The following is a 72,089-nucleotide window of genomic DNA, read 5'->3' on the forward strand; positions in this document are numbered from 1 at the left end:
CCAAGTTCCTTCAACATGGATTGTACCCATATAATCTCAGCTGTAGCATTAGCCAATGCTTTGTACTCTGCTTCTGTACTGGATCTGGAAACAGTAGCTTGTTTTCTTGCACACCATGAAATCAAGTTAGAACCAAAGAATACTGCAAAACCACCAGTTGAGCGTCTATCATCTAGACATCCTGCCCAATCAGAATCTGAGAAGGCACTAATAAGTGTTGATGGTGACTTGCTAAAATTGAGACCAAGATTGAGAGTATTCTTGACATATCTAACTATACGTTTTGCAGCAGTCCAATGAACTGTAGTGGGTGCATGAAGAAACTGGCAAACTTTGTTAACAGCAAAAGATATATCTGGTCTAGTGAGTGTCAAGTATTGCAGTGCTCCTAATAGACTTCTGTACCTTGTGCTGTCATCTTGGTTTAAGGGTTGTCCTTCTGTAAGAGACAATTTTTCTGAGCTTGACAATGGAGTAGGTGAAGGTTTACAACCTTGCAGGCCAGCTTTCTTAACCAGATCTGTTGCATACTTTTCCTGAGAGAGATGAAGTCCATCATCATGTTTCTTTACCTCAATTCCTAAAAAGTAATGCAAGTTTCCAAGATCCTTGAGTGCAATTTCTGACCCAAGATCCTTCAAAAGTCCTGTTATTGCCTCATCTGAAGAGCTTGTGACAATAATGTCATCAACATATATGAGAACAAATATATGCGTGTTGTACTTGTTGTAAATGAACAATGAGGTGTCAGACTTAGAAGGAATAAAGCCAAGAGTTTGCATTTTGTGACTGAGATGAGAGTACCACGCTCTTGGAGCCTGCTTCAGTCCATATAATGACCTGTCAAGTTTGCACACATGAGAAGGTGCATTCTTGTTCACAAACCCAGGTGGTTGCTTCATGTACACTTCCTCTTCCAGAACACCATGGAGAAACGCGTTCTCTACATCTAGCTGTCTGAGACTCCAGCCCCTGGAAACAGCAATAGACAAAACCAGGCGAATGGTGGCAGCTTTTACAACCGGACTAAAGGTATCCTCATAGTCTATACCATAACGTTGTTTAAAGCCTTTTGCAACGAGTCTTGCCTTATAGCGATCAATAGTTCCATCAGATTTTCTTTTAATTCTGAATACCCACTTGCAGTAAATGAGGTTTTTACCTTGTTGTGGAGGAACCAAATGCCAAGTCTTATTTTTCTGTAATGCCATGTATTCTTCATCCATGGCCTTTTTCCATTTTTCATCACCAAGTGCCTCTTCAAGCGTGTGTGGCTCACCAGGTTCACCTGTGGAACAGACCAGCCCATATTTTGTTACGTGCTTATAATTAACAGGTTGGATTACCCCTTTTTGTAGTCGTGTGCGGTGTTGGGACGATGTTGCTGAAGCTTGTGCCACAGAAGATCCCGTGACATGCACCGGATCTGCTGTTCCAGTTGATCCCGAGGTGATTTTTGCCGCAGCGCCAGCCGGATCCACCTGAGCTTGATTTTCTGTGGCAGCCGAACGAGTTCTGCATGGTGCAACGTCCATAGAAGATCTGACCCTGCACACCTCATCATTGTCGCATGATGGCGCATCAGCACAGGGTTCCGCGCCTGTCCCCGCGCCTGTCGAGCGGGCCGCTTCGCGCCGCTTGTAGCAAAGCGGCTGGACCGGGAACCGCGTCCCAGCGGGGCCACCCGAGGGTCGCCAGGTGTCGATGTCGGGGCCGCTCCCACCCGAGAGCCCGACCGCATCTGATGAGGGAGCCGGCGCGGATTCGGAGGCGGATCGCCCTGGCCCGCCTGGCGCGCCTGCAGGCGGTGATCCCGAAGACGATGCGCCTGACGCATTTGACGGCATGGATCCCAGGGAGGATTTGTTCCCTGCGCCTGGACACATGCGATATGGCTGTGTTGGGGCGATTTCTTCATTATTTTGGCCTTGGTTTTTTTTCTGCATGTTCTCTTGCATCATCACAAGGCTCATACATGGGATTAGTCAATAGTTGATCATCACAGTTATTACCCCTTGATCAAGGCCGGTGAGATGAGGAGATAAGAGAAGGATTTCTTTGCGAAGAAGGGCTCCGGCGTTTGGGTGTAGATCAGAAAAAGGGAACTTTGTTTCATCGAAGACCACATCACGAGATATATAGACACGACCAGTGACAACGTCAAGGCATTTAACACCTTTGTGTTGGGCACTGTACCCAAGAAATACACACTATTTTGACCTAAACATAAGCTTCCTATTGTTATAAGGACGAATATTCGGCCAGCACGCACAGCCAAAGACGCGAAGGGATTTGTAGTCTGGCTTAGTGTTGAGAAGTCGTTCCATGGGAGTTTCGTTGTGTATGACATGACTAGGAAGCATGTTGATAATATGCACGGCGGTCAAAAAGGCTTCGTCCCAAAACTTAAGGGGCATAGAAGCACCGGCTAGAAGAGCAAGACCAACTTCAACAATGTGGCGATGCTTGCGCTCAGCCGAACCGTTTTGTTGGTGAGCGTGTGGACATGACACGTGGTGTGAAATGCCAAGAGTTTGGAAGAAGGAATTCAACTTTTCGTATTCCCCTCCCCAGTCCGATTGGACAGCAATGATCTTGCGATCAAACTTGCGTTCTACTAACGCTTGGAAATTCTGAAACACTTGGAAAACATCGGATCTTTTCTTAAGAAGATAAATCCAAGAGAATTTACTGTAGCCATCGATAAAACTAACATAATATGTGTGTCTACCAACAGAACTAGGGGCAGGGCCCCAAACATCTGAGAAGATTAATTGCAAAGGTTGAGTAGAAACACTAGTAGAGATAGGGTATGGCAATTGATAAGATTTTGCTCTTTGGCAAGAATCACAAATAGTTTCAGCATTACGCTCTCCAACAAACGGAAGTTTATTCTTTCTAAGCAAACGTTCAACCAAAGAAAAAGAAGCATGTCCTAAGCGATCATGCTATCGTGTGGAAGATAATTTGATGGCACTGTAGACTTGTTTATTGAATCTTGAAAACTCCGGAAGCAACGGGTAAAGCCCTCAAACACATCTACCTCGATAGAGTACTTTCTTCGTGACCTGATCCTTGATCAAAAAGAAGAAAGGGTGAAACTCAAGGAAGACATGGTTATCAATGGCAATTTTATGGACAGAAAGAAGATTCTTATGAGCACTAGGGACATGCAAGATTTTTCTAAGGTGTATTTTGCGATGAGGGGTATGTATAACTGAATGACCAACATGACTGATCCTCATACCTGCACCGTCGGCGGTGTGAATCTGATCCTTGCCGTGGTATTTTTCACAGAGAGTCACTTTTTCCAGCTCTCCAGTGAGATGGTTGGTGGCACCGCTGTCGAGGTACCAGTTGGTGTCGACGCCGTAGGAGCCATCTCCCGCCGCCGCGACCTTTTCATCATCTTGGGAGTCTTCCTCATCCTCGTCATAGCGGTACCAGCAGTCCCTGGCAGTATGACCAGGTTTGCCGCAGATCTGGCACCGCGGAGCATCGGGACGGGTCTTGCCCGAGCCACCACCGTGACGTCCTCTGTTGCCAGATCGGCCGCCTCCGCCGCCACTGGTGGGACGTGCACCTCCTGACCTCCCCTTGCCATGGGAAGGAGCGCGATAGCGAGAGCCACCGCCGCGCCCACGGGTAGCAACATTTGCTGAAGACTTGAAGCCACCACCGCCCGATCCGTGGAACTGCGCCATGCGCTGCTCAAAGTTGCTGAGCATGGAGAAGATTTCATCGAGGGAGGCGGGTGTGATGCGCGCGTCGAGCGCCGAGATGAGGGGCTGGTACTCCATATCCAGCCCATGCAAGATATACGAGATGAGCTCGTCATCCTGGATCGGTTTGCCGGCGGCGGCGAGCTCGTCCGCGAGGCCGCGCATGGAGGCGAAGTAGGCGGCGGCGTTCTGGTTGCCCTTCTGCGCGTTGATGAGGGAGGTGCGGATGTTGTTGACGCGGCTCAGCGACTGCGACGAGTACATGCCCGCCAGCGTCGTCCAGAGGGCCTGCACCGTGGTGACCGTGGTCACCGTGACGAGCACCTCTTTGGAGAGGTTGCTCAGCAGATAACCGAGCACCTGCTGGTCCTCCTTGACCCAAATTGGGTGGAGAGGGTTGGGCTCGAAAGTCTCCTTGCCGTCCTTGTCCTTGGCGGCGAGAAGCTTGGCCGGCTCCGGCGAGGTGCCGTCAACATAGTTGAAGACACCGGCGCCACGCAACTGCGGTGTGATCTGTGTGCGCCATAGCACGTAGTTCGTGCGGGAGAGTTTCTCAATGACCTACCCATTGAGGCTAGGGTGAGATGCGCCGGAGGAGGAATACATGGTGTAGGGCACGATTGGAAATCGGGAGAAGCTAGATGGGAAGTAGGAAGGCTCTGATTACCATGTGCGAGATGCGGAAACGTCTTACCCTCGTTGGAGGAGACGGCTTCGTGTTTATAGGCAGGGACACAATAACCCTGATGCGCATACAGAGAGGTTGAGATATTACAGGAGATTACAATCTTGGAAAGAAAGGGATAGAGATGGTTACAATAGATAGATATGAGAGCTAACTACCAAGTCTATCTCTAAGCCGATCGTATATCTCCTTGAACAGCCGTGACAGGTGCAATAACCTGTTTAACAAAACTATCTAAACAAGGTAAATGTTTTAGTTTGCCATAGAGTTGTGCATTGGTGCATCAAGCTGGATAGGGAACTTGAGGGAGCAAAAGTGTTTTCTGTACAGCAGATTCAATGGTGCATTAACATGACAGTCATCCCATCACCCAAGAGAATATCGATGCCTATTTCTGGCATTTCTCCACACGATGACACATGCACATTTGGTGCCACCGGGGCACCACCTTAACTTTTGCCTATTAGTTGCTCCTAAGTGGCCTGGTAGAGGTTTACCTGAAAATAGCTCTCAAGAATCACGATGATAAGGGCATTTGAGCATATAGTGCCACTGAAATTGTAGTTTAGGAGTATTGGCTTTTTCTGAATGCAAGCCACATGACCATTGTAATTGGACCACTATAATATTTAATTGTGCATATTTATGGATGTTGAGGTGTGAAACACACCCTTCTGGTTTAGCGGTTGTTGTATATTTATTTTACAAGATTTAATTTAGAAAATATATCTCATAGCAATGCACTTATTTTAAATTTTGTGGCAGGAGATAAAAGCAAGACAAGGTTGACCTCACAATGCCCTCTGATTGAAATCATCACTATGAGAAGCTGCAAGCCTAGGTGGGCTCGACATTCGAAAGAAAAACCACCAGGTAGTCATATTGCTCGTTGTCTACATGCATACTTATTTAATCATCTTCGTTCAATTTCCACTTCGATGTATGAATGCAGTGATGGGGAACGTAGTAATTTCAAAAAATTTCCTACGCACACGCAAGATCATGGTGATGCATAGCAACGAGAGGGGAGAGTGTTGTCTACGTACCCTCGTAGACTGAAGTGGAAGCGTTGACGCAACGTAGAGGAAGTAGTCGTATGTCTTCCCGGTCCAACCGATCCAAGCACCGTTACTCCGGCACCTCCGAGTACTTGACACACGTACAGCTCGATGACGCACCCCGGGCTCCGATCCAGTAAAGCTTCGGGGAGGAGTTTCGTCAGCACGACGGCGTGGTGACGATCTTGATGTTTATCCGTCGTAGGGCTTCGCCTAAGCACCGCTACAATATGATCGAGGTGTAATATTGTGGAGGGGGGCACCGCACACGGCTAAGGAACGATCACGAAGATCAACTTGTTTGTTCTAGGGTGCCCCCTTGCCCCCGTATATAAAGGAGCCAAGGGGAGGGGGCGGCCGGCCAAGGAGGGGCGCGCCAGGGGGGAGTCCTACTCCCACCGGGAGTAGGACTCCCTTCTTTCCTTGTTGGAGAAGGAGAAGGGGGGAAAGAGGAGGAAGAGGGGAAGGAAAGGGGGGGCGCCGCCCCCCTTCGCTTGTCCTATTCGGACTAGGAAGGGGAGGGGCGCGCGGCCACCTCCTGCCTCCTTCTCTCTTCTCCCTCAAGGCCCATGTAGGCCCAATAACCCCCCGGGGGGTTCCGGTAACCCCCCGGTACTCCGGTAAAATGCCGATTTCACCCGGAACGATTCTGATGTCCAAATATAGGCTTCCAATATATCGATCTTTATGTCTCGACCATTTTGAGACTCCTCGTCATGTCCGTGATCACATCCGGGACTCCGAACAACCTTCGGTACATCAAAATACATAAACTCATAATGAAACTGTCATCGTAACTTTAAGCGTGCGGACCCTACGGTTCGAGAACAATGTAGAAATGACCGAGACACGTCTCCGGACAATTCTAGCATGAATAATAAACATTTATCATGAAATAAGGAAATAAATAATAGCTTTATTATTGCCTCTAGGGCATATTTCCTTCAGTCTCCCACTTGCACTAGAGTCAATAATCTAGATCACATCACCATGTGATTAACATCGATAGTTCACATCAACGTGTGATTAACACCCATAGTTCACATCGCCATGTGACCAACACCCAAAGGGTTTACTAGATTCAGTAATCTAGTTCACATCGCTTATGTGATTAACACCCAAAGAGTACTAAGGTGTGATCATGTTTTGCTTGTGAGAGAAGTTTAGTCAACGGGTCTGCCATATTCAGATCCGTATGTATTTTGCAAATTTCTATGTCAACAATGCTCTGCATGGAGCTACTCTAGCTAATTGCTCCCACTTTCAATATGTATCCAGATTGAGACTTAGAGTCATCTGGATCAGTGTCAAAACTTGCATCGACGTAACCTTTTACGACGAACCTTTTGTCACCTCCGTAATCGAGAAACATATCCTTATTCCAATAAGGATAATTTTGACCGCTGTCCATTGATCTACTCCTAGATCACTATTGTACTCCCTCTCTTAACATAGTGTATGGTATACAATAGATCTGGTACACAGCATGGCATACTTTATAGAACCTATGACTGAGGCATAGGGAATGACTTTCATTCTCTTTCTATCTTCTGCCGTGGTCGGCTTTGAGTCTTACTCAATTTCACACCTTGTAACACAGGCAAGAACTCTTTCTTTGACTGTTCCATTTTGAACTACGTCAAAATCTTGTCAAGGTATGTACTTATTGAAAAAACTTATCAAGCGTCTTGATCTATCTCTATAGATCTTGATGCTCAATATGTAAGTAGCTTCACCGAGGTCTTTTCTTTGAAAAACTCCTTTCAAACACTCCTTTATGCTTTGCAGAATAATTCTACATTATTTCCGATCAACAATATGTCATTTACATATACTTATCAGAAATGTTGTAGTGCTCCCAGTCACTTTCTTGTAAATACAGGCTTCACCGCAAGTCTGTATAAAACTATATGCTTTGATCAACTTATCAAAGCGTATATTCCAACTCCGAGATGGTTGCACCAGTCCATAAATGGATCGCTTGAGCTTGCATATTTAGTTAGCACCTTTAGGATTGACAAAACCATCTTGTTGCATCACATACAACTCTTCTTTAATAAATCCATTAAGGAATGCAGTTTTGTTTATCCATTTGCCAGATTTCATAAAATGCGGCAATTGCTAACATGATTCGGATAGACTTAAGCATAGATACGAGTGAGAAACTCTCATCGTAGTCAACACCTTGAACTTGTCGAAAACCTTTTGCGACAATTCTAGCTTTGTAGATAGTAACACTACTATCCGTGTCTGTCTTCCTCTTGAAGATCCATTTATTATCAATGGCTTGCCGATCCTCGGGCAAGTTCACCAAAGTCCACACTTTGTTCTCATACATGGATCCTATCTCAGATTTCATGGCCTCAAGCCATTTATCGGAATCTGGGCTCATCATCGCTTCCTCATAGTTCGTAGGTTCGTCATGGTCAAGTAACATGACCTCCAGAATAGGATTACCGTACCACTCTGGTGCGGATCTCACTCTGGTTTACCTACGAGATTCGGTAGTAACTTGATCTGAAGTTACATGACCATCATCATTAGCTTCCTCACTAATTGGTGTAGTAGTCACAGGAACAGATTTCTGTGATGAACTATTTTCCAATAAGGGAGAAGGTACAATTACCTTATCAAGTTTTCTACTTTCCTCCCACTCACTTCTTTCGAGAGAAACTCCTTCTCTAGAAAGTATCCATTCTCAGCAACGAATGTCTTGCCTTTGGATCTGTGATAGAAGGTGTACCCAACTGTCTCCTTTGGGTATCCTATGAAGACATATTTCTCCGATTTGAGTTTGAGCTTATCGAGATGAAACTTTTTCACATAAGCATTGCAACTCCAAGCTTTAAGAAACGACAGCTTAGGTTTCTTGCCAAACCATAGTTCACATGGTGTCGTCTCAACGGATTTAGATGGTGCCCTATTTAACGTGAATGCAGCTGCCTCTAATGCATAACCCCAAAACGATAGTGATAGATCGGTAAGAGACATCATAGATCGCACTATATCTAATAAAGTATGGTTATGACGTTCGGACACACCATTACACTGTGGTGTTCCAGGTGGCGTGAGTAGTGAAACTATTCCACATTGTTTTAATTGAAGACCAAACTCGTAACTCAAATATTTGTCTCCATGATCAGATCGTAGAAACCTTATTTTCTTGTCACGATGATTTTCCACTTCACTCTGAAATTCTTTGAACTGTTCAAATGTTTCAAACTTATGTTTCATCAAGTAGATATCCCCACATCTGCTCAAATCATCTGTGAAGGTCAGAAAATAATGATACCTGATGCAAGCCTTAATATTCATCGGACCACATATATCATTATGTATGATTTCCAACAAATCTGTTGCTTGCTCCATTGTTCCGGAGAACGGCGTTTTAGTCATCTTGCCCAAGAGACATGGTTCGCAAGCATCAAGTGATTCATAATCAAGTGATTCCAAAATCCCATCAGCATGGAGTTTCTTCATGCGCTTTACACCAATATGACCTAAACGGCAGTGCCACAAACAAGTTGCACTATCATTATTAACTTTGCATCTTTTGGCTTCAATATTATGAATATGTGTATCATTACAATCGAGATCCAACAAACCATTTTCGTTGGTGTGTATGACCATAGAAGGTTTTATTCATGTAAACAGAACAACAATTGTTCTCTAACTTAAATGAATAACCGTATTGCAATAAACATGATCAAATCATATTTATGCTCAATGCAAACACCAAATAACACTTATTTAGGTTCAACATTAATCCCGAAAGTATAAGGAGTGTGCGATGATGATCATATCAATCTTGGAACCACTTCCAATACACATCGTCACTTCTTCCTTAACTAGTCTCTGTTTATTCTGCAACTCCCGTTTCGAGTTACTAATCTTAGCAACTGAACTAGTACCAAATACTGAGGGGTTGCTATGAACACTAGTAAAGTACACATCAATAACATGTATATCAAATATACCTTTGTTTACTTTGCCATCCTTTCTTATCCACCAAATACTTGGGGTAGTTCCGCTTCCAGTGACCAATCCCTTTGCAGTAGAAGCACTTTGTCTCAGGCTTAGGACCAGACTTGGGTTTCTTCACTTGAGAAGCAACTTGCTTGCCGTTCTTCTTGAAGTTCCCCTTCTTCCTTTTGCCCTTTTCTTGAAACTAGTGGCCTTGTCTACCATCAACACTTGATGTTTTTCTTGATTTCTACCTTCGTTGATTTTAGCATCATGAAGAGCTTGGGAATCGTTTCCGTTATCCCTTGCATATTATAGTTCATCACGAAGTTCTACTAACTTGGTGATGGTGACTAGAGAATTCTGTCAATCACTATCTTATTTGGAAGATTAACTCCCACTTGATTCAAGCGATTGTAGTACCCAGACAATCTGAGTACATGCTCACTGCTTGAGCAATTCTCCTCCATCTTGTAGCTATAGAACTTGTTGGAGACTTCATATCTCTCAACTCGGGTATTTGCTTGAAATATTAACTTCAACTCCTGGAACATCTCATATGGTCCATGACGTTCAAAACGTCTTTGAAGTCCCGATTCTAAGCCGTTAAGCACGGTGCACTAAACTATCAAGTAGTCATCATATTGAGCTAGCCAAACGTTCATAACGTCTACATCTGCTCCTGCAATAGGTCTGTCACCTAGCGGTGCATCAAGGACATAATTTTTCTATGCAGCAATGAGGATAAACCTCATATCACGGATCCAATCCGCATCATTGCTACTAACATCTTTCAACATAGTTTTTCTCTAGGAACATATCAAAACAAACATAGGGAAGCAACAACGCGAGTTATTGATCTACAACATAGATATGCTAATACTACCAGGACTAAGTTCATGATAAATTTAAGTTCAATTAATCATATTACTTAAGAACTCCCACTTAGATATACATCCCTCTAATCCTCCAAGTGATCACGTGATCCAAATCAACTAAACCATAACCGATCATCACGTGAAATGGATTAGTTTTCAATGGTGAACATCATTATGTTGATCATATCTACTATATGATTCACGCTCGACCTTTCGGTCTCCGTGTTCCGAGGCCATATCTGCATATGCTAGGCTCGTCAAGTTTAACCTGAGTATTCTGCGTGTGCAAAACTGGCTTGCACCTGTTGTAGATGGACGTAGAGCTTATCACACCCGATCATCTGGTGTCTGGGCACGACGAACTTTGGCAACGGTGCATACTCAGGGAGAACACTTCTTGATAATTTAGTGAGAGATCATCTTATAATGCTACCGTCAATCAAAGCAAGATAAGATGCATAAAAGATAAACATCACATGCAATCAACATAAGTGATATGATATGGCCATCATCATTTTGTGCTTGTGATCTCCATCTCCGAAGCACCGTCATGATCACCATCGTCACCGGCGAGACACCTTGATCTCCATCGTAGCATCGTTGTCGTCTCACCAATCTTATGCTTCTACGACTATCGCTACCGCTTAGTGATAAAGTAAAGCATTATAAGGCGATTGCATTGCATACAATAAAGCGACAACCATATGGCTCCTGCCAGTTGCCGATAACTCAGTTACAAAACATGATCATCTCATACAATAAAATTTAGCATCATGTCTTAACCATATCACATCACAACATGCCCTGCAAAAACAAGTTAGACGTCCTCTACTTTGTTTGTTGCAAGTTTTACGTGGCTGCTATGGGCTTAAGCAAGAACCAATCTTACCTACGCATCAAAACCACAACGATAGTTTGTCAAGTTGATGCCGTTTTAACCTTCGTAAGGACCGGGCGTAGCCACACTCGGTTCAACTAAAGTTGGAGAAACTGACACCCGCCAGCCACCTGTGTGCAAAGCACGGCGGTAGAACCAGTCTCGCGTAAGCGTACGCGTAATGTCGGTCCGGACCGCTTCATCCAACAATACCGCCGAACCAAAGTATGACATGCTGGTAGGCAGTATGACTTATATCGCCCACAACTCACTTGTGTTCTACTCGTGCATATAACATCAAACCATAAAACCTAGGCTCTGATACCACTGATGGGGAACGTAGTAATTTCAAAAAAATTCCTACGCACACGCAAGATCATGGTGATGCATAGCAACGAGAGGGGAGAGTGTTGTCTACTTACCCTCGTAGACCGAAGCGGAAGTGTTGACGCAACGTAGAGGAAGTAGTCGTACGTCTTCCCGGTCCAACCGATCCAAGCACCGTTACTCCGGCACCTCCGAGTTCTTGACACACGTATAGCTCGACGACGCACCCCGGGCTCCGATCCAGCAAAGCTTCGGGGAGGATTTTCGTCAGCACGACGGCGTGGTGACGATCTTGATGTTTATCCGTCGCAGGGCTTTGCCTAAGCACCGCTACAATATGATCGAGGTGTAATATCGTGGAGGGGGGCACCGCACACGGCTAAGGAACGATCACGAAGATCAACTTGTTTGTTCTAGGGTGCCCCCTTGCCCCCATATATAAAGGAGCCAAGGGGAGGGGGCGGCCGGCCAAGGAGGGGCGCGCCAGGGGGGAGTCCTACTCCCACCGGGAGTAGGACTCCCTTCTTTCCTTGTTGGAGAAGGAGAAGGGGGGAAAGAGGAGGAAGAGGGGAAGGAAAGGGGGGGCGCCGCCCCCCTTCCCTTGTCCTATTCGGACTAGGAAGGGGAGGGGCGCGCGGCCACCTCCTGCCTCCTTCTCTCTTCTCCCTCAAGGCCCATGTAGGCCCAATAACCCCTCGGAGGGTTCCGGTAACCCCCCGGTACTCCGGTAAAATGCCGATTTCACTCGGAACGATTCCGATGTCCAAATATAGGCTTCCAATATATCGATCTTTATGTCTCGACCATTTTGAGACTCCTCGTCATGTCCGTGATCACATCCGGGACTCCGAACAACCTTCGGTACATCAAAATACATAAACTCATAATGAAACTGTCATCGTAACTTTAAGCGTGCGGACCCTACGGTTCGAGAACAATGTAGACATGACCGAGACACGTCTCCGGTCAATAACCAATAGCGGGACCTGGATGCCCATATTGGCTCCTACATATTCTACGAAGATCTTTATCGGTCAGACCGCATAACTACATACGTTGTTCCCTTTGTCATCGGTATGTTACTTTCCCGAGATTCGATCGTCGGTATCCAATACCTAGTTCAATCTCGTTACCGGCAAGTCTCTTTACTCGTTCCGTAATACATCATCTCACAACTAACACATTAGTTGCAATGCTTGCAAGGCTTATGTGATGTGTATTACCGAGAGGGCCCAGAGATACCTCTCCGACATTCGGAGTGACAAATCCTAATCTCGAAATATGCCAACTCAACATGTACCTTTGGAGACACCTATAGAGCTCCTTTATAATCACCCAGTTACGTTGTGACGTTTGGTAGCACACAAAGTGTTCCTCCGACAAACGGGAGTTGCATAATCTCATAGTCATAGGAACATGTATAAGTCATGAAGAAAGCAATAGCAACATACTAAACGATCGGGTGCTAAGCTAATGAAATGGGTCATGTCAATCAGATCATTCAACTAATGATGTGATCATGTTAATCAAATAACAACTCTTTGTCCATGGTTAGGAAACATAACCATCTTTGATTAACAAGCTGGTCAAGTAGAGGCATACTAGTGACACTCTGTTTGTCTATGTATTCACACATGTATTATGTTTCCGGTTAATACAATTCTAGCATGAATAATAAACATTTATCATGAAATAAGGAAATAAATAATAACTTTATTATTGCCTCTAGGGCATATTTCCTTCATGCAGAGTATGTTTGATTCATGACCAACAGATAATGCTAAACCTTACATTGTCATACTTATAGCACTAGTAGAAAAAGGGTCAAACGTGAAGCACATTAGTGCCAGTTTGAATTTGAGCCGGCACTAATGGTACCATTAGTGCCAGTTCGAACGGCTATGCATTAATGCCGGTTCGTGTTGAACCTTTAGTACCGGTTCGTGCCACGAACCGGTACTAAAGGGGTGATGGCAGGCTGGCATCAGGCCGGGGCCCCACGATCACCTTTAGTACCGGTTCGTGTCACAAACCGGTACTAAAGGGCTAACCTTTAGTACCGGTTTGTGCCACGAACCGGTACTAAAGGGGTCTGGCCTATAGTACCGGTTTGTGACACAAACCGGCACTATAGGGCAATTTTCAAACTCTACCCCCCCCCTGTGTGTCGCCATTTCAGTTCTGAAAAAATCAAAAGAAAATGATAAAAACTTCAAAAAATAAAATCCTTCGAGAGGTAGTTATATTACTACATCTACTAGTTAGGAAAATTTGAAAACTTAAATTTGGACATGTTTTGCAAAAAGTGTAGGGAAAATGTAAAACGGCTATAACTTTTGCATACGATGTCAGAAAAAAACGTATAATATATCAAAAAATTCAGCACGAAAATCCGCATCCGATGGAGACCGCCTACGGCTTGTTTGCAATTTTTTAGAATCCTCAAATTCCAAAAGGAAAAAAGATATGGTCAAATTTAAGTTTTTTAAATTTTTTTTAAATTTTTTTGTTAAATCTGGTCAAACTAGTTATTCAAGAAGTATTAATGTTACTACATAATTATTCAAGAATATTAGTGTTACTAAATAATTATTTCAATTTTTTGAATTTTGATCAAATCTGGTCAAACTATGGTCAAACTATGGTCAAAGTTATTCAAGAAATATTAGTGTTACTAAATAATTACTGTTTTTTTAGAATAATAGTTTCAAACTCAAACAGTGAAATGTGTGATTTCATGCTCAAGCTAAACTCCTGAGAATTAATAGGATTGGCATCTTACTATTGTTAGGAAAACAACAAGTGCAGACTTGGAAACGAAGGAGAATAGAACCCGAAAGTTAAGCGTGCTCGGGCTGGAATAGTGAGAGGGATGGGTGACCGGTCGGGAAGTTAGATGATTTGGAATGAGTGATCCACACTTGTGCAGTTAAGAGAGGTGATTAGAGACTAAATCACCAAATAATTCAGAAAAATTAAAAATAAAAAAAAATCAAAATTTTTTTTCCAAAATTTTCAAAAAAAAATTCAAAAAAGAAACCTTTAGTACCGGTTGGTGGGCGCGAGCTCACGCCACGTGGTGGCACTTTAGCGCCGGTTCGTGCCGAACCGGTACTAAAGGGGGGGGGCTTTAGTGCCCACCAATTAGTGCCGGTTATGGAACCGGCACTAAAGGCCCTTACGAACCGGTTTTAAAGCTCCGTTTTCTACTAGTGTAGTGACAGTCAGTGCATTCACTAGAGGAGATTCATGGTTGCAGTATCTAATTTTATTGGTCTGTTCTAACTTTAGAATGAGATCAACTAGAGGATTGCATCCATGGTTGCAATACTAATTTATATTGATTTGATTTTATATATTATGAACTTCAATTTCTTTATATGCCAAAACAAAATCATCATTTTCGAAACGTTTGTCAGTGTTAAATAATTAGGCACATAATAAGATGAGATCCCTCTACTTCCATTCATCACAATTTTGTGCCTAAGGAAAATCTTGGAGGATATCTATATATAGTAGGCCTATTATGTTTTCTGGGTGCCATGTAGAATACTAAGATAAAATAATTTTAATTTTATCTTTTATATTCTTTTATGTTAAAGAGGCTACAGTGTATGCAGATCACTGAATATTATCCAAAGTGATTCTCCTTCATATAGACCAAACTATTTTCTCGCTATCCATGAGACACTATTTGAATAGTTTTCGTAACACGATATTTCCTTTAGCAGATCCATGTGTCGCAGCATGCAAGCAAATCAAATGAAGGAGTGGAAGTTATATATCAAGCAAATCGGATGAAGGCGTATGGACAAAGTTATATATCTAACAGCCAACCATGTAGTTTACTATGCAGTATGAAAAACAGTGTAGAAAAGTTATCTGGGACTAATACTATGGCCTGATTTTGGTTTTTATCATACCAAACCTTGCTTAGGTATTTCATGTCACATTGTATAACAAATGCGCCCATGGCATGTAGATAGGGGCAACTTTTAGATATATTTCCATCCTGAGATATATTGAGTAATATCAGATGTTAATCAAAAAAGAGTTATATTAGAGGTTTGATCATTGAACTTTTTCCGATTAATTCCTTGATACATTTCCATCCTGATGTAGTCTCTACATTTCCATCCTTACACACACACACGTGGAAGTTGGGGTTCGGCAAGTAGCACCACTTTGATTAAGTTGTCCTATTACATGTGCTAAACTTGCTTTCCTATTAATGCATCATGCAGTTTGATCTTGCCTTCCTACTAATGCATCATATGGTTTGATCTTTCACTGCTTGGCCATATTGATTGGACCGGCACCCTTGCACCAAGGCGCGTTCCCGATCTAGTTATGAAGATTGTAAAAAAAAAGTGGCAGCCAGCGAGCTAGCACATGTCCTGAACGATGAGGCTCTCTTGATTATTTAAAGATTGATTTGATTAAGTCGATTTAGCGCTTCACCCGAGCACGGCAGTGTGCATGCCCACTCGGAGCATCTCGAGCCGTTGGCCCCCCAGGAGGGGCTAAAAATCGCCCCCTGGGGGCGCACCGGCGCTAAACCGCGCACTGGGGGCATGATGCCCCCCAGTCACGGCGCCCACATTTTTTTGAAAAAGTCAAATACAGTGCAAACACGACTCAAATTTAACGCAAACATTGGCGAGTTCGTTCAAATTTAAACATATTTTACAAAAAAAGAAAAAAAACTAGTACGGGATGCCCCTGCCGTCTCCATCGCCGCACCTCGCCGCTCCCCGCCGCCCGCCTTTATAGTTCTACATGCCGAGGAGGCGGTAGAAGCGCGTGTAGTCGCCGCCGTCGTCGTCGGCGGCAGCGGCGGCGGCGGCGTCCCCGCCTCCGCCGCTGCCGTCCCTGCTGCATTCCTTCCCCGGTTGGCGCGGCGGGTTGGACGGTCCGGGGGCGTCGTCGTCGTCGTCGCTGTCGAGGACGACGATGCCGTGCTCGTCCTCGCGCCCACGCTTGCGGGCGGCGATCTCCTCCAGGGCCCGGCACTGCCGGACCATCTCGCCGCGGAGGTAGTCGTCCCGCGCCCACTGCAGGGCGTCCTCATCGGAAAAGCCGTGCGGGGCTATCTCCTCGTACTCTGCGGGGAGGCCGGGCTCCGGCTTGGGCTCAACGAGGACGAAGCGGCCGGTGGGGGGGCGGAGTCGCCGATGCGGACGCCGGAGTTGCGGGTACGCGCGCTGACAGGCGTGTCCTGGGGCTCCGGCTTGACGGGGCGGAGGCAGGGAGAGCCCGACGAGCGGCCGGGCGAGGAGGAGGACGCCCCGGGCCGCTCCATGCGCTTCGGCGTCCAGGAGCTTCCACGACGGCGTGAGAAGGATGGGGGAGCGGGGTACTCGAGGCGCGGCGTGTTGCCGCCCTCGATGTACTCGAGGACAGCCTCCAACGTGCGACCGGGCACGCCCCACCACCGGCGACGGCCCTCGGAGTTGAGCCTGCCGGAGGGCACGACGCCGTTGGTGACCTCGAGCTGCTCGGCGTAACGGCGGCGGAAGTAGGGCTCCCAGAGCGAGCTGTCGGGGACGTTTCGTGGCCCCTCCCTCGCCGCCCGCGGCAGGGACGCGCGGATACGTGTGATCTCCGCACGCCTCGCCGCCCTGGTGGGTGGCGGTGGCACCGGCACGCCGCCGGCGCTGATCCTCCAAGCCCGGGGCACCCGCATGTTCGGCGGGACCGGGTACTCGGCCTCGAAAAGGAGGCGAGCCTCGTCCTCGTGAAGATGGCGGCGCCCGAAGCCATTCGCCGCCGCGCCATCGCCTGGAAAGCGCTCGGCCATTCTTCTCAACTGGAGACGGCGAGAAGAGGAAGGGGGAGAAATGGGCGCGTCGGCGTGGAGTATCTGTGCGTGTCTCCGGCGCGCTGGCGGTCAGCTTATATAGGCGGAGACGCCGCGTGGTAGGCTTGGCCGGCGCGTTACGCGTGGCGTGATGGCGTGACGGCCGAGGGGACGCGCGTCGCCCTGCCTTCACTGCGCCGCCCGTGAGGCATCAATGGAGGCTGACCGGCGCGGCAGCACGCGCAGTTTTGACATTGATTCGCCACGGGAAACGAGGCGATAAGGACGACGAAGCGGCGAGAAGAGAGTCGAGTCGCTGACGCGGCTGGCCCGCGGCTCTTCGCGCCAAAAACGATTCGCCCAGCGCCCCCGAGCGACCCCAACGCGCCAGGTTCGGGTTGGGTCCGCCGGCACCAATTTCGGCCCGAGCCGGCGAAAACTGGGCCCTTAGGGGCGCGACTGCGCCATTGTTTTGGCGCCGGCGACCGAAAAATTGCCTGGGGGGCCTTCTTGGGAGCACGGCTGGAGATGCTCTCACCTGCTGGTTGTTGCTGCCGTGCCTCCCTGCGTCGTGCCGATGCCGGCGGCCACCGGTCCTCTGCTGCGCCTTTGTTTTTGCGAATGATCGGTACTCTCTCAGGCCATTTTTTTTAAGGATCTATCAGGCCATTAATTAGCGATCAGATTACTACTGTCTTTTTTTAAGGATGTCTAATTTTTTTTAGGGGTAAAAGCCAAATTTATTCAACACCAAACTAAACATGGAGGCCGGGATATCGGATAGTATATTTCTTTTAGGGGTATTAGATTACTACTTGTGGCCGGCGTGCGGTGCTATCCGCGCCTTAGGGACGAGACTTGCCTGCTCCCCTCGCATGCGCCCATCCGTGCTTCCGCGTACGTGGTTTGATTTGATTGGAACAAAATACGGCCCAGCCCCATCCTCTTAAAATCAGAAGGGGAGATGTTTAGATTAGAAAGAAAAAAGAAAAAAAAGACAGTCATAAGATGAAGTGAAAGCACGGATGGAAGCATGAAGCAAGAGCAGGAGCATAGCGGCCTAGCTGCTGCTGATGTGCTTCTTAATGTGGGTCTAGGGTATATCAGACAAGTCTGTCGAGGTGGTAGATAAAATTGTTTAAGTGTAGTGGTGTGAGGTAAGTTCATTATGTGAACCAGAGGTGAGATTGAGCATCACTACAGTGCACACGCAAAACAACCGAACGTTGCATCCGAAGATCACAACACATGCAACCAAATGCCATGCTCGTGTTCATGCTCTCGTGCACAGTGCCTGAGCCTTTGTGGCAATCAAACACGATGCACAACATGGTACAAAGCTCGTATTTCTTCAACCAGGCTCCAATGGGCTTGAGCCAAGCACCCACGGAATGCAAAAATGTCGTGGTTATCCAAATAGGCCCTCGGAGCTAGGGGAATATCCTTTTGGTTATTCAAATGCGTAACACGCCCACTGGCACGTGGGCCCCCAAATCCGGAGCGTTTCCGAAACCGCACCGCCCCAAAACCCGCCACACACCAAACGAAACGAACGGCACCCACGAACGTGTGCGCGACCCGGAACCGCCGGCCCGGTTTACTCCCGGGTTCCCGTTCTATTTTCCACCTTCCCTCCACTCCCACCTTCCCCGCTCCCCTTCTCCTCCTCGCCCGCGTCCCGCCCATGGAGTCATCCGCCGCGGGCGGCGACCCGCGCCCGTCGCCGTCCGGGGGCGCCACCCCTCCGCCCCAGCCGCCCCCGCCCCCGCCCAGCGGCTGGCTAGCGGGCCTCGTCTCCGGCGCCGGCCGGCTCCTCGCCTCCGTGCTCGGCCCCTCCCCCTCCTCCTCCCCGCGCGGCTCCGGCCCCGCCGCGTCGGGCGGGTCCGCCGCCTCCTCCCCGACCTCGCTCCGGCATCCCCGCGCGCGCGGCGAGGGCCTCCACGGCGGCGCCGGCGCTGGTATGCGAACCCTCCCTCCTCCTCGAATTACGAATTCCGTGTTGCCGCCTTCCGCGCCGCGGTTCCCGTACGGCATTGATTTCCGCCGAATTTTCCGCGTGACCCGATGCTTGGGCCGGTTATTCGCCGTGATACCGCAGGCATTGCTGCGAGCGAAATGGTTGATTTCGCGTTTCCAGTCATCAATCTCTCGAACGATGAGTTCGCCGAGCGTTCCGGATAGGAATTACAGGACGGGGAATCTGATGCTTCGCGCTTCCATACTTCATATAGCGGCAAATGTTTGATTCCTCGGCTGTTTCGGCCATGCTAGTGCATTTTCCAACCCTGTTCGAGTGTCTTCCATGGCGAATCCCCCTCCTCAAATTACGAATTCCGAGTTGCCGCCCTCGGGGCCGTGCCGCTTCAATTTCCGTCCAAAATTTCTGCGTAGCTCGATGTTTGGTCTAGTCTCCGTCGTGATCTCACAGAAATCCCTACGAAATAGGAGCGAAACCAAATGATTTCACATTTCCTATCCTTAATCTCTTGCACGGTAAGTTCGTGTAGCAGTTCACACCAGGGATTATAGAATGGGGAATCTGATGCTTCGTGCTTCCATGTTTCATATATGCGGTGACGTAAATGTTCGATTGCTCAGTTGTTTCGCCTTTCGGTCGTGCTAGTGCATTTTCAACTCCGTTTGCGATGCTCCCTGATAAAAGTCAATCAGTGTTCACTATTATAAAAAATGGCATCGGGTCGTGAGCTTAAGTGCACTGGCACTAAGTCACTAATTAACTGGTTTAGAAGACCAGTTTATGTATAACCCATAGATTCCTGTGCTAACCTTTCATTTGCACGCATGTATTTTTTGAAGTCCTTTCAGTGTTTGCCAATAATAGGTTCTGAAAGGTCATGTCAGTGTTCATAGCTCTAATCCAAAATACTACTGCATAATGTTGAAGCCATCAAATGTCATCTGTCTCATAGTTTTGAAGCCTCTTAGTTTTCCCATATTTATTGCATAATCTTCTAGCATTCTGTTCTCAATTTTGACAAATTTTGAAAAATGTGATTGAAAAGAGATTTCCCAAATGAGTTAGCACCCACTTTTTTTCTCCATCCTTTACTATTTTCAGAAGATACACCTCACTTTCCGCTTTGGGACCTAGTACTTTCTCAGCTCTGTTCAGTATATTTTTGCACTTGCATGTTTTGTGTTTATTCCATAAGAATTTCATGCAAATTCCTAAGTACTATTGACCTATTGTGTTCGGTCTGTGCTAGTTTTTCCCCCTGTAAATAAAGTGTTCTCCAACTTAGTTGGCATTGCAGGATGGGAAATCTGATGGTTCATGTTTTTTTTAGGGAATAGATGGTTCGTGCTTCGATACTTAATAGAGGAAAATATTTGATTCCTCAGTTGTTTTGGCCATGCTAGTGCATTTTCCAACCCTGTTCGAGTGTCTTCTATGGCGAACCCCACTCCTCAAATTACGAATTCCAAGTTGGCGCCCTCAGGGCCATGGATGCCGTGCCGCATCAATTTCTGTCCAAAATTTCTGCGTAGCTCAGTGTTTGGACCAGTTTCCGTCATAATCTCGCAGAAATCACAACCAAACATGAGTGAAACCAAACGAGTTCTCATTTCCAGTCATTAATGTGTTACACGATAAGTTCGTGGAGCGGTCCACACTAGGGATTACAGAACGGGAAATCTGATTCTCCACGCTTCCATGTTTCATATCTGTGTAGAAGGAAATGTTCGATCATTCAGTCGTTTTGCCTTTCGGCCATGCTAGTTGCGTTTCAACTCTGTTCGCAATGCTCCCTAATAAAAGTCAATCAGTGTTCACTAATATAAAAACTGGCATTGGGACGTGAACTTTAGTGCACCGACACTAAGTCACTAATTAACTACTCCCTCTGTTCACTTTTATAAGACCTTGAAGACATTTCAGACAATGTACAAAACAGCCCATTTTGAGTTGTCTGAAATGACTTACAAAAGTGAACGGAGGGAGTAGTTTAGAAGACCAGTTTATGCATAACCCATATATCCCTGTGCTAAGCGTTTATTTGGATGCCTGCATATTTGGAGGCCTTTCATTGTTTACCAATAATAATAAGTTGGTCCTGAAAGGCCATACTCATCCAAAATACTACTGCAGAATGTTGAAGCCATCAAATGTCATCATCTGTCGCATAGTTTTGAAGCCTCTTAGTTTCCGCATATTATTGCATAATCTTCTAGCATTCTGACAGAATTTAAAAAATGTGATTTAAAAGAGAATTACCTAAATGAGTTAGCATTCAGAGTTTTTCTCCATTATTTTCTATTTTCTGAAGATACACCTTATTTCCCCCCTTTGGTGCTTATTACTTTCTCAGCTCTGAACAACATATTTTCGCACTTGCATCTTTTGTGTTTATTCCATAAGATTTTCAGGCAAATTCCCAAGTACTCTGTGCTAGTTATTTTTCCTGTAAATAAAGTGTTCTCTAACTTAGTTGGCATTATATTCAGCAACTCATGTGAATACATTATTTGATGTGCCTACCTGGCGATTTCTTGTATTTCACAGATTTTGATGATTCTGTGCGTGTCCCATCGAAAAACAATCAGTTAAACCAGGTATCCCACAACCCTTGTAATTTTTATCTTACCAATTACAGTCCCATTATTTTCTGAACAACCATTTATCACTTCTAGGAGTGATTCCTCAGTTATCTAAGGACTTTCCATTGCGTCATTTTTTGTTGTTGCTTTTTCTAGAGTGAGGAGACTGACCTGAAAGGCTATACGCAGGGATCCCTAGCAATTGTCTCAGAAATTGAGCCGAAAGATGCCATAATGCAGTTGCTTATGCAGGAAACCTACTCAAGGTATTATATATCTCTTGTTTACTTCCATTGATGTCCACCTGGAAAGTACTGTTTAATTTGCATTTTGCCTTGTGGTGCCAGCATACGGCTATTCTTATTTCTGAATATATATTTAAACATGGGGCTTTATTTGTACTTTGTTTCACACTGATGAAACAAAATGAAGTGCAGTCTTTCTTTTATTTTAGTTAATGCACTCTTGTTTGGTTTGACCGTTGTGAATTGACCATGCAACCCTAGCGCCCTTGTTTGAAGAATGGAATGGGTTGGTGCATCACTAGCTCGTCCTTCATAAGCATAAGTGAGGGATTAGGTCAACCCACCAATTTTGAGGGATCACCCAACGATGAATGAGGTGATTCCTCATCCGAACTGTCCCAGTGTGTTTCCAGAGTACCTCTTTTCTCCTGTCTTGGCATTCGTGTAAACAATAGATCTAAGACTACCTGTGCCTAGCTCTCAAAACTTGTATGTATACTGATTACACATACACAATGTGTAGTTCTGTACACCATTAATAATGCTTCAGGGCAAGCAATTAGCGCATGAAACATTATTTACATACACATATTGTATATTTCATTTTGGGAAGTGGTGATGAACATCAGGATACATGTTGGATTGTGATGTACAATTGAATTGGTGTTAATTTTTTCCTTAGTTTCATAATTATCTTGTGTACTTGCCTATCCATAGGCTTGTAAATAACTATTTGTCTCATCAATGCATCAACACACAAAGCTTTTGTGTTTTCTCAGAAAAAATGATTTTCTAACTATTTTGAAAGTTGCTGAAATGTTTACCCTCAAGAATTGGTTATGCTATGTTAAACTGTTAGTCCAGCCTGCATCCTGTGATAATAGCAACCAAAAGTTGTGACTGGAAACTCCTTTATCGTATAACATATACCTCTATTCTGGACAAACTAATGTCTGTTCATTGCTGAAGATTTAAACTACACTACTGATAGAAATCCTTAATTTTAATGTTAGGTCTGAGTGCAGTACACTAATAAAGATAATTCAAGAGCGGGTTGTGGATCCAGATTCAGGTGGAATTGCTGATGGTGAGATTGCTCTTCCGATCAGTTGGAAGGCTGACAACCAACCAACCCTTGGATATTCTTCATTTAGTCCAAATGTGTCCTTGCCTTCAACATCAAACTTTCGAATCCATGGCCATGGTTTTGATAATAGTGCTGCTGCCGACACAGTTCCAATGTTAACTCCTGCCAATCGTAGCCTTTTCAACGATAAAGCTGACAATATTCAGCCTGTGAGTGCTCTTTGCTTGTAGGGAAATTAATTTGTCATGTGTATGGTATCTCAACTCTCAAGCCCATTCGGTTATATGCCACCCCTGTTTGTCTAAGGGAACACTGCACTGCAGGCTTTCAAACGAAGGTACTCTGTTGTGCGGGATATTCCCGAGGACCTTCGAAGAGTCAGGACAAAGGCTGATGGAAATCCGATACACATCACAAAATTTAAGAAAGTTGATGTTGTTAGAAATCGTCCAGGTATAGATTACAAAAGAGCTTCTGCAATTCCTTGAGAAGTGCCATTAAGCTTTTGTATTACTAATCATTTACAGTTACCTGTGTACATATTTCTTCATCGGTTACAATTTATTACAAAAGTTTCAATTCTGATAATATGTGTTTGAAGTTTTTTCAGGAGAAGGCAATAAACTGTTATCAGATGTTCCCCTTCTTGGGGCAAACAACTTAGCGCATTCTAACATTGTCTCGAAAGTTGAAGGAGCTAATGAAAAATTGGATGTCCCTAGCAAACCTCCGGCAGTGCGAAATAAGGTACTAGAACCCCTCTAAACAATTGATTTTCTTGGGTGTCTTTCTTTTGTATCAGTCAAATAACAAATGTAGTAATGCGTGCTGACATGAATGGTAATGTCAACCTTTATCATAGGATCTGAAGAACGGCTTTCCTTTGAAGTTGGAACCTTTGGATGGTCTTAGTCCGTTTGAGCAGAAGATGATGGACTTGTCACACCAAAAGCATAAGGGTTTGTGATCTTTGATTTGCTATGTCTGCTGGTTAGTAATGAGCATGATGCCTGACATCTGATGCTGTTGGTTGCTGTTGCGCAGATGCTGCATATGATGACTCAGGTTCTGTTTCAAAATTAATGTTCATGGGGGATATTGAGGCCACGCCTAGGTATGCCATATTGCACCTAACCTATTTCATTACTGTGGTGACTGTTCTTTTGTCATTAAAACTTGGTATTTTCATCTAGACCGTTCTATTATTTGTTGGTTTGAAATTTGTGCTTGCAGTTGCTATCATGCAATGTTGTCAGCTGATCCAGTGCTTATTAGGATAGCCAGATATCATCACCATTTTTTTACTGTATCAGCAATTCAGTAATGCCTCATTCATAAGGAGCCACCTCATCGATCGTTTTTTGAACTGCAATTTCTACCATTAGCTCCCGTTTGTTATGTGATGTTAAGAGGTTACTAGGGAAGCAAGCTAATATGATTGTCCATTTCAGCTTGCAGCTACAAAACGGCTCCAAGAACCGCAGAAGAAAGCAATCCAACTCTCCAAGGACAACTCCGAGGGCCGCAGATTCGCCCGCCATGGGCACGCGCCGCAGACTCGGCGACGCCACGGTCAAGGCAGAGATCAACCTGCTAGAGCAAACCACGCCGATAACGATGGACAAGCAAGATCCAGACTATGTCCCAGAGAGGAGGCCTGCCGGGAGGCCGAAGAAGGCCAAGTGACTTGTCCTGGATCCTGTTCATGGGTATACTTCCGCAAACTAGCTTCACGCGGGAGGAGGACCTTGTTACCGTTGGTCCTGACTGCATATTTCTCGCTGCCATTCAGTCTTGCCGTCGCCTCTGAAGGTGGATGGTGGCAAGAAATCTGCAGTATGGGACGATGATGAACTGACAGGGCGACAGGAATGCCATGGAATTTCAGTGTTTACTCCTGTAGAGACTTATGCCTGCTGGACATGGGTTATTTAGGTGTTTAGAGGGAGAAGGGAAAGGACAACATGCCTGCCATGTCACTTGTAGTATAACCAAGTGGTTTAGTCAGACTAATGTGCTAGTACATGCATCATGGCATAGGGTGCACTGTAAATCATAGTTCCATGTTATTCATCTTGTGTGACATTGCATTGGTTCAGCCTTGAACTTCTCTCATGGTGCAGGTGTTTTCTGACACGGTCTCATGCCCATGTGCTGTTTTTTAGCTTCGATTTGCTCTGTCAGTACTGATAGAAGAATAACCGGGCACGCAGGAGCGGGCAGGTGGATCTTTTGACGCGCCATTGGTAGTTCAGATTCAGATCAAATGTCGATCTGGCGCCGTGGCGCGGGTAGACAGATATTCCGAGCGAAACGGCAGGCGGGAGGGCGTCGCGTCGCTGCTGGCAGTGGCGGATCAGATGGCGCTCGTGCCATCGTCATCCTTTGCCGCCAATCCCCGTCCACCCGCTGCCGCCACCGTATCCCCAAAACCCCATCTCCCCTGACTGGCACACCCCACGGTCGACGCCCCCGTCCGTACGTCTGCTTCCTGAGCTCGCCGCAGCTGACTGCCAACCACCCACCGCGCCGGCGATGGAGGCCACCGGCCGCGGGGTGTTCCCGAACAAGCCCACCCTCCCGCCGGGCCCCAAGAAGCGGGCGCCCCCGTCCCAGCAGACGCTCCTCCCGGCCTCCCCGCCGCCGCAGGCCCCCTCCTCGCTCCCGCTCGACTCCTTCCTCCTCCACCTCACCGCCGCGCCGGCCCCGGCCCCGGCCCCCGTCCCGCGCCGGACCCACCAGCAGGCGCCGCACCACCAGCACCACCACCCCACCCCGACCCCGGCGAGCTCCTTCCTCTCCCCGGCCGCGCAGGCGCTGGTGCTCGAGCTCTCCGCCACGCCGCTCCCGGCCCTCCCGGCCTTCCTCGCCGCCCGCCGCGACGACCTCCTCCGCGCCGCCGACCTGCCGTCCCTCCTCAAGGCACTCGAGCTCTCCGGCCACTGGGAGTGGGCGCTGGCGCTCCTCCGCTGGGCGCGCGCCGAGGGGGCCGCCGAGGGCGCCGCGCCGCTCGAGATGGTCGTGCGGGCCCTCGGCCGCGAGGGCCGCCACGACGCCGTCTGCGCGCTGCTCGACGAAATGCCGCTCCCGCCCGGCGCCCGGCTCGACGTCCGCGCCTACACCACCGTGCTCCACGCGCTCTCCCGCGAGGGCCGCTACGACCGCGCGCTCCGGCTCTTCGACGAGCTCCGGCGGGAAGGGGTGGCGCCCACGCGCGTCACCTACAACGTCGTGCTCGACGTCTACGGCCGCATGGGCCGCTCCTGGCCGCGCGTCGTCGCGCTGCTCGACGAGATGAGGGCCGCGGGGGTCGAGCCCGATGGGTTCACCGCCAGCACCGTCATCGCCGCCGCGGGCCGGGACGGCCTCGTCGACGAGGCCGTCGCCTTCTTCGAGGACCTCAAGGCCCGCGGCCACGCCCCGTGCGTCGTCACCTACAATGCCCTCCTGCAGGTCTTTGGCAAGGCCGGGAACTACACGGAGGCTCTGCGAGTGATCAAGGAGATGGAAGACGCCGGCTGCAAGCCTGATGCCGTCACCTACAATGAGCTTGCTGGGTCATATGCCAGGGCTGGATTCTACCAGGAGGCTGCCAAATGTCTCGACACGATGATCGGCAAGGGGTTGCTGCCCAACACGTTCACCTACAACACCATAATGACGGCGTACGGGAATGCCGGGAAGGTGGACGAGGCGCTTGCCCTGTTCGACCGGATGAAGAAGAATGGGTTCGTCCCATACACAAACACCTACAATCTTGTCCTCGGCATGCTGGGGAAGAAATCAAGGTTCCCGGCGATGCTAGAGATGCTCGGGGAGATGTCGAGGAGCGGATGCACGCCGAACCGGGTGACATGGAACACGCTGCTGGCGGTCTGCGGGAAGCGAGGCATGGAGAGCTATGTCACTCGGGTGCTGGAGGGGATGAAGTCATGCAGGGTTGAGCTGTGCCGAGACACCTACAACACACTGATATGTGCTTATGGCCGGTGTGGTTCAAGGGCCAACGCATTCAAGATGTATGATGAAATGACCGCCGCCGGCTTCGCCCCTTGCCTCACCACATACAATGCTTTGCTGAACGTGCTGTCTCGCCAAGGGGATTGGACCGCTGCGCGTTCCATCATAAGCAAGATGAAGAGCGAGGGTTTCAAGCCAAACGACATGTCATACTCGCTGCTGCTCCAGTGCCACGCAAAGGGGGGCAATGCCGCGGGGATCGAGGCCATCGAGAAGGAAGTCTACCAAGGTACCATCTTCCCGAGCTGGGTCATCTTGAGAACACTTGTGATCGCCAACTTCAAGTGTCGGCGGCTGGATGGGATCGAGAGGGCGTTCCAGGAGGTGAAGGCCCGGGGCCACAAGCCGGACCTCGTCATCCTCAACTCCATGTTGTCAATATATGCGAAGAACGGAATGTACAGCAAGGCGATGGAGATGTTTGAGTCGATCGAGCAGTCCGGGCTGAGCCCGGACCTGATCACGTACAACAGCCTGATGGACATGTATGCCAAGAGCAACGAGCCCTGGGAGGCCGAGAAGATCCTGAAGCGGCTCAGGACCTCCCAGTCCCAGCAGCAGCAGCAGCTCAAACCCGACGTGGTGTCGTACAACACGGTCATCAACGGGTTCTGCAAGGAGGGGCTGATCAAGGAGGCCCAGAGGGTGCTGTCGGACATGATCGCCGACGGCGTGGCCCCCTGCGTGATCACCTACCACACGCTGGTCGGAGGGTACGCGAGCCGGGAGATGTTCGCGGAGGCGAGGGAGGTGGTTGGGTACATGATCCAGCGCAAGCTGAGGCCCATGGAGCTGACCTACAAGCGGGTGGTGGACAGCTACTGCAGAGCCAAGCGGTACGAGGAGGCCCACGGCTTCCTCGCCGTGGTCGCGGAGACCGACCCGAAATCCGACCAGAAGCTGCTGGGCACGCTCGCCGCCCGCATAGAGAGCGCCCAGTTCGGGAGATGAGATGATGGTGACCAAGGTGCTTGGTCATAGAGCTGTGTTGTTGCGTGTTCTGTGGCAGATATGTCGGGTGATTGCCAAGTTTTGACAGGGGAGCGTAGCATATTTACTTGTGAAGAAGATGAGATAGTGCTGCACAATGGCACAGAACAGAACTAGTTTGCCTCGCATTCTTACAAAGTTATTATGAAAGTCGCATTCGGCTGTACAGTTGTTAGCCTATGGCAAGAGTCTGAATTTTGAGGTGCTTTGGATGTATCATTTGGCTTTGCAGAATATACATAAGCAGCAAGGTGGTGCTGTTCCCAAATTCTATTACCACTGTAAATTTTTATAAGATCGTTTATAGTCTATATATGACAGTGTCAAAAAACGCCTTACCTTACTTCTCAGTTGCGGAAGCCTGAACGCAACCTATGCAGTAGCTGTGTCTGTCTGACCCGTCCGTGGAATCTTTGGGGAGCTCAAACTCTGTCAAGCCACTCACTTGGCTACACACTTGCACACCGTCAGGTCTGTCACCTGGCTGTGTGTTTGGCACAGATAGTTCTGGGTGATTTCCGGGTTTTGACAGGGAGCGTAGCGTATTTAGCTGTGAAGGCAGTGCTGCAAAAAATGTCTGAATTGCTCCAGGTGATGTATCCTTTGATTTGGAGCCGGTTTCTGAAGTCCAGAGCATCCTCAGCTGCTGAAGCCTGAAGTCAAACTGTGCAGTAGGAGTAGTCAATCCTGCTTTCCGTTTACGGCCCCTCCCTCCGTGCGTAATCTTTGGCTACACACATTCGGTGTCAGGTCACACTTGTACGCCAGTACTTGGACAGTTCCTCGGTGCTCTTGCCCACACTATGCTACCCTACTCTTCTCTGCCCCGTGGTCACGTGCAGAGCCGGCGCTCTTGAGGCAGTGCTGGCCGACGATCGCCCCGGCCGTTCTACCCGTCGTAGTCCTCCATGGATCTCGTTTTCCCGCGCTCGCCTGTCGACCATCTATCGCTGGTAGTACTTCCTCCGTCCTGTACAAGCTGTCGCTCAAACAGATGCATCGGAGATTCGGAGGAAGTAGTAGTGGTACTTGTAGGACAGCATCCAAGACAGGCCACGAGGGAGGAAAGGAGTCCACCGCACTGTTGTCGCGCGGCGGCCGACGGCGACGCGAGGGCGTTCTCGCTGCCTCCACGGCTCTGGCTGGACCGCCGGTCTCCGTCGCACGGCCTGGGCCGGTGTCGGGTCACTCGCTCGCTCGGCTGCGCTGCGCTGCGCACTTGTGCTACTGCGCTGGTTGGACGGTTGCTCGGTGCTCTTGTCCAGTATGCTACGCTACTCTACTCTACTACTCTGCCCGTGTTCACGTGCAGAGCGGAGCCGACGGTGCCGGTGAGTCCGCCGGAGGGGCTGGAGGCCGACCGCGCCGGCCAGTGGCAGGGCCTCGCAGCTTTCTCCTTCTTCCGTGGGCCTCGCCGCTCTGACCTGTGGCTCAGGGTTCTCGCTCTTGTCCACACTCGTGGCCGGTGCACGGCTCCTTGAGGTAACCGGCGATGCCACCTCTTTTGTGGTGCTCGTCTCGTCCCTTTGAGCTGACAGAGCTAGCTAGCGTACCTTGTCAGCTTAGCTGGACGTGACGTGCAAATGGACCTATGATGTGGTACGTTTTTTTTACTGTGATTGTCAAACTGACATGAGCTACTTGGAATTAAGCGGGAAGGGAGTTTAACTGAGGAAGCATTTGAGGCTGCGGCTTCTTGTGTGGTTTGGTCACGGGCTCACGGTAGCCACCGTAGCCACTAGCCGGTGAGCATCCAAAGGTTCCATTTCGACCTGCAAGGCCCGCGAGGATCCAAAGGAGTCCACTGTTCCCACACGCGACCCGCTACGCGACGGCGGCAGGAACCGCCTTCTCGTCGCTTCCACGGCTCCCGGCCGGCCGGTCACCGTCCCACCGCCTCTCCATCCATCCATCCATCCATCCATCCTGACTTCGATCACATCTAGCACCTTCGCAATGGGAGTGGAAGCCTTGCCTTCAAACTTGAAAACAATTTTTTTTCGGGAAACTTGAAAGCAAATTTGACAGGAAGACACAGGCCAAAAGACAGTAAAAGAAATGTAATATGCCTGCCGTGGATTTTTCTTCTTCTTATATACTCCCTCCCTCCGTTATTTTTTTTTACTTTGTATGCTAGGTTTGTCCTGGGTCAAACTTTCGAAAGCTTGGCCAAATTTATAGAAGGAATACGAATATTTACGATATCAAATTTAATACCATTATATCCATTGTGGAATATATTTCCATATTGCATTCATTTGATATTGTGAGAAAGGCTTGGGGTCTTAGGCCATCTCCAACTGGACTAATTCGGCCCCTCATTTGTCCACGGACATGCCTAGACAGTGTCCGGGCTGTCCGCATTGAATCTCATTTGTCCTTGCACGCCAATTATGTTTCTTAATTTATTTGGTCACATGCATATGATTGATATGCATGAAGAGAGAGAAGAAAGAATAAAGCAAGAGATAAAGTGGTATGGGGTGGACTGCATGAACACCCTCATATTCTCTCACATAAGGGATGTGTGTGAGGGTTTGCAGATAGTCTAGACATATGGGGACAATTAGAGGGTCCTCTCTCATGTCCAGATTGTCATCTTAGATGAAGTTTTTTTTGGGCGGGGGGGGGGGGGGGGGGGGGGTGTCGAAGATTCTCTACTAGTTAACACCACAAGTTGGTGGCCTAACCAGCCTGGGTTTGAGCTTGACCACCTCACATTAAAACTTGAGCATAACTCCTCCTATGCTCACCTGTTGATGTTATTAAGTTTGGTCAGATTTTACTAAAATTTACTTATGACAAACCTAATATACCAAATAAAAAGAAATGAAGGGAATACAAGGGACGAAGAGAAGGAATGTTTACAATGATTTCTTTATCCCATGAGTAGCAAACTTGTGCGTTGATGTGATTTGGTCGAAAAACCATACCCACTGAACCTCGCCATATGGGCTACGACATATGATTTGCTATGGTACTAGAAGGGAATGCACTCCCTGTCGCTTTTTCTAATAGAAACTCAACACAAGATAACACTAATGTTTTTTCTTAAGACCCCGTTGGAGGGAAAGTGAAAATGTTGGGAAACATAGTAGAAAACAAAAACAAACCATATGAATCAACTCCTAAGATCACTATGAAGATGCACATGAGATTGGATCAGATCATTACTAACTAGAGTGCGGCAGAAGTAGAGTTGGTGTGGATTGTTGGTCCACGACTAGGTTATATTCCTCTTAGCCATGAGAATTTATCCCTCGAACTGATCTATAGATCGAGCACCGAAAGTACAGTGCATCTGTCGGTATCCACACATACGGAAGTAGTGGTTCAACAGAGCTTCACCGTCTCGAATGAAAGATCCACCGAGAAAACTAGAGAGATGAGAATGGGTCGCGGAGGCAATGAGGGAAGGGGAATTCGTGGCTTGTGTGTTTTGGTGTGCCCCTACCAGCTATATATAGGTGGAGGCCCAAGAGGTTTGCCGACCTAGGGAGGAGGAGTTCTCCCTGGACTGGCCACTCCAGTAGTCCCCATCTAGGAGGATTCCTCCCCAAGCAGCCTTGGTCCATATGAACTCTTTGGTCCAACCGCTTTGGGCCCTTGGTGGCACCTGAAGGAAATATGCCCTAGAGGCAATAATAAAGTTGTTATTTATATTTCCTTATATCATGATAAATGTTTATTATTCATGCTAGAATTGTATTAACCGGAAACTTAGTACATATGTGAATACATAGACTAACATAGTGTCCCTAGTATGCCTCTACTTGACTAGCTCGTTAATCAAAGATGGTTAAGTTTCCTAGCCATGGACATGTGTTTTCATTTAATGAACGGGATCACATCATTAGAGAATGATGTGATGGACAAGACCCATCCGTTAGCTTAGCACTATGATCGTTTAGTTTATTGCCATTGCTTTCTTCATGACTTATACATGTTCCTATGACTATGAGATTATGCAACTCCCGAATACTGGAGGAACACTTAGTGTGCTATCAAACGTCACAACGTAACTAGGCGATTATAAAGATGCTCTACAGGTGTCTCCGATGGTGTTTGTTGAGTTGGCATAGATCAAGATTAGGATTTGTCACTCTGTGTATCGGAGAGGTATCTCTGGGCCCTCTCGGTAATGCACATCATTATGAGCCTTGCAAGAAATGTGACTAATGAGTTAGTCACGGACTGATGCATTATGGAACGAGTAAAGAGACTTGCCAGTAATGAGATTGAACTAGGTATGATGATACCGACAATCGAATCTCGGGCAAGTAACATACCGATGACAAAGGGAACAACGTATGTTGTTTTGCGGTTTGAGCGATAAAGATCTTCGTAGAATATGTAGGAGCCAATATGAGCATCTAGTTTCCTCTATTGGTTATTGACCGGAGATGTGTCTCAGTCATGTCTACATAGTTCTCGAACCTGTAGGGTCCGCACGCTTAACATTCGATGACGATTTGTATTATGAGTTATGTCATTTGATGTACCGAAGTTTGTTCGGAGTCCCGGATGAGATCACGGACATGACGAGGAGTCTTGAAATGGCCGAGACATAAAGATCGATATATTGGAAGGTTATATTCAGACACCGGAATGGTTCCGAAGTCTTTCGGGTATTTTCTGGAGTACCGGGAGGTTACCGGAACCCCCCGGAGGGGTTAATGGGCCTTCATGGGCCCTAGTGGAAGAGAGGAGGCAGCGGCCAGGTGGAGGCGTACCCCCCAAGCCCAAACCGAATTGGACTAGGGTTGGGGGGCGGCCCCCTTTCCTTCTCTCCTCCTCCTCTTTCCCCCTTCTCCTTGTGGGAATAGGAAAGGGGGGGCTGAATCCTACTTGGACCGGGAGTCCAAGTAGGACTTCCCCCCTTGGCGTGCCACACGTATGGCCGGCCTCCTCTCCCCCCTTTATATACGTGGGAGGGGGGCACCCCAAAGGCACAAGAGACAATCTCTTAGCCGTGTGCGGTGCCCCCCTCCACAGTTTTCCACCTCGGTCATATTGTCGTAGTGCTTAGGCGAAGCCCTGCGTCGGTAACTTCATCATCACCGTCACCACGCCGTCGTGCCGACGAAACTCTCCCTCGGCCTCAATTGGATCAAGAGTTCGAGGGACGTCACCGAGCTAAATGTGTGCAGATCGCGGAGGTGCCGTGCGTTCGGTACTTGGATCGATTGGATCGCGAAGACGTTCGACTACATTAACCGCGTTACTAAACGCTTCCACTTTCGGTCTACGAGGGTACGTAGACACACTCTCCCCCGCTTGTTGCTATGCATCTCCTAGATAGATGTTGCGTGATTGTTGGAATTTTTTTGAAATACTGCGTTCCCCAACAGTGGCATCCGACCAAGGTCTATGCATAGATGTTATATGCACGAGTAGAACACAAAGAGTTGTGGGCGATAATAGTCATACTGCTTACCAGCATGTCATACTTTGATTCAGCGGTATTGTTGGATGAAGCGGCCCAGACCGACATTACATGACCGCGTTCATGAGACTGGTTCTACCAACGTGCTTCACACACAGGTGGCTAGTGGGTGTCTGTTTCTCCAACTTTAGTTGAATCGAGTGTGACTAGGCCCGGTCCTTGTTGAAGGTTAAAACATCACACTTGATGAAAATTCGTTGTGGTTTTTGATGCGTAGGTAAGAACGGTTCTTGCTAAGCCCGTAGCAGCCACGTAAAACTTGCAACAACAAAGTAGAGTACGTCTAACTTGTTTTTGCAGGGCATATTGTGATGTGACATGGTCAAGACGTGATTATATAAATTGTTATATGAGATGATCATGTTTTGTAACAGTTATCGGCAACTGGCAGGAGCCATATGGTCGTCGCTTTATTGTATGAAATGCAATCGCCATGTAATTGCTTTACTTTATCACTAAGCGGTAGCGATAGTCGTAGAAGCAATAGTTGTCAAGACGACAATGATGCTACGATGGAGATCAAGGTGTCAAGCCGGTGATGATGGTGATCATGACGGTGCTTTGGGGATGGAGATCAAAGGCACAAGATGATGATGGCCATATCATATCACTTATATTGATTGCATGTGATGTTTATCCTTTATGCATCTTATTTTTCTTACTACGGCGGTAGCATTATAAGATGATCTCTCACTAAATTTCAAGGTATAAGTGTTCTCCCTGAGTATGCACCGTTGCTACAGTTCGTCGTGCCGAGACACCACGTGATGATCGGGTGTGATAAGCTCTACGTTCACACACAACGGGTGCAAGCCAGTTTTGCACAAGCAGAATACTCAGGTTAAATTTGACGAGCCTAGCGTATGCAGATATGGCCTCGGAACACTGAGACCGAAAGGTCGAGCGTGAATCATATAGTAGATATGATCAACATAGTGATGTTCACCATTGAAAACTTGTCCATCTCACGTGATGATCGGACATGGTTTAGTTGATATGGATCACATGATCATTTAGATGACTAGAGGGATATCTATCTAAGTGGGAGTTCTTAAGTAATATGATCAATTAAACTTTAATTTATCATGAACTTAGTACCTGATAGTATTTTGCATGTCTATGTTCTTGTAGATAAATGGACTGTGCTACTTTTCCTTTGAATTTTAATGCGTTCCTAGAGAAGGCTAAGTTGAAAGATGATGGTAGCAACTACACGGACTGGGTCCATAACTTGAGGATTATCCTCATTACTACACAGAAGAATTACACCCTGAAAGCACCGCTAGGTGCAAAGCCCGCTGCAGGAGCTACTCCAGATGTTATGAACGTCTGGCAGAGCAAAGCTGATGACTACTCAATAGTTCAGTGTGCCATGATTTACGACTTAGAATCAGGACTTCAACGACGTTTTGAACGTCATGGAGCATATGAGATGTTCCAGGAGTTGAAGTTAATATTTCAAGCAAATGCCCGAATTGAGAGATATGAAGTCTCCAATAAGTTCTATAGCTGCAAGATGGAGGAGAATAGTTTTGTCAGTGAACATATACTCAGAATGTCTGGGTACCACAACCACTTGACTCAACTGAGAGTTAATCTTCCTGATGATAGTGCCATTGATAGAGTTCTTCAATCACTGCCACCAAGCTACAAAAGCTTCGTGATGAACTATAATATGCAAGGGATGGATAAGACAATTCCCGAGCTCTTCGCAATGCTAAAGGCTACGGAGGGTAGAAATCAAGAAGGAGCATCAAGTGTTGATGGTCAATGAGGGAGTCCTGGATTAGGGGGTCTCCGGACAGCCGGACTATATCCTTTGGCCGGACTGTTGGATTATGAAGATACAAAATTAAAGACTTCGTCCTGTGTCCGGATGGGACTTTCCTTGGCGTCGAAGGCAAGCTAGGCAATACGGATTTGTATATCTCCTCCCTTGTAACCGACCTTGTGTAACCCTAGCCCCCTCCGGTGTCTATATAAACCGGAGGTTTTAGTCCGTAGGACAACATACAATCATACCATAGGCTAGGTTCTAGGGTTTAGCCTCTACGATCTCGTGGTAGATCAACTCTTGTAGTACTCATATCATCAAGAACAATCAAGCAGGACGTAGGGCATTACATCCATCAAGAGGGCCCAAACTTGGGTAAACACCGTGTCCCCTGCCTCCTGTTACCATCCGCCTTAGACGCACAGTTCGGGACCCCCTACCCAAGATCCGCCAGTTTTCACACCGACATTGGTGCTTTCATTGAGAATTCCACTGTGTCGTCACCGTAAGGCTTGATGGCTCCTTCAATCGTTAATAGCGATGCGGTCCAGGGTGAGGTTTTCCTCCCCGGGCAGATCTGATGTCTACTACACAACCTTCTTCTTGTAGACGTTGTTGGGCCTCCAAGTGCAGAGGTTTGTAGGACAGTAGCAAATTTCCCTCAAGTGGATGACCTAAGGTTTATCAATCCGTAGGAGGCGTAGGATGAAGATGGTCTCTCTCAAGCAACCCTGCAACCAAATAACAAAGAGTCTCTTGTGTCCCCAACACACCCAATACAATGGTAAATTGTATAGGTGCACTAGTTCGGCGAAGAGATGGTGATACAAGTGCAATGTGGATAGTAGATAATAGTTTTTGTAATCTGAAAATATAAAAACAGCAAGGTAACTAATGATAAAAGTGAGCATAAACGGTATTGCAATGATAGGAAACAAGGCCTGGGGTTCATACTTTCGCTCAAGTCCTCTCAACAATAATAACATAATTGGATCACATAACTATCCCTCAACATGCAACAAAGAGTCACTCCAAAGTCACTAATAGTGGAGAACAAACGAAGAGATTATGCTAGGGTACAAAACCACCTCAAAGTTATTCTTTCCAATCAATCCGTTGGGCTATTCCTATAAGTGTCACAAACAGCCCTAGAGTTCATACTAGAATAACACCTTAAGACACAAATCAACCAAAACCCTAATGTCACCTAGATACTCCAATGTCACCTCAAGTATCCGCGGGTATGATTATACGATATGCATCACACAATCTTGGATTCATCTATTCAACCAACACATAGAACCTCAAAGAGTGCCCCAAAGTTTCTACCGGAGAATCACGACGAAAACGTGTGCCAACCCCTATGCATAGGTTCATGGGCGGAACCCGCAAGTTGATCACCAAAATATACATCAAGTGAATCACGTGATATCCCATTGTCACCACAGATACGCACGGCAAGACATACATCAAGTGTTCTCAAATCTTTAAAGACTCAATCCGATAAGATAACTTCAAAGGGGAAACTCAATCCATTACAAGAGAGAGAGGGGAGGAGAAACATCATAGGATCCAAATATAATAGCAAAGCTCGCGATACATCAAGATCGTATCACCTCAAGAACACGAGAGAGAGAGAGATCAAACACATAGCTACTGGTACATACCCTCAGCCCCGAGGGAGAACTACTCCCTCCTCGTCATGGAGAGCACCGGGATGATGAAGATGGCCACCGGAGAGGGATTGCCCCCTCCGCCAGGGTGCCGGAACGGGTCTAGATTGGTTTTCGGTGGCTACGGAGGCTTCTGGCGGCGGAACTCCCGATCTATTGTGCTCCCTGATCGTTTTAGGGTATATGGAGATATATAGGCGGAAGAAGTACGTCAGGGGAGCCACGAGGGGCCCATGAGGGTGGAAGGCGCGCCCAGGGGGGGTGGGCGCGCCCCCCTGCCTCGTGGCTTCCTCGTTGCTTCCCTTACGTGGACTCCAAGTCTCCCGGGTTGCTTTCCTTCCAAAAATAAGTTCCGTGAAGTTTCAGGTCAATTGGACTCCGTTTGATTTTCCTTTTCTGCGATACTCTAAAACAAGGAAAAACAGAAAGTGGCACTGGGCTCTAGGTTAATAGGTTAGTCCCAAAAATCATATAAAATAGCATATAAATGCATATAAAACATCCAAGGTTGATAATATAATAGCATGGAACAAACAAAAATTATAGATACGTTGGAGATGTATCAGCATCCCCAAGCTTAATTCCTACTCGTCCTCGAGTAGGTAAATGATAAAAACAGAATTTTTGATGTGGAATGCTACCTAACATATTCATCATGTATTTTTCTCTTTATTGTAGCAACAATATTCAGATCCATAAGATTCAAGACAAAAGTTTAATATTGCCATAAAAATAATAATACTTCAATCATACTAACAAAGCAATCATGTCTTCTCAAAATAACATGGCCAAAGAAAGCTATCCCTAAAAAATCATATAGTCTGGCTATGCTCCATCTTCACCACACAACATATTTAAATCATGCACAACCCCGATGACAAGCCAAGCAATTGTTTCATACTTTTGATGTTCTCAAACCTTTTCAATCTTCACGCAATACATGAGCGTGTGCCATGTACATAGCGCTATAGGTGGAATAGAATGGTGGTTGTGGAGAAGACAAAAAGGAGAAGATAGTCTCACATCAACTAGGCGTATCAACGGGCTATGGAGATGCCCATTAATAGATATCAATGTGAGTGAGTAGGGATTGTCATGCAACGGATGCACTAGATCTATAAATGTATGAAAGCTCAACAAAAGAAACTAGTGGGTGTGCATCCAACTCGCTTGCTCACGAAGACCTAGGGCATTTTGAGGAAGCCCATCATTTGAATATACAAGCCAAGTTCTATATGAAAATTTCCCACTAGTATATGAAAGTGACAAAACAAGAGACTCTCTATCATGAAGATCATGGTGCTACTTTGAAGCACAAGTGTGGTAAAAGGATAGTAGCATTGCCCCTTCTCTCTTTTTCTCTCATTTATTTTTTTATTTTTTTATTTGGGCCTTTTCTCTTTTTTTTATGGCCTCTTTTCTCTCTTTTTATTTGGGCTTCTTTGGCCTCTTTTATTTTTTTATTTTCATCCGGAGTCTCATCCCGACTTGTGGGGTAATCATAGTCTCCATCATCCTTTCCTCACTGGGACAATGCTCTAATAATGATGATCATCACACTTTTATTTACTTACAACTCAAGAATTACAACTCGATACTTAGAACAAGATATGACTCTATATGAATGCCTCCGGTGGTGTACCGGGATGTGCAATGATGCATGAGTGACATGTATGAAAGAATTATGAACGGTGGCTTTGCCACAAATACAATGTCAACTGCATGATCATGCAAAGCAATATGACAATGATGGAGCGTGTCATAATAAACGGAACGGTGGAAGGTTGCATGGCAATATATCTCGGAATGGCTATGGAAATGCCATGATAGGTAGGTATGGTGGTTGTTTTTAGGAAGGTATATGGTGGGTTTATGGTACCGCGAAAGTTGCGCGGTACTAGAGAGGCTAGCAATGGTGGAAGGGTGAGAGTGCGTATAATCCATGGACTCAACATTAGTCATAAAGAACTCACATACTTATTGCAAAAATCTATTAGTTATCAAAACAAAGTACTACGCGCATGCTCCTAGGGGGATAGATTGGTAGGAAAAGACCATCGCTCGTCCCCGACCGCCACTGATAAGGAAGACAATCAATAAATAAATCATGCTCCGACTTCATCACATAACGGTTCACCATACGTGCATGCTACGGGAATCACAAACTTCAACACAAGTATTTCTCAAATTCACAACTACTCAACTAACATGATTCTAATATCACCATCTTCATATCTCAAAACAATCATCAAGTATCAAACTTCTGATAGTATTCAATGCACGTTATATGAAAGTTTTTATTATATCCCTCTTGGATGCCCATCATATTAGGACTAAATTCATAACCAAAGAAAATTACCATGCTGTTCTAAATACTCTCAAAATGATATATGTGAAGCATGAGAGTTAATCTATTTCTACAAAATAAAACCACCACCGTGCTCTAAAAAGATATAAGTGAAGCACTAGAGCAAATGACAAACTACTCCGAAAGATATAAGTGAAGATCAATGAGTAGTCGAACAATTATGCAACTATATGAAGACTCTCTAACATTTAATAATTTCAGGTCTTGGTATTTTATTAAAACAGCAAGCAAAACTAAAGAAAATAGCATTATAAGAATGGCAAACATCATGTGAAGAAGTAAAAACTTAGGATCAACCGAAACTAACCGATAGTTGTTGAAGAAGAAAGGTGGGATGCTAACCGGGGCATCCCCAAGCTTAGACGCTTGTGACTTCTTGAAATATTATCTTGGGATTCCTTGGGAATCCCCAATCTTGAGATTTTGTGTCTCCTTAATTCCTCTCATATCACGGTCTCCCTAAATCTCAAAAGCTTTCATCCACACAAAACTCAACAAGGACTCGTGAGATAAGTTAGTATAAACCATTGCCAAAACCTTATCATACTCTACTGTAGCAAATCACTAAAATTATTATTCAACATTGCATACTAAATGACTCTGCATATTTAATAGTCCTATCCTCAAATAGAATCATTAAAGAAGCAAACATATGCAAACAATGCAAACATAACAGCAATCTGCCTAAACAGGACAGTCTGTAAAGAGTGCAGCAAGATCCATACTTCCCTAACTCCAAAAATTATGAAAGAAAATTACCACTGTGGTAAATTTATCAGATCTTAATATGCAAAAGGTTTCAACATTTTATCACATTCTGACTTTTCTAGGGAATTATTGCAACAGCGGTAAATTTTCTGTTTTCAAACAGCAACATGTGGACTTGTAAAATAGGCATAGTAAAGGCTATCAATGCCACTTTTATTGAAATAAAATATGAAAAACATTGTTCTAAATAACAGAAAGCAAATCCTAACAAAATAAATTGACGCTCTAAGCAAAACACATATCATGTGGTGAATAAAAATATAGCTCCAAGTAAAGTTACCGATGAACGAAGACGAAAGAGGGGATGCCTTCTGGGGCATCCCCAAGCTTAGGCTCTTGGTTATCCTTGAATATTACCTTGGGGTGCCTTGGGCATCCCCAAGATTAGGCTCTTTCCACTCCTTATTCCATAATCCATCAAATCTTTACCCAAAACTTGAAAACTTCACAACACAAAACTTAACAGAAAACTCGTAAGCTCCGTTAGTATAAGAAAATAAATCACCACTTCAAGGTCCTGTAATGAACTCATTATTTATTTATATTGGTGTTAAACCTACTGTATTACAACTTTTCTATGGTTCATAAACTCTATTACTAGCCATAGATTCATCAAAATAAGCAAACAACACACGAAAAACAGAATCTGTCAAAAACAGAACAGTCTGTAGTAATCTGGATCAAACATATACTTCTGGAACTCATAAAATTCTCAAATAAATTTCTGGACGTTAGTAATTTGTATATTAATCATCTTCAAAAAGAATTAACTCAATATCACTTTCCAAATAAAAATGGAAGCAATTCTTGTGAGCGCTAAAGTTTCTGTTTTTTACAGCAAGATCAACAAGACTTTCCCCAAGTCTTCCCAACGGTTCTACTTGGCACAAACACTAACTAAAACATAAAAACTCAATAAAAAAAGAGTCTAGATAAATTATTTATTACTAAACAGGAGCAAAAAGCAAGGAATAAAAATAAAATTGGGTTGCCTCGCAACAAGCGCTATCGTTTAACGCCCCTAGCTAGGCATGATGATTTCAATGATGCTCACATAAAAGATAAGAACTGTAACATAAAGAGAGAATCATGAAGAATATGACTAGCACATTTAAGTCTAACCCACTTCCTATGCGTAGGGATTTTGTGAGCAAACAACTTGTGGGAACAATAATCAACTAGCATAGGAAGGCAAAACACGGATAACTTTAAAACTTTAAGCACATAGAGAGGGAACTTGATATTATTGCAACTCCTACAAGCATATATTCCTCCCTCATAATAATTTTCAGTAGCATCATGAACGAATTCAACAATATAACCATCACATAAAGCATTCTTTTCATGATCTACTTGCATAGAAATTTTACTACTCTCCACATAAGCGGATTTCTTCTCATGAGTAGTAGTGGGAGCAAACTCAACAAAATAACTATCATGGGATTGAAAATTGAAATCAAGATGACAAGTTTCATTGTTATCATTATTATTTAAAGCATACGTGTCATCACAATAATCATCATAGATAGGAGGCATGCTTTCATCATAATAAATTTTCTCATCAAAACTTGGGGGACTAAAAATATCATCTTCATCAAACATAGCTTCCACAAGCTTGTGGCTTTGCATATCAATAGCATCATGGATATTCAAGGAATTCATACTAACAACATTGCAATCATGCTCATCATTCAAATATTTAGTGCTAAATTTTTTAATACATTCTTCTTCTAACACTTTGGCACAATTTTCCTTTCCATCATACTCACGAAAGATATTAAAAAGATGAAGCGTATGAGGTAGACTCAATTCCATTTTTATATAGCTTTCTTTGGTAGACTAAACTAGTGATAAAATAAGAAACTAAAAGACTCGATTGCAAGATCTAAAGATATACCTTCAAGCGCTCACCTCCCCGGCAACGGCGCTAGAAAAGTGCTTGATGTCTACTACACAACCTTCTTCTTGTAGACGTTGTTGGGCCTCCAAGTGCAGAGATTTGTAGGACAGTAGCAAATTTCCCTCAAGTGGATGACCTAAGGTTTATCAATCCGTAGGAGGCGTAGGATGAAGATGGTCCCTCTCAAGCAACCCTGCAACCAAATAACAAAGAGTCTCTTGTGTCCCCAACACACCCAATACAATGGTAAATTGTATAGGTGCACTAGTTCGGCGAAGAGATGGTGATACAAGTGCAATATGGATAGTAGATAATAGTTTTTGTAGTCTGAAAATATAAAAACAGCAAGGTAACTAATGATAAAAGTGAGCATAAACGGTATTGCAATGATAGGAAACAAGGCCTAGGGTTCATACTTTCGCTAGTGCAAGTCCTCTCAACAATAATAACATAATTGGATCACATAACTATCCCTCAACATGCAACAAAGAGTCACTCCAAAGTCACTAATAGCGGAGAACAAACGAAGAGATTATGGTAGGGTACGAAACCACCTCAAAGTTATTCCTTCCAATCAATCCGTTGGGCTATTCCTATAAGTGTCACAAACAGCCCTAGAGTTCGTACTAGAATAACACCTTAAGACACAAATCTATCAAAACCCTAATGTCACCTAGATACTCCAATGTCACCTCAAGTATCTGCGAGTATGATTATACGATATGCATCACACAATCTCAGATTCATCTATTCAACCAACACATAGAACCTCAAAGAGTGCCCCAAAGTTTCTACCGGAGAATCATGACGAAAACGTGTGCCAACCCCTATGCATAGGTTCATGGGCGGAACCCGCAAGTTGATCACCAAAACATACATCAAGTGAATCACGTGATATCCCATTGTCACCACATATACGCACGGCAAGACATACATCAAGTGTTCTTAAATCTTTAAAGACTCAATCCGATAAGATAACTTCAAAGGGGAAACTCAATCCATTACAAGAGAGAGAGAGAGGGGGAGGAGAAACATCATAGGATCCAAATATAATAGCAAAGCTCGCGATACATCAAGATCGTATCACCTCAAGAACACGAGAGAGAGAGAGAGAGATCAAACACATAGCTACTGGTACATACCCTCAGCCCCGAGTGAGAACTACTCCCTCCTCATCATGGAGAGCACCGGGATGATGAAGATGGCCACCGGAGAGGGATTGCCCCCTTCGGCAAGGTGTCGGAACGGGTCTAGATTGGCTTTCAGTGGCTACGGAGGCTTCTGGGGGCGGAACTCCCGATCTATTGTGCTCCCCGATCGTTTTAGGGTATATGGAGATATATAGGCGGAAGAAGTACGTCAGGGGAGCCACGAGGGGCCCACGAGGGTGGAGGGCGCGCCCAGGGGGGTGGGCGCGCCCCCTGCCTCGTGGCTTCCTCGTTGCTTCCCTTACGTGGACTCCAAGTCTCCCGGGTTTCTTTCCTTCCAAAAATAAGTTCCGTGAAGTTTCAGGTTAATTGGACTCCGTTTGATTTTCCTTTTCTGCGATACTCTAAAACAAGGAAAAAACAGAAACTGGCACTGGGCTCTAGGTTAATAGGTTAGTACCGAAAATCATATAAAATAGCATATAAATGCATATAAAACATCCAAGGTTGATAATATAATAGCGTGGAACAATCAAAAATTATAGATACGTTGGAGACATATCAAGATCTTTGTATTCGGCGGCTTCACACTGCGGGCCAATTCGCTTGGCCATCTGGAGCAGATCGAGAGCTACGCCCCTGGCCATCAGGTCAGATTCGGAGACTTGAACTACATGGCCGAAATCCGCGGAGACTTGATCTTCGACGGATTCGAGCCCATGTCAGGTGTGCCGCACAGTCGCGACGAGCATGACGTAACTCTACCATCGGATAATGTTCGGGATATCGCATCTGCAACTACTCCGGCCATCAATCCGGAGCAAGTCGCGCCATCCGAGAGCGGAGGGATAGACCCCGCCATGGAGGCCGCACTCTCAGTGGTGACAGAGCCGGATACTAACTTCACCCCTTACGAGAGCCGTGTCGCCGAACCATTGGATTCTTCTCCGGCCACGGACTCCGAGCCGCCTACATCTGCACCCATCGAATTCGATTGGGCGCCGATCATGGAGTTCACCTCCGCGGATATCTTCTAGCACTCACCTTTTGGCGATGTGCTAAATTCATTGAGGTCCCTCTCCCTGTCAAGAGAACCTTGGCCAAACTATGTCCAGCTAGAATGGGATGCGGACGACGAAGAAATTCACTGCCCACTGAGGGAGTCCGGGATTAGGGGTCTCCGGACAGCCGGACTATATCCTTTGGCCGGACTGTTGGACTATGAAGATACAAGATTGAAGACTTCGTCTCATGTCCGGATGGGACTCTACTTGGCATGGAAGGCAAGATAGGCAATACAGACATGTATATCTCCTCCTTTGTAACCGACCTTGTGTAACCCTAGCCCCCTCCGGTGTCTATATAAACCAGAGGGTTTTAGTCCGTAGGACAACATACAATCATTCCATAGGCTAGCTTCTAGGGTTTAGCCTCTCCGATCTCGTGGTAGATCAACTCTTGTAATACTCATATCATCAAGAATAAATCAAGCAGGATGTAGGGTTTTACCTCCATCAAGAGGGCCCGAACCTGGGTAAAACATCATGTCCCCTGCCTCCTGTTACCATATGCCTTAGACGCACAGTTCGGGACCCCCTACCCGAGATCCGCCGGTTTTGGCACCGACATTGGTGCTTTCATTGAGAGTTCCTCTGTGTCGTCATCATCAGGCTTGATGGCTCCTTCGATCATCGTTAGCGATGCAGTCCAGGGTGAGACTTTTCTCCCCGGACAGATTTTTGTATTCGGCGGTTTTGCACTGCGGGCCAATTCGCTTGGCCATCTGGAGCAGATTGAAAGCTATGCCCCTAGCCATCAGGTCAGGTTTGGAAGCCTAAACTACACGGTCGATATCCGCGGAGACTTGATCTTCGACGGATTCGAGCCCCCGCCGAGTGCGCTGCACTGTCACGATGGGCATGATTTAGCTCTGCCACCGAACAGTGTCCTGGAGACCGCACCTGCAGCTGCTCCGACCTTTAATTCAGAGCCAACTGCGCCATCCGAGGGTGGGTGGTTAGATCCCGCCGCGGAGGCAGCAGCCTCAACAGAGATCGAACCGAACACTAACCTTATCCTTCGCAAGGACCGTGACTCCCCATCGCTGGACTCTCCTCCGGACTCTGGACCATCCGCGCCCCTGCCAATCGAATCCGATTGGGCGCTGATCATGGAGTTCACTGCCGTGGATATCTTTCAGCACTCGCCCTTCGGCGACATACTGAATCCACTAAGGTCTCTCTCTTTGTCAGGAGAGTCCTGGCCGGATTATGACCGGCAGGATTGGGATGCGGACGACGAAGAAATTCGACGCCCACCCACCACCCACTTCATAGCCACTGTCGATGACTTGACCGACATGCTCGACTTCGACTCCGAAGACATCGATGGTATGGACGACGATGCAGGAGATGAACAGGAATCAGCGCCTATAAGGCACTGGAAAGCCACCTCGTCGTATGACATATATATGGTGGACACACCCAAAGAAGGCAATGGCGATGGAACAGCGGAGGATGACCCCTCCAAGAAGCAACCTAAGCGCCGGCGTCAGCGGCGCCGCTCTAAGTCCCGCCAAAGCAAAAACGGTGATTCCGGCACAGGAGATAATAACACCCCAGACAGTGCCGAAGACAACCCCCTCCAGCAAGATTCAGCACAGGAGGATGGAGAAGTCAGCTCTCATGAGAGAGCGGCAGATAGAGAGGAAGAGGATGATAATTACATACCTCCCTCCGAAGACGAGGCAAGCCTCGGCGATGACGAATTTGTCGTGCCTGAGGATCCCATTGAGCAAGAGCGCTTCAAGCGCCGGCTTATAGCCATGGAAAATAGCCTTAAGAAAAAGCAGCCGCAGCTTCAAGCTAATCAAGATCTGCTAGCTGACAGATGGACTGAAGTCCTCGCGGCCGAGGAATATAAACTCGAACGCCCCTCCAAGAGTTACCCAAAATGCAGGTTGCTACCCCGACTAGAGGAAGAAGCGTATGACGCGGCTGATCGGCCACCTCGTGGCCGCGATAGAGAGGCATTCCAGCCAAAAGCTCGGCCTGCACCCCGACACCATTCAAATAAAAAGGCATGGGGAAATACGCCAGACCTGCGAGACGTACTGGAGGACAAAGCAAAACATGCAAGATCGATCTACGGATCATGAGGGCGCTCCACTGCGCGAGACGACAAACGTCACGCCGGATACAGTAAAAGTAAATCTGGCCGGGCCGAACACAGCGGGCAAGACTCATTGGAGCTGCGTCGCGATATAGCCTAGTATAGAGGTGCCACACACCCCTTATGCTTCATAGATGAAGTAATGGATCATCAAATCCCAGAGGGTTTCAAACCCGTAAACATAGAATCATACGACGGCACGACAGATCCTGCGGTATGGATCGAGGATTTCCTCCTGCACATCCACATGGCCCGCGGTGATGACCTACACACAATCAAATACCTCCCACTCAAACTTAAAGGAGCAGCTCGGCATTGGCTCAACAGCTTGCCAGCAGAGTCCATTGGCTATTGGGAAGATCTGGAAGCCGCATTCCTCGACAACTTTCAGGGCACTTATGTGCGACCACCAGACGCCGATGATCTGAGCCATATAATTTAGTAGCTAGAGGAATCGGCCAGGCAATTCTGGACACGGTTCCTAACAAAGAAAAATCAAATCGTCGACTGTCTGGATGCAGAGGCCCTAGCAGCTTTTAAACACAACATCCACGACGAGTGGCTAGCCCGGCACCTTGGTCAGGAAAAGCCGAAATCTATGGCAGCCCTCACGACACTCATGACCCGCTTTTGTGCGGGAGAAGACAGCTGGCTGGCTCGCAGTAATAACATATCAAAGAACCGTGGTACTTCGGATACCAAGGACGACAATGGCAGGTCACGTCGCAACAAATATAAGCGCCACATTAACAGCGACAATACCGAGGATACGACAGTCAATGCCGGATTCAAAGGCTCTAAACCCGGTCAGCGGAAAGAAGCACTCCGGGCCCGTCCAGTTTGGACCGCATACTCGATCGCTCGTGTCAAATACACGGCACCCCCGACAAGCCAGCCAACCACACCAATAGGGATTGTTGGGTATTCAAGCAGGCTGGCAAGTCAAATGCCGAAAACAAAGATAAGGGGCCACATAGCGATGACGAGGAAGAGCCCCGGCAGCCGAACACCGGAGGACATAAGAGGTTCCCCCCACAAGTGCGGACGGTGAACATGATATACGCAACCCACATCCCCAAGAGGGAGCGGAAGCGTGCGCTCATGGACGTATATGCGTTGGATCCAGTCGCCCCAAAGTTCAACCCATGGTCCTCCTGTCCGATCACCTTCGATTGTAGGGACCACCCCACTAATATCCGTCATGGCGGATTCTCCGCACTGGTCCTAGAACCAATCATTGACGGATTTCACCTCACTCGAGTCCTTATGGATGGCGGCAGCAGCCTGAACCTGCTTTACCAGGACACAGTGCACAAAATGGGTATAGACCCCTCAAGGATCAAACCCACAAAAACGACCTTTAAAGGCGTCATACCAGGTGTAGAGGCCCATTGCACAGGCTCAGTCACACTGGAAGTGGTCTTCGGATCCCCGGATAACTTCCGAAGCGAAGAGTTAATCTTCGATATAGTCCCGTTCCGCAGTGGTTATCATGCACTGCTCAGGCGTACCACATTTGCGAGATTCAATGCGGTACTGCATTATGCATACCTCAAGCTCAAGATGCCAGGACCTCAGGGGGTCATTACAGTTAACGGAAACATAGAGCGCTCTCTCCGAACGGAGGAGCACACTGCAACCCTCGTAGCGGAAGCGCAAAGCAGCCTCTTAAGGCAATCCACTAGTTCGGCGTTTAAGGACCCAAACACCTTCAAGCACGCCCAGAGTAATCAGCAACAGGACCACCTGGCACGTTCCAAGCTCGCATAGCAATGCGACCCCCACCCCGGCCCAAGCCAAATGGCGAAATTCATGCCACGCGTACATAATTATGCATTAAAAATACCATGGGCACAGGCGGGGAGGGGGACATGACTACGACACGCCCCAAGACACGGCTTAAACCGCACTAGGGGCTTCCCGTTTTGTTATTTTTTTCTTTTCAGGACTTTAATCTCTGGAAACCCGGTCCGGCAGCATGATTGCCGAACATATCATGCAGCAACCAAGAAGGCAGAAAGCTACGTCACACCACGGAACTCCCAGGTGGATTACGATAACGTGTGTAACACTTGCCTTAATACTATTCTTCAGCCCGCCCTTGGAGGGGACATAGTCCTACTTTTTGCTTATTGCACTGCATGTATTATTCTGCTTTAACACACCTTTTTGAATAAACAATGCATATCTTCAGTCTGTTTTTGCATTTTTCTTTTATATATGTGTTCATTAATGACACCTTGCAACCGTACATTTTGGTACGACCAATACACCAGGGGCTCAAGTACCCCCACAATATGGTGTGAGAAGTCCGAACACTTTCACAAGTGCGGCACCCCAAACTTATAGCATTATATGCATCAGCTCCGAATCATGTCTTTGGTCAATAGTTGGGTTTGCCCGGCTCCCATGTTTTGGTACCTTACGTTCCGCTATATCGGCTAAGGTAGCACTGGGAGAACTACTGCGATTGTGCCCCGGTTCAGCTGGGCTAAGCACCTCAATAGTGAAAGCTAAAACTGATTGTCATGATAAGGCGAGAGACTGGTCGCTGTTTGAGAGGTTTTTGAGTCCCTAAAGACTTATGCCGCTTAGAGCGAGGAGTTGGCCCTGTCCGGCTTAAGGCGTGTATCGCGCCCCGAATTCGGCCTTCCGAATACTAGGGGCTTCGCCGAAATTTAAAATTATAGAATTCTATGGCTAAGTGAGAGTGATAACGCATTATAGTCCGATTACCTTGTTCGTTGTGCTGAGCACCTCCCTCGAAGGACCCAACAATGGGAACAAGAGTGCTCAGGTTTATCCCGAACACCCCAGCACTCGTGGCATGGGGGCAGAAGCCGACGACTAGCCATCTCTCAAATTTGATAAACAGCCAAACAGAAGGTAATATTTTAAATTCAAACAAGCGTTGCATAGAGCATATGAACAAGTTTTCATAACTACATGATTACATGAGCAAGTTTACTCGAATATTATATCTTTTGTACACTCGTCCGCTACGAGACGAGCACCCTTCAGGACACCCTCATAATACATCTCGGGATTGCGATGCTCCTTGCCCTGCGGTGGCCCGTCCTTCACTAGCTTCTCAGCATCCATCTTTCCCCAGTGTACTTTAACACGGGCAAGCGCCCTGCGGGCGCCCTTGATGCAGACAGAGCGCTTGATGACTTCAAGCCATGGACATGCATCCGCCAGCTGCCTCACCAGCCCAAAGTAGCTCCCAGGCATGGCCTCTCTAGGCCACAGCCGGACTATAAGACCCTTCATGGCCTGTTCGGCCACCTTATGGAGCTCGACCAGTTGCTTCAGCTGGTCGCTCAAGGGCACCGGGTGTCCGGCCTCAGCATACTGAGACCAGAACACCTTCTCCGTTGAGTTCCCTTCCTTGTCCCGGTAGTAGGTGGCGGCATCTGACACGCTGCGGGGCAAATCTGCGAACGCTCCTGGAGAGCTCCGGACTCGGGTAAGTAACAAGTAATTCACTTTCACGTGCTTGCTTTGCATAATGAATGCCTTACCCGCCACTATCTTCTTCATCGCCTCAATTTCCTGGAGGGCTTTTTGGGCTTCGGCCTTGGCAGACTTGGCACTTTCAAGGGCCGCTGCGAGCTCGGACTCTCGCGTCTTCGAGTCAAGCTCCAAACTCTCGTGTTTTTTCACGAGAGCCTGGAGGTTTTGCTGCACCTCCTCCACCCGCGCTTCCTATTTCCCTCGCTCGGTGCGCTCCGTGGCTGCTTTGCTTTCGGCCTCGGACAACGCTTGCTTTAGGTTCGCCACCTTGTTCGTGGCCCCTGCCATAGCCACGATGATCCTGTCACTTTTTGCAACCACATCTTTCTAATATATACTTACACAAGGTATTACTTACGTTCTTTTTCCTCGAGCTGCTTCTTGGCAAGGCTGAGCTCTTTCTCGGACCGCTCGAGGCTCTGCTTCAATGCATCGACCTCCGCAGTCAGTGCATTAGAGGTCAGCAGCGCAGCCTGCATACCCATATTGACATACTTATGTTAGACTCCTGCGTTTATTATTAGATCCTCTATTCGGCTTTTCTTTGTGAACACCAGACAGAGCATCAGGGGCTACTGTCTATGCGGTAATATTTTCATATATTTTTTACATACCTCAAAGCCTGTTAGAAGGCTGGCACAGGCTTCAGTCAGCCCGCTCTTGGTGGACTGAACTTTCTGGATCACCGCACTCATAATAGTGCGGTGCTCCTCGCCGATGGAGGCGCCGTTAAGCACCTCCAGCAAGTTATCCGGTGCCTCCGGTTGGACGGAGGTCAGCGGCACGGTAGGCTTGCCCTTCTTAGTGGGGGGCCGCCTGCCGGAGTCCGGAATCACTGAAGGTTCCGGTGCGATGTTCGGCCCAGGGCCGGACTTGGAGCCCTTGGGAGCCTTGCTCCCTTCTCGCCTAAAGTCCGGAAGGTCACCTTGCGGCGCCTCCAGGACCACCTCCCCTTGGCTTGGAACCTTTTGGGACAACACCTCGGCGTTGTCCGTAGGGCGAGGGGTGGAAGTGGTCAGAAGTGAAAAGCTATTCACATCCGACGAATCCAGGGAACCACTCGACGATATGTCGACTTGGGCTCGGGGCGGACTGTATGATTATATTCGGCGTTAGGACACTAGTAGAAAAAGGGTCAAACGTGAACCACATTAGTGCCGGTTTGAATTTGAGCCGGCACTAATGGTACCATTAGTGCCGGTTCGAACGGCTATGCATTAATGCCGGTTCGTGTTGAACCTTTAGTACCGATTCGTGCCACGAACCGGTACTAAAGGGGTGATGGCAGGCTGGCGTCAGGCCGGGGCCCCACGATCACCTTTAGTACCGGTTCGTGTCACAAACCGGTACTAAAGGGCTAACCTTTAGTACCGGTTTGTGCCACGAACTGGCGGCGTTGGTGGAGTAGTCCGGAGGAAGGGTCCTTCCCTTGTTGGACCCTCCGGCCTCCCCAGTTGGGGCGGCCTTCCTTTTCTTTTCTCTCCCTGTTGGAGGGGAAGAATCCTCTTTTTCCTCCTCCTAATCTTCATGGGAGGAGTGCGCCTCGGAGTCATCGGACGATGAGTCCGACACCACCGGGCGCCGGGAACTCTTTTGGGTTCCCGTGGCCTTCTTCTTGGCCTTCTTCTCCGGCACCACGTAAGGTGCCGGAACCAGCAGCTCCGCCAAGCGGGCGTCTGCTAGGCCTTTGGGCAAAGGAGCCGGACAGTCGATCTGTCCGGCCGTCTCCTGCCAGTCCTGTCAAAGGTACGGGAGCTTAGATCCTGCATAGAGTCAAACTATGAAAAACGAGTATCCTGTAAGAGGTAAAACAGCTTATCGCGCTGGCTTGGCGCTTCGCGCAGAATACGCGATCCTCGGTAGTGGGAGGGGGAATCTCGGCGCCCTTGAATAGCACCTTCCAGGCATCCTCGTGTGTTGTGTCGAAGAGCCTGTTCAGAGTTTGGTGTTGGGCCGGGTCGAACTCCCACAAGTTGAAAGCCCGTTGTTGACACGGGAGGATCCGACGGATGAGCATGACCTGGACTACATTGACGAGTTTGAGCTTCTTATTCACCATGTTTTGGATACATGTTTGGAGTCCGGTCAGCTCTCCCGAACTACCCCAGGACAGGCCCTTCTCTTGCCAGGAGGTGAGTCGCGTGGGGATGCCAGATCGGAACTCGGGGGCCGCTGCCCATTCAGGGTTACGCGGCTCAGTGATGTAGAACCACCCCGATTGCCACCCCTTTATGGTCTCCACGAAGGAGCCCTCGAGCCATGTGACGTTGGGCATCTTGCCCACCATGGCGCCTCCGCACTCCGCCTGGCGGCCACTCACTACCTTCGGCTTGACATTGAAGGTCTTCAGCCATAAGCCGAAGTGGGGCTTGATGCGGAGGAAGGCCTCGCACACGACGATAAACGCCGAGATGTTGAGGATGAAGTTCGGGGCTAGATCGTGGAAATCCAGGCCGTAGTAGAACATGACCCCCGGGCGAATGGGTGGAGAGGGAATCCCAGTCTGTGGAGGAAATGGGTAAGGAACACTACCCTCTCGTGGGGCCTGGGGGTGGGGATGAGTTGCCCCTCATCTGGGAGCCGGTGCGCGATGTCGTCGGGCAGGTATCCGGCTCTCCTCAACTTCTTGATGTGTCCCTCCGTGACGGAGGAGACCATCCACCTGCCTCCCGCTCCGGACATGGTTGGAGAAGGTTGAGGTGGGAAATGCGGACTTGGGCGCTGGACCTCGAGTGTGCGAAAATGGATGAGCAATGGAGCAAGCAGGCGTGGATGAAAAGGTGAATCCTTATCCCTTTATATGGACGGACAAAACTATGCGTCCCCACCAGCCTGGTAAAACTCGCTTATCCCTCAAGCACCGTAATCAATGGCACGGTTGGGTTACCCACGCCTGTATTGATGAGAATCTCGTGATAAGGGGACACGATCTCTGCTTTGACAAGACATGTCAAGAAACTGCCTCGCGTTATGTGCGGGGCTAGTTGAAGAAAAACGGTTCGAATAATCGCCGAGCCATGGCATGATGTCATGTTGCCAAAAACGTGTCAGCAGATTAGATTTGTGCAAATATTATTCTCTCTACGGAGGTATGTGGAACTTATTTTGCAGGGTCGGACACTATACTTTTATTTGAACTCTTCTGTGGAATATCCGGAGGTGGAACCTGCCTTGCAATGCCGAAGACAACACTGCGCGCCGGACTCTTTGTCAACGAAGCCTGGTTCAGGGGCTACTGAGGGAGTCCGGGATTAGGGGTCTCCGGACAGCCGGACTATATCCTTTGGCCGGACTGTTGGACTATGAAGATACAAGATTGAAGACTTTGTCTCGTGTCCGGATGGGACTCTACTTGGCGTGGAAGGCAAGCTAGGCAATACGGATATGTATATCTCCTCCTTTGTAACCGACCTTGTGTAACCCTAGCCCCCTCCGGTGTCTATATAAACCGGAGGGTTTTAGTCCGTAGGACAACATACAATCATTCCATAGGCTAGCTTCTAGGGTTTTGCCTCTCCGATCTCATGGTAGATCAACTCTTGTAATACTCATATCATCAAGAATAAATCAAGCAGGACGTAGGGTTTTACCTCCATCAAGAGGGCCCGAACCTGGGTAAAACATCGTGTCCCCTGCCTCCTGTTACCATCCGCCTTAGACGCACAATTCGGGACCCCCTACCCGAGATCCGCCGGTTTTGACATCGACACCCACCCACCACCCGACATGCTGGACTTTGACTCCGAAGACTTCGACGGTATGGACGACGATGCAGGAGACAAACAGGAACCACCGCCCACAGGGCGCTGGACCGCCACCTCAACATATGATATATATATATATATATATATATATATATATGGTGGACACTCCCAAAGAAGGCAATGGCGACGAGACAACAGAGGATGACCCCTCCAAGAAGCAACCCAAGCACCGACGTCAGCGGCGCCGCTCTAAGTCCCGCCACAGCAAAAGTAGCTATACCGGCATAGGAGAAAATAACACTCCAGATAGTGCCGAATACAACAACAATCCCCTCCAGCACGATGTAGAGCCGGAGGATGAACAAGCTAGCCCTCCAGAGCGGGCGGCAGATGGAGAACCGGAGGAGGACAATTACATGCCTCTCTCCGAAGGCAAGGCGAGCCTCGACGACGAAGAATTTATCGCGCCTGAGGACCCCGTCGAGCAAGAACGCTTCAAGCGCTGGCTTATGGCTACAGCAAATAGCCTGAAGAAAAAGAAGCAACAGCTTCAAGCTGATCAAGACTTGCTAGCAGACAGATGGACCGAAGTCCTTGCGGCCGAGGAGTATGAACTCGACCGCCCCTCCAAGAGTTACCCAAAACGCAGGTTGCTACCTCACCTCGAGGGGAAAACATTGAAACCTCATTCACCAGTGTAAAATGCGGCTGACCGGCCACCACGTGGCCAAGCCAGAGAGGTGTTTCAGCCTGAAGTTTAGCCTGCACCCCACCGCCACTCAATCAAAAATACTAAGGCCCGGGCAACACAGGAGACCTGCGAGACGTACTGGACAGTAAGGCAAATATCACAAGGTCAATATACGGGTCACGAGCACGCGCACCAATACAGGATGATGATCGTCGCGTCGAATACACCAAGAGTAAATCCGGCCGGACCGAATACAGCAGACGAGACTCATACGAACTGCGTCGGTATATAGCCCGGCACAGAGGCGCCGCACACCCCCTATGCTTCACTGACGAAGTTATGAATCATGAATTCCCCGAGGGTTTCAAACCCATAAATATCGAATCATACGACGTCACAACAGATCCTTGATAACCCACAAGTATAGGGTGTCAATTGTAGCCTCTTTCGATAAGTAAGAGTGTCGAACCCAATGAGGAGCTAAAGGCAGAACAAATATTCCCTCAAGTTCTATCGACCACCGATACAACTCTACGCACGCTTGATGTTCGCTTTACCTAGAACAAGTATGAAACTAGAAGTAGTTTGTAGGTGTTGTTGGATAGGTTTGCAAGATAATAAAGAGTACGTAAATAAAAAGTAGGGGCTGTTTAGATAAAGACACAACTAAGTTAGTTTTAGTAAAGAGCTTGTTGTTACGAGAAAGTTATTTGTCCCTAGGCAATCGATAACTAGACCGGTAATCATTATTACAATTTTATTTGAGGGAGAGGCATAAGCTAACATACTTTCTCTACTTGGATCATATGCACTTATGATTGGAACTCTAGCAAGCATCCGCAACTACTAAAGATCATTAATGTAAAACCCAACCATAGCATTAAAGCATCAAGTCCTCTTTATCCCATACGCAAACAACCTACTTACTCGGGTTTGTGTTTCAGTCACTCACGCAACCCACTATAAGAGAATCATGAATGTATTGCAACACCCTACAGCGGGGGCCCCTCACGCTTGCGCGACACGAAGAGCACCATAGGACAACACCAATAATAAAACATGCAACTCAAACCAATCTTGATCATCAAATAGCCATTAGGACAAAACGGGTCTACTCAAACATCATAGGATAGCCATCCATCATAGGGAAGTAATATATAGCGTTGAGCACCATGTTTAAGTAGAGATTACAGCGGGTAAGAGAGAGGTTACATCGCGGCATAGAGGGGGGAAGAGTTGGTGGTGAAGGCGGTGAAGTTGTTGGTGAAGATGACGGTGATGATGATGGCCCCAGGTGGCACTCCGGCGCCACCGAAAGCAAGTGGGAGAGGCCCCCCTTCTTCTTCTTCTTCTTCCTTGACCTCCTCCCTAGATGGGAGAAGGGTTTCCCCTCTGGTCCTTGGCCTCCATGGCGTGGGAGGGGCGAGAGCCCCTCCGAGATTGGATCTGTCTCTCTGTCTCTCTCTGTTTCTGCGTTCTTTTCTGCTGCCCTTTCACCGTTTCTTTTATATCCAGAGATCCGTAACTCCGATTGGAACAAAACCTTCACCGTGATTTTTTTTCTCCGAAAATTAGCTTTCTTGCGGCCGAAGAAGGGCGTCAACCGCCTTACTGGTGGGTCACGAGGGTCAGGGGCGCGCCCTGGGGGGGGTGGCACTCCCCTACCTCGTGCCCACCTCGGACACTGGTTCGTGTTGATTTTTTTCCAGATTTTCCAAATATTCCAAAAAGTATCTCCATCCATTTTTATCCCGTTTGGACTCCGTTTAATATGGATATTCTGCGAAACCAAAAACATGCAACAGACAGGAACTGGCACTGGGCACTGGATCAATATGTTAGTCCCAAAAATAGTATAAAAAGTTGCCAAAAAGTATATGGAAGTTGTAGAATATTGGCATGGAACAATCAAAAATTATAGATACGACGGAGACGTATCAGCATCCCCAAGCTTAATTCCTGCTCGTCCTTGAGTAGGTAAATGATAAAAAAGATAATTTTTGATGTGGAATGCTACCTAGCATAATCTTGATCATATGTCTAATCATGGCATGAATATTAAGACACGAGTGATTCAAAGCAATAGTCTATCATTTGACATAAAAACAATAATACTTCAAGCCTACTAATAAAGCAATCATATCTTTTCAAAATAACATGGCCAAAGAAGGTTATCCCTACAAAATCATATAGTCTGGCTATGCTCCATCTTCACCACACAAAATATTCACATCATGCACAACCCCTATGACAAGCCAAGCAATTGTTTCATACTTTTGATGTTCTCAAACCGTTTCAACTTTCACGCAATACATGAGCGTGAGCCATGGTCATAGCACTATAGGTGGAATAGAATATGATGGTGGAGAAGACAAAAAGGAGAAGATAGTCTCACATGAACTAGGCGTATCAACGGGCTATGGAGATGCCCATCAATAGATATCAATGTGAGTGAGTAGGGATTGCCATGCAACGGATGCACTAGAGCTATAAGTGTATGAAAGCTCCAACTGAAACTAAGTGGGTGTGCATCCAACTTGCTTGCTCATGAAGACCTCGGGCATTTGAGGAAGCCCATCATCAGAATATACAAGCCAAGTTCTATAATGAAAATTCCCACTAGTATATGAAAGTGATAACTCAAGAGACTCTCTATATGAAGAACATGGTGCTACTTTGAAGCACAAGTGTGGAAAAAAGGATAGTAGCACTGCCCCTTCTCTCTTTTTCTCTCATTTTTTTTGTTTTTTTGTTGGGCTTCTTTTGCCTTTTTTTATTTGGGCTTCTTTGGCCTCTTTTATTTTTTGTAAAGTCCGGAGTCTCATCCTGATATGGGGGAATCATAGTCTCCATCATCCTTTCCTCACTGGGGCAATGCTCTAATAATGATGATCACCACACTTTTATTTACTTACAACTCGATACTAGAACATAGATATGACTCTATATGAATGCCTCCGGTGGTGTATCGGGATGTGCAATGATCTAGCATAGCAATGACATAAAAAAACGGACAAGCCATGAAAACATCATGCTAGCTATCTTACGATCATGCAAAGCAATATGACAATGAATGCTCAAGTCATGTATATGATGATGATGGAAGTTGCATGGCAATATATCTCGGAATGGCTATGGAAATGCCATAATAGGTAGGTATGGTGGCTGTTTTGAGGAAGGTATATGGTGGGTTTATGGTACCGGCGAAAGTTGCACGGTACTAGAGAGGCTAGCAATGGTGGAAGGGTGAGAGTGCGTATAATCCATGTACTCAACATTAGTCATAAAGAACTCACATACTTATTGCAAAAATCTATTAGTTATCGAAACAAAGTACTACGCGCATGCTCCTAGGGGGATAGATTGGTAGAAAAAGACCATCGCTCGTCCCTGACCGCCACTCATAGGGAAGACAATCAATAAATAAATCATGCTCCGACTTCATCACATAACGGTTCACCATACGTGCATGCTACGGGAATCACAAACTTCAACAGAAGTATTTCTACAATCCACAACTACCCACTAGCATGACTCTAATATCACCATCTTTATATCGCATAACTATTGCAAGGAATCAAACATATCATATTCAGTGATCTACAAGTTTATGTAGGATTTTATGACTAACCATGTGAATGACCAGTTCCTGTGATCTCTCTAAATAGATATAAGTGAAGCAAGAGAGTTTAATTCTTTCTACAAAAGATATGCCCACGCTCTAACAAATATAAGTGAAGCAAAAGAGCATTCTACAAATGGCGGTTGTCTATGTAAAGAGAAACAGGCAATCCAAACTTCAAATGATATAAGTGAAGCACATGAAGCATTCTATAAAGCCATACTCAAAAGATATAAGTGAAGTGCAATGAGAATTCTGTAAATCAACCAAGGACTATCTCATACCAGCATGGTGCATAAAATAAAAATGAAAACTAAATGCAAAATACGCTCCAAGATTGCACATATCGCATGAACGAAACGAATCTGAAAACATACCGATACTTGTTGAAGAAAGAGGGGATGCCTTCCGGGGCATCCCCAAGCTTAGACGCTTGAGTCTCCTTGAATATTTACTTGGGGTGCCTCGGGCATCCCCAAGCTTGAGCTCTTGCCTCTCTTCCTTCTTCTCACATCGAGACCTTCTCGATCATCGAACACTTCATCCACACAAAACTTCAACAGAAAACTCGGTAAGATCCGTTAGTATAATAAAGCAAATCACTACTCTAAGTACTGTTGCAAACCAATTCATATTTTGTTTTTGCATTGTGTCTACTGTAGTATAACTTTTTCATGGCTTAATACACTAATATAAATTGATAGTTTCATCAAAACAAGCAAACTATGCATCAAAAACAGAATCTGTCTAAAACAGAACAGTCTGTAATAATCTGAAAATTCACCATACTTCTGTACTTGAAAAATTCTACAAAAATTAGTAAAAATAAAAAATTTGTATAGGAAGACAGTGCAGAAAGAATCAGAATCATTTGACGTTCCAGCTAAATATGTAAAATCGCGCACTACAGCCAAAGTTTCTGTCCTGCACCGTACAAACCATCAAGCGAATGTAAACATCCTAAAGGCAAACCTTGGAACATTATTTTTATAATAAAATGGAAATGTACAAGGGGATGATTATTTTTATTGAAAAGTTTCTATAATCAAGATTCACAAAGTTTTCGGGAGCATGAACAAAGTTCAAGGCTAGCTCCCACTTCAACAATGCTTGTGTTTCTCACTTTCGCTTTCCTTTTTGAAAAAGTTTTGGGTTCCCCTCTTTATTTTTGTTGTTTTTAAACTATATAAAAGCAATCAACAGAAATAAATGACTCTCTAAAACTTCCGGGTTGTCTCCCTGGCAGCGCTTTCTTTAAAGCCATTAAGCTAGGCATATAGTGCTCAAGTAATGGATCCACCCGGATCCCAAGGTATATCAAAGCCAATTTTAATTAACAATGATTTGTAATTTAGTGGTGAGCACAAGGTAACATATATCATGTAATGACGAAGTCTAACTCTCTTCCTATGCATCGGCATGTCATAAAAGAACAATTCATGCACACATAGTAAAGGCCAATGCATAGTATAAACAGTTTCTTGCAATTTTATTGTATTGGAAACATAGAGAGGTGGAGATATGGTTCCTCTCTCATAATAATTGCAAGTAGGAGCAGTAAGCACATGGATATTATATCTATCAAAAACATCATGTGCAACGGTAAAAGGCAACCCATCAATATAATCCTTAATAACGGCAAACTTCTCCGATATAGTGTAGTTGGGAGAATTCAAAAAGATAATAGGACTATCATGCGTGGGTGCAATAGCAACAATTCCATGTTTAACATAAGGAACTATAGCAATTTCATCTCCATAAGCATAATTCATATTGGCATCTTGGCCACAAGCATCATCAAAAAGGGATATTTCAAAAGAATCTAAGGGATCATAACAGTTATCATAGCATTCATCCTTCGGTAAGCACGAAGGGAAATTAAACAATGTATGAGTTGAAGAGTTACTCTCATTAGAAGGTGCGCACGGGTGATCAATCCGCTCTTCCTCCTTTTGTTCTTCACTCTCCTCCTCATCTTTTTCATCCAATGAGCTCACAGTTTCATCAACTTCTTCTTCCATAGACTCCTGCAAAATATTAGTCTCTTCTCGGACAGCGGAGACTTTCTCAATAAGTGCATTAATTTCGGAATTGTATTCATAATTCTCATAGCAATATTTGAGGATAGCTAAATTTTCAGATCTATAAACAGCATCATCAAAATCTTCAAACTCTTTACACATAGATTCAATTTCATAAGCACCTATAAAAGCAACAAATTCTTCTATTTGCTCCACATCATAGTAATCATATATACCATTAGCATAAGAAGCTAAGGTTTTATTATCATTGAATTTGCATGAAAATGGAAGGTGTGGAGCCTTCATCCTAGAGCAACAAGTATAATCATAACTCACGCATAATTGCCAAGCATACCACTTCAATATATGAATTTGATCCCATAATAGTTTCCCTTTTTGTGTCAAGCGATAATCCCTAAAGTATTCACGTTGATCCAATGTTACTCCCATTACATAATTAAATGGGGTTTTCTCAGGATTATTAAAGTAGTACATAATATCTTTCACATAACCAGCATTGAGGGTTTTAGGAGGTTCCCCATCTCCATGAGCAGAAGGTACACCTAATTTTTTTTGGTATTTTGTGTTCCATATCCATAACTAAAGATAAAGAACAACTAAGAACAGCAAATAAAAATTACTTAGTGATAAAGCAAACAAGCACACACGAGAATATTCACCCCACGCTATCGCTCCCCGGCAACGGCGCCACAAAAAGGTCTTGATAACCCACAAGTATAGGGGAACCCAACGAGGAGCTAAAGGAATAACAAATATTCCCTCAAGTTCTATCGACCACAGATACAACTCTACGCACGCTTGACGTTCGCTTTACCTAGAACAAGTATGAAACTAGAAGTACTTTGTAGGTGTTGTTGGATAGGTTTGCAAGATAATAAAGAGTACATAAATAAAAAGTAGGGGCTGTTTAGATAAAGACACAACTAAGTTAGTTTTAGTAAAGAGCTTGTTGTTACGAGAAAGTTATTTGTCCCTAGGCAATCGATAACTAGACCGGTAATCATTATTACAATTTTATTTGAGGGAGAGGCATAAGCTAACATACTTTCTCTACTTGGATCATATGCACTTATGATTGGACCTCTAGCAATCATCCACAACTACTAAAGATCATTAAGGTAAAACCCAACCATAGCATTAAAGCATCAAGTCCTCTTTATCCCATACGCAAACAACCTACTTACTCGGGTTTGTGTTTCAGTCACTCACGCAACCCACTATAAGCGAATCATGAACGTATTGCAACACCCTACAGCGGGGGTCCCTCACGCTTGCGCGACACGGAGAGCACCATAGGACAGCACCAATAATAAAACATGCAACTCAAACCAATCTTGATCATCAAATAGCCATTAGGACAAAACGGATCTACTCAAACATCATAGGATAGCCATACATCATAGGGAAATAATATATAGTGTTGAGCACCATGTTTAAGTAGAGATTACAGCGGGTAAGAGAGAGGTTACACCGCTGCATAGAGGGGGGAAGAGTTGGTGGTGAAGGCGGTGAAGTTGTTGGTGAAGATGACGGTGATGATGATGGCCCCAGGAGGCACTCCGGCGCCACCGGAAGCAAGGGGGAGAGGGCCCCCCTTCTTCTTCTTCCTTGACCTCCTCCCTAGATGGGAGACGGGTTTCCCCTCTGGTCCTTGGCCTCCATGGCGTGGGAGGGGCGAGAGCCCCTCCGAGATTGGATCTGTCTCTCTGTCTCTCTCTGTTTCTGTGTTCTTTTCTGCTGCCCTTTCACCGTTTCTTTTATATCCGGAGATCCGTAAATCCGATTGGAACGAAACCTTTGCCATCATTTTTTTTCTCCGAAAATTAGCTTTCTTGCGTCCGAAGAAGGGCATCAACCGCCTTACTGGTGGGTCACGAGGGTCAGGGGCGTGCCCTGGGGGGGGGGGTGCCCCCCCTACCTCGTGCCCACCTCGGACACTGGTTCGCGTTGATTTTTCTTCCAGATTTTCCAAGTATTCCAAAAAGTATCTCCGTCCGTTTTTATCACGTTTGGACTCCATTTGATATGGATATTCTGCGAAACCAAAAACATGCAACAGACAGGAACTGGCACTGGGCACTGGATCAATATGTTAGTCCCAAAAATAGTATAAAAAGTTGCCAAAAAGTATATGGAAGTTGTAGAATATTGGCATGGAACAATCAAAAAATATAGATACGACAGAGACGTATCAATCCCGCTGTATGGATTGAGGATTTCCTCCTTCACATCCACATGGCTCACGGTGATGATCTACATGCCATCAAGTACCTCCCACTAAAACTCAAAGGACTAGCTCGGCATTGGCTGAACAGCTTGCCAGCAGACTCTGTAGGCAGTTGGGAGGATCTGGAAGACGCATTCCTGGACAACTTCCAGGGCACTTACATACGGCCACCGGATGCTGACGACTTGAGCCATATAACCCAGCAGCCAGGGGAATCGGCCAGACAATTCTGGACGCGGTTCCTGTCTAAGAAAAACCAAATTGTCGACTATTCGGATGCAGAGGCCCTAGCGGCATTCAAGCATAACATCCGTGACGAATGGCCAGCTCGCCACCTTGGCCAGGAGAAGTCGAAATCTATGATAGCCCTCACAACACTCATGACCCGCTTTTGCGCGGGCGAGGATAGCTGGCTGGCTCGCAGCAACAACACATCCAGGAATCCGGGCACTCCGAATAACAAAGATGCCAACGGCAAACTACGACGCAACAAACACAAGCACCGCAAATATGGTGATAAAACCAATAATACGGCAGTTAATGCCGGGTTCGGGGCCTCAAAGCCCGGTCAGCGGAAAGGGCCGCCCAAAAATACAAATCCGGGTCCGTCCAGTCTGGACCGCATACTCGCTCGCCAATGCCAAATTCATGGCACCCCAGAAACGCCAGCCACCCATACCAACAGAGAATGCTGGGTCTTCAACCAAGCCGGCAAGGCAGGCGCCAAACACGAAGAGGGGTCTCAAAGCGACGATAGCAACGAAGAGCCCGGATTCCCGAACACAGGAGGGCAAAAGAAATCCCCCGCCATACTCAATCTGTGAATGTGGTAAATACCACCCAAACGGCCCAGTTGGACCAGATATACTCCCTTAAGGATGGCGGCTCCACGGAACTCGCCGTCCCACAATATAAGCTAGGGCCGGTCACCTTCAACCACACGGATCGTCCGGTCAACACCAACCAGGGCAATCCAGCCGCACTAATCCTCGACCCAATAGTAGACGGGTTCCACCTCACTCAAGTCCTCATGGACGGAGGTACCAGTTTAAATCTGCTTTACCAGGATACAGTGCGCAAGATGGGCATCGATCAGTCAGCGATCAAGCCCACTAAGGCCACTTTCAGAGGCATCATACCAGGTATGGTGGTCAGCTATACAGGCTCCATTTCCCTTGGGGTAATCTTCGGATCACCAGAAAATTACTGTACCAAAGAGTTAATCTTTGAAATCGCCCCTTTCCGCAGTGAATATCAAGCACTGCTCGGGCGAACCGCGTTCGCTCGATTCAACGCGGTGCCACATTATGCCTACCGTAAGCTGAAAATGCTCGGTCCACGCGCCGTCATCACGATTCATGGCAATAATGAATTTTCCCTTCGACACCAACAAATACATCACTGCCTTAGCAGCAAGAACACCGAGCAGCACCTTGCAGCCGAACCTCGAGTCGACACCTAGGCTCCCGAACACCGTCAAGGGGCTTCGAACTACTTTGCGGAAGGATACCCCGGCTCGTCTAGGGTTTAATTAAACACTCCGGCAAAGGCCATGGCAGGCCAAACTCAGCGGCTTAACCGCCCTTCGGCACGCAAATATTTCTTATATTTCCTTCGCAGGTTCATCTTTGCACCGACCAGGACGGACTCCACAAAGGCAACTCGAACGCGTCTGGGGATCCGTAGACACTCCCCGCGGCGAACGTCCGGCTATAATACGGACCCACACCCAACCTCTCCCCTTCGGTCACAGCAGGTTCTGCTATCACAACTCCTTTTTTATCACATTATTTGTACCGTACGCATAGACGTATTATTTATATATACTGTTGGGTAACGTAGTAATTTCAAAAAAATTCCTACGCACACACAAGATCATGGTGATGCATATCAACGAGAGGGGAGAGTGTAGTCTACGTACCCTTGTAGACCGGAAACGGAAGCATTGACACAACATAGAGGAAGTAGTCGTACGTCTTCCCGATCCAACCGATCCAAGTACCGAACGTACGACACCTCCGAGTTCTGCACACGTTCAACTCGGTGACGTCCCTCGAGCTCCGATCCAGCAAAACGTTGAGGGAGAGTTTCGTCAGCATGACGGCGTGATGACGGTGATGATGTTCTACCGATGCAGGGCTTCGCCTAAGTACCGCTACGATATGACCGAGGTGGAATATGGTGGAAGGGGGCACCGCACACGGCTAAGGAATGATCACGAAGATCAACTTCACTAGTAGAAAATGGAGCTTTAAAACCGGTTCGTAAGGGCCTTTAGTGCCGGTTCCATAACCGGCACTAATTGGTGGGCACTAAAGCCCCCCCCCTTTAGTACCGGTTCGGCACGAACCGGCGCTAAAGTGTCACCATGTGGCATGAGCTCGCGCCCTGGTATGGGGGACCTTTAGTACCGGTCGGTGTTACCAACCGGTACTAAAGGTTTTTTTTGAATTTTTTTTTGAAAATTTTGGAAAAAAAATTTGATTTTTTTTGATTTTCAATTTTTCTAAATTATTTGGTGATTTAGTCTCTAATCACCTCTCTTAACTGCCGAAGTGTGGATCACTCATTCCAAATCATCTAACTTCCCGACCGGTCACCCATCCCTCTCACTACTCCAGCCCGAGCACGCCTAACTTTCGGGTTCTATTCTCCTTCGTTTCCAAGTCTGCACTTGTTGTTTTCCTGACAATAGTAAGATGCCAATCCTATTAACCCTCAGGAGTTTAGCTTGAGCATGAAGTCACACATTTCACTGTTTGAGTTTGAAACTATTATTCTAAAAAACAGTAATTATTTAGTAACACTAATATTTCTTGAATAAGTTTGACCATAGTTTGACCAGATTTGACCAAAATTCAAAAAATTGAAAAAATTATTTAATAACACTAATATTCTTGAATAATTATGTAGTAACATTAATACTTCTTGAATAAGCAGTTTGACCAGATTTAACAATTTTTTTAAAAAAAACTGAAATTTGACCATATCTTTTTTTCCTTTTGGAATTTGAGGATTCTAAAAAATTGCAAACAGGCCATAGGCGGTCTCCATCGGATGCGGATTTTCATGCTGAATTTTTTGATATATTATACGTTTTTTTCCGATGTCGTATGCAAAAGTTATAGCCGTTTTACATTTTCCCTACACTTTTTGCAAAACATGTCCAAATTTAAGTTTTCAAATTTTCCTAACTAATAGATGTAGTAATATAACTACCTCTCGAAGGATTTTATTTTTTGAAGTTTTTATCATTTTCTTTTGATTTTTTCAGAACTGAAATGGCGACACACAGGGGGGGGGTAGAGTTTGAAAATTGCCCTATAGTGCCGGTTTGTGTCACAAACCGGTACTATAGGTCAGACCCCGTTAGTACCGGTTCGTGGCACAAACTGGTACTAAAGGTTAGCCCTTTAGTACCGGTTTGGGCCATGAACCGGTACTAAAGGTGATCGTGGGGCCCCAGCCTGCCATCACCCCTTTAGTACCGGTTCGTGGCACGAACCGGTACTAAAGGTTCAACACGAACCGGCATTAATGCATAGTCGTTCAAACCGGCACTAATGGTACCATTAGTGCCGGCTCAAGTTCAAACCGGCACTAATGTGCTTCACGTTTGACCCTTTTTCTACTAGTGCTTGTGTGTCATGGGGTGCCCCCTTGCCCCCGTATATAAAGGAGGGAAAGGGGGAGGTGCGGCCGGCCCTAGGGTTGCGCCTGGAGGAGTCCTACTCCCACTGGGAGTAGGACTCCCCCCTCTTGCCTTGTTGGAAAAGGAAGGGGGAAGGGAGAAAGAGGAAAGGGGGGCGCCGCCCCCCCTTCCTTGTCCTATTCGGACTAGGGGGGAGGGGGCGCGCGGCCTGCCCTGGCCGGCCCTCCTCTTCTCCCTTATGGCCCATGTAGGCCCAATAACACCCCCCCCCGGGGGGGGGGGGGGTTCCGGTAACCCCCTGGTACTCCGGTAAAATCCCGATTTCACCTGGAATGTTTCCGATATCCAAATATAGGCTTCCAATATATCAATCTTTATGTCTCGACCATTTCGAGACTCCTCGTCATGTCCGTGATCACATCCGGGACACCGAACAACCTTCGGTACATCAAAACACAAAAACCCTAATTACGATCGTCACCAAACTTTAAGCGTGCGGACCCTACGGGTTGGAGAACTATGTAGACATGACCGAGACACGTCTCCGGTCAATAACCAATAGCGGAACCTGGATGCTCATATTGGCTCCTACATATTCTATGAAGATCTTTATCGGTCAGACCGCATAACAACATACGTTGTTCCCTTTGTCATCGGTATGTTACTTGCCCGAGATTCGATCGTCGGTATCTCAATACCTAGTTCAATCTCGTTACCGGCAAGTCTCTTTACTCGTTCCATAATACATCATCCCGCAACTAACTTATTAGTTGCAATGCTTGCAAGGCTTAAGTGATGTGCATTACCGAGAGGGCCCAGAGATACCTCTCCGACAATCGGAGTGACAAATCCTAATCTCGAAATACGCCAACCCAACAAGTACCTTCGGAGACACCTGCAGAGCACCTTTATAATCACACAGTTATGTTGTGATGTTTGGTAGCACACAAAGTGTTCCTCCGGTAAACGGAGTTGCATAATCTCATAGTCATAGTAACATGTATAAGTTATGAAGAAAGCAATAGCAACAAACTAAACGATCATAGTGCTAAGCTAACGGAATGGGTCAAGTCAATCACATCATTCTCCTAATGATGTGATCCCATTAATCAAATGACAACTCATGTCTATGGTTAGGAAACATAACCATCTTTGATCAACAAGCTAGTCAAGTAGAGGCATACTAGTGACACTCTGTTTGTCTATGTATTCACACATGTATTATGTTTCCGGTTAATACAATTCTAGCATGAATAATAAACATTTATCATGATATAAGGAAATAAATAATAACTTTATTATTGCCTCTAGGGCATATTTCCTTCAGTCTCCCACTTGCACTAGAGTCAATAATCTAGATTACACAGTAATGATTATAAAACCCATGGAGCCTTGGTGCTGATCATGTTTTGCTCGTGGAAGAGGCTTAGTTAGCGGGTCTGCAACATTCAGATCCGTATGTATCTTGCAAATTTCTATGTCTCCCACTTAGACTAAATCCCGAATGGAATTGAAGCATCTCTTGATGTGCTTGGTTCTGTTGTGAAATCTAGATTCCTTTGCCAAGGCAATTGCACCAGTATTGTCACAAAAGATTTTCATTGGACCCGATGCACTAGGTATGACACCTAGATCGGATATGAACTCCTTCATCCAGACTCCTTCATTTGCTACTTCCGAAGCAGCTATGTACTCCGCTTCACATGTAGATCCCGCCACGACGCTTTGTTTAGAACTGCACCAACTGACAGCTCCACCGTTCAGTATAAACACGTATCCGGTTTGCGATTTAGAATCATCCGGATCAGTGTCAAAGCTTGCATCAACGTAACCATTTACGATGAGCTCTTTGTCACCTCCATATACGAGAAACATATCCTTAGTCCTTTTCAGGTATTTCAGGATGTTCTTGACCGCTGTCCAGTGATCCACTCCTGGATTACTTTGGTACCTCCCTGCTAGACTTATAGCAAGGCACACATCAGGTCTGGTACACAACATTGCAGACATGATAGAGCCTATGGCTGAAGCATAGGGAACATCTTTCATTTTCTCTCTATCTTCTGCGGTGGTCGGGCATTGAGTCTTACTCAATTTCACACCTTGTAACACAGGCAAGAACCCTTTCTTTGCTTGATCCATTTTGAACTTGTTCAAAACTTTGTCAAGGTATGTGCTTTGTGAAGGTCCAATTAAGCGTATTGATCTATCTCTATAGATCTTAATGCCCAATATATAAGCAGCTTCACCGAGGTCTTTCATTGAAAAACTTTTATTCAAGTATCCCTTTATGCTATCCAGAAATTCTATATTATTTACAGTCAATAATATGTCATCCACATATAATATCAGAAATGCTACAGAGCTCCCACTCACTTTCTTGTAAATACATGCTTCTCCAAAAGTCTGTATAAAACCAAATCCTTTGATCACACTATCAAAGCGTTTATTCCAACTCCGAGAGGCTTGCACCAGTCCATAAATGGATCGCTGGAGCTTGCACACTTTGTTAGCTCCCTTTGGATCGACAAAACCTTCTGGTTGCATCAGATACAACTCTTCTTCCAGAAATCCATTCAGGAATGCAGTTTTGACATCCATTTGCCAAATTTCATAATCATAAAATGCGGCAATTGCTAACACTATTCGGATAGACTTAAGCATTGCTACGGGTGAGAAGGTCTCATCGTAGTCAATCCCTTGAACTTGTCGAAAACCTTTCGCAACAAGTCGAGCTTTGTAGACAGTAACATTACCGTCAGCGTCAGTCTTCTTCTTGAAGATCCATTTATTCTCAATTGCTTGCCGATCAATGGGCAAGTCAACCAAAGTCCATACTTTGTTCTCATACATGGATCCCATCTCAGATTTCATGGCTTCTAGCCATTTTGCGGAATCTGGGCTCACCATCGCTTCTTCATAGTTCGTAGGTTCATCATGATCTAGTAGCATGACTTCCAGAACAGGATTACCGTACCACTCTGGTGTGGATCTTATTCTGGTTGATCTACGAGGTTCGGTAGTAACTTGATCTGAAGTTTCATGATCATTATCATTAGCTTCCTCACTAATTGGTGTAGGTGTCACAGAAACCGGTTTCTGTGATGTACTACTTTCCAATAAGGGAGCAGGTATAGTTACCTCATAAAGTTCTACTTTCCTCCCACTCACTTCTTTCGAGAGAAACTCCTTCTCTAGAAAGACTCCGAATTTAGCAACAAAAGTCTTGCCTTCAGATCTGTGATAGAAGGTGTACCCAACAGTCTCCTTTGGGTATCCTATGAAGACACATTTCTCCAATTTGGGTTCAAGCTTATCAGGTTGATGCTTTTTCACATAAGCATCGCAGCCCCAAACTTTCAGAAATGACAACTTTGGTTTCTTGCCAAACCACAGTTCATAAGGCGTCGTCTCAACAGATTTCGATGGTGTCCTATTTAACGTGAATGCAGCCATCTCTAAAGCATAACCCCAAAACGATAGTGGTAAATCAGTAAGAGACATCATAGATCGCACCATATCTAATAAAGTACGATTACGACGTTCGGACACACCATTATGCTGTGGTGTACCGGGTGGCGCGAGTTGCGAAACTATTCCGCATTGTTTCAAATGTAGACCAAACTCGTAACTCAAATATTCTCCTCCACGATCAGATCATAGAAACTTTATTTTCTTGTTACGATGATTTTCAACTTCACTCTGAAATTCTTTGAACTTTTCAAATGTTTCATACTTATGTTTCATTAAGTAGATATAGCCATATCTGCTTAAATCATCTGTGAAGGTGAGAAAATAACGATATCCGCCACGAGCCTCAACATTCATTGGACCACATACATCTGTATGTATGATTTCCAACAAATCTGTTGCTCTCTCCATAGTACCGGAGAACGGCGTTTTAGTCATCTTACCCATGAGGCCCGGTTCGCAAGTACCAAGTGATTCATAATCAAGTTGTTCCAAAAGTCCATCAGTATGGAGTTTCTTCATGCGCTTTACACCGATATGACCTAAACGGCAGTGCCACAAATAAGTTGCACTATCATTATCAACTCTGCATCTTTTGATTTCAACATTATGAATATGTGTATCACTACTATCGAGATTCATAAAAAATAGACCACTCTTCAAGAGTGCATGACCATAAAAGATATTACTCATATAAATAGAACAAGCATTATTCTCTGATTTAAATGAATAACCGTCTCGCATCAAACAAGATCCAGATATAATGTTCATGCTCAACGCTGGCACCAAATAACAATTACTTAGGATACTAATCCCGAAGGTAGATGTAGAGGTAGCGTGCCGACCGCGATCACATCGACTTTGGAACCATTTCCCACGCGCATCGTCACCTCGTCCTTAGCCAATCTTCGCTTAATCCGTAGCCCCTGTTTCGAGTTGCAAATGTTAGCAACAGAACCAGTATCAAATACCCAGGTGCTACTGCGAGCATTAGTAAGGTACACATCAATAACATGTATATCACATATACCTTTGTTCACTTTGCCATCCTTCTTATCCTCCAAATACTTGGGGCAGTTCCGCTTCCAGTGACCAGTCTGCTTGCAGTAGAAGCACTCAGCCTCAGGCTTAGGTCCAGAGTTGGGTTTCTTATCCTGAGCAGCAACTTGTTGGCTGTTCTTCTTGAAGTTCCCTTTCTTCTTCCCTCTGCCCTTTTTCTTGAAATTGGTGGTCTTATTGACCATCAACACTTGATGCTCCTTCTTGATTTCTACCTCCGCGGCTTTTAGCATCGCGAAGAGCTCAGGAATAGTCTTATTCATCCCTTGCATATTATAGTTCATCACGAATCTTTTGTAGCTTGGTGGCAGTGATTGAAGAACTCTGTCAATGACACTATCAACAGGAAGATTAACCCCCAGTTGAGTCAAGTGATTATGATACCCAGACATTTTGAGTATATGTTTACTGATAGAACTATTCTCCTCCATCTTGCAGCTATAGAACTTATTGGAGACTTCATATCTCTCAATCCGGGCATTTGCTTGAAATATTAACTTCAACTCCTGGAACATCTCATATGCTCCATGACGTTCAGAATGTCGTTGAAGACCCGGTTCTAAGCCGTAAAGCATGGCACACTGAACTATCGAGTAGTCATCAGCTTTGCTCTACCAGACGTTCATAACATCTGGTGTTGCTCCTGCAGCAGGCTTGGCACTTAGCGGTGCTTCCAGGACGTAATTCTTCTGTGCAGCAATGAGGATAATCCTCAAGTTACGGACCCAGTCCGTGTAATTGCTACCATCATCTTTCAACTTTGCTTTCTCAAGGAACGCATTAAAATTCAATGGAACAACAACACGAGCCATCTATCTACAATCAAACATAGACAAGCAAGATACTATCAGGTACTAAGTTCATGATAAATTTAAGTTCAATTAATCATATTACTTAAGAACTCCCACTTAGAAAGATATCCCTCTAATCCTCTAAGTGATCACGTGATCCAAATCAACTAAACCATGTCCGATCATCACGTGAGATGGAGTAGTATTAATGGTGAACATCAATATGTTGATCATATCTACTATATGATTCACGCTCGACCTTTCGGTCTTCGTGTTCCGAGGCCATATCTGTTATATGCTAGGCTCATCAAGTTTAACCTGAATATTCCGCGTGTGCAACTGTTTTGCACCCGTTGTATTTGAACATAGAGCCTATCACACCCGATCATCACGTGGTGTCTCAGCACGAAGAACTTTCGCAACGGTGCATACTCAGGGAGAACACTTATACTTTGATAATTTAGTGAGGGGTCATCTTATAATGCTACCGTCAATCAAAGCAAGATAAGATGCATAAAAGATAAACATCACATGCAATCAATATAAGTGATATGATATGGCCATCATCATCTTGTGCTTGTGATCTCCATCTTCGAAGCACCGTCATGATCACCATCGTCACTGACGCGACACCTTGATCACCATCGTAGCATCGTTGTCGTCTCGCCAATCTTATGCTTCCACGACTATCCTACCATTTAGTGATAAAGTAAAGCATTACAGCGCAATTGCATTGCATACAATAGAGCGACAACCATATGGCTCCTGCCAGTTGCTGATAACTCGGTTACAAAACATGATCATCTCATACAATAAAATTTAGCATCATGTCTTGACCATATCACATCACAACA

The 72,089-nt window shown here is 46.2% G+C and overlaps 2 protein-coding genes across 5 annotated transcripts; both read left to right on the forward strand.

Moving 5' to 3' along the window:
- Window positions 1–18,928: 18,928 nt before the first annotated feature.
- Window positions 18,929–25,292, forward strand: LOC125525522. 4 transcript variants are annotated; one of them, XM_048690530.1, is made up of 10 exons: window positions 18,929–19,268; window positions 21,836–21,885; window positions 22,027–22,136; window positions 23,129–23,202; window positions 23,350–23,411; window positions 23,526–23,655; window positions 23,804–23,949; window positions 24,065–24,161; window positions 24,247–24,316; window positions 24,654–25,292. In XM_048690530.1, exons 1-10 carry the CDS (start codon window positions 18,995–18,997, stop codon window positions 24,886–24,888), a joined length of 1,248 nt encoding a protein of 415 aa, XP_048546487.1. In that variant the 5' UTR covers window positions 18,929–18,994; the 3' UTR covers window positions 24,889–25,292. The 4 variants fall into 4 exon arrangements, with proteins under 4 accessions (XP_048546487.1, XP_048546484.1, XP_048546486.1 ...); XM_048690527.1 differs by having other exon boundaries at window positions 18,930–19,268; window positions 23,129–23,411; XM_048690529.1 differs by having other exon boundaries at window positions 18,930–19,268; window positions 22,060–22,136; window positions 23,129–23,411.
- A 308-nt stretch (window positions 25,293–25,600) lies between these two features.
- On the forward strand, window positions 25,601–28,498 carry LOC125525520 (pentatricopeptide repeat-containing protein 10, chloroplastic). Its single transcript, XM_048690526.1, has one exon. The coding sequence runs from the start codon at window positions 25,738–25,740 to the stop codon at window positions 28,171–28,173; it is 2,436 nt and encodes an 811-aa protein (XP_048546483.1). The 5' UTR covers window positions 25,601–25,737; the 3' UTR covers window positions 28,174–28,498.
- Window positions 28,499–72,089: the final 43,591 nt, after the last annotated feature.

The sequence above is a fragment of the Triticum urartu genome, chromosome 7 (genome assembly GCF_003073215.2).
Source record: "Triticum urartu cultivar G1812 chromosome 7, Tu2.1, whole genome shotgun sequence".
NCBI classification, from domain to species: Eukaryota; Viridiplantae; Streptophyta; class Magnoliopsida; order Poales; family Poaceae; genus Triticum; species Triticum urartu.

Bases quoted from the DNA above. Each gene is read 5' to 3' on its own strand.
- LOC125525520 (XM_048690526.1), top strand. From the start codon at position 25,738: ATGGAGGCCACCGGCCGCGGGGTGTTCCCGAACAAGCCCACCCTCCCG.
- LOC125525522 (XM_048690527.1), top strand. From the start codon at position 18,995: ATGGAGTCATCCGCCGCGGGCGGCGACCCGCGCCCGTCGCCGTCCGGG. The intron at 21,886-22,026 runs GTATCCCACAAC...TGCTTTTTCTAG, and splicing joins AAAACAATCAGTTAAACCAG to AGTGAGGAGACTGACCTGAA. The intron at 22,137-23,128 runs GTATTATATATC...TTTTAATGTTAG, and splicing joins ATGCAGGAAACCTACTCAAG to GTCTGAGTGCAGTACACTAA.